We start from the raw sequence: 54,928 nt of genomic DNA, 5'->3' as shown, positions 1-54,928 counted from the left end.
CGGTGTTGCTCTCCTCCTGAGCAAATGCACTTCCTCCCGACCGGACGGTGTTGCTCCTGACTTTAGGAACTCTATTATCGTTGTCCGCCAGTCGTTTGGGAATGTGAGCCCCTGCGTTTTTTAGACCGAACGACTTTACGTTGTAACAATAGGTGTCGTCCGCCGTAATGAAGCTCACTTTCTCTTGGTCTTTCCGAGCGAGCGACACTTGGTGGTACCCTTGATAAGCATCCAGCATACATATTAGCTCGCATCCAGCCGTCGAGTCCACCATCTGGTCAATTCGGGGCAGAGGGTAGAAGTCCTTTGGGCATGCCTTGTTCAGATCACGGAAATAGATGCAAACCCGCCATTTGTTGCCAGGCTTGGAGACCAGTACCACATTTGCTAACCAACTTGGGAACTGTACCTCGCGTATGTGATTGGCCTCCAGGAGCTTCTCGACCTCCGCCCGTATGATGACGTTCTGCTCGGCACTGTAGTCCCGCTTCCTCTACTTGACGGGACGAGCGTCCGGTCGGACGTGGAGCTCGTGCCGCGCGACGTCTGGCGAGATCCCTGACAGCTCGTGCGTTGACCACGCGAAGACGTTATGATTCTGCTGGAGGCATCTGACTAACTCCTCCTTTTGTTCTTCTTCCAGATCGGACGCTATGAATGTGACGGCCTCCGATCGACCGAGATGGATATGCACCTCCTCTTTTTCCTCATAAACTAAAGTAGGGGGCTTTTCAGTTATAACGTTTACCTTAAGGCGCGGTGCTTTCTGAGAGGATTTTGCTTCGGCTCAGACCATCTCCACATAACATCGCCGGGCCGCTAGCTGATCTCCCCGAACTTCTCCCACTAGATCTTCCACAGGGAATTTGATTTTTTGGCAAAAGGTTGAGACGACCGCCCGGAATTCATTGAGGGACGATCGTCCCAATATCACATTGTAGGCAGAAGGGGCATCGACCACGATGAAGTTAGTGGTCCGCGTCCTCCGAAGCAGCTCTTCTCCTAGCGAGATAGCCAACATGGTCTGCCCAATCGGAAAGACTTCATTGCCATTGAACCCATATAACGGGATCGTCATTGGCAATAGCTCGGTTCGGTCAATTTGAAGCTGGTCAAACGTCTTCTTGAAAATAATGTTAACCGAGCTCCCTGTATCAATAAATATGCGGTGAATAGTATAGTTAGCTATTATCGCTCGGATGATGAGGGCGTCATCATGGGACACTTCAACTCCCTCTAGGTCCGGGGACCAAAGCTGATCTCGGGTCCGGATGCCCGATCTTGACTGCAGCCAACCGCGTGGATCCTAAGTTGTCGGGCGTGTGACTTTCTGGCCCGGTTCGAGTCACCTCCCGTCGGTCCACCAGCGATGATGTTGATCTCGCCCCGAGCTGCATCGCTCCTATTTTCCTCCTCCTGAGCGAATGGTCTCGCTCGCTCCTGTGAGGCTCGGGGGTTGGCCCTTGGCTGGTGGTGATGCTGCTGACGGTGATGCTGCTCGGGTGAACGCCTAGCCATTCACCGTTCGGGGTTCTGATGATGAACCCGCCTGTCCAGTGAAGGTGATCGACGGCGATAATTCCTTGGCTCTGGTTGGCTGACCAGGGGAGACTCCGATAATCTCAAGTGTTGTGGGTGGCTGATTGATGGATTCTGCAAAACATGGACGTCCATACCTTGCCTTTTTGCCTAGGTCATTCAGCTGCAATGTGCTGAACGGTGGGCGACCTGGAGTCTTGGTGTGGCCTCATCCCCTCGGCACGTGGTCCTCTTGGCGGTTGCTGGCTAGTGTGTGGTCTTCGCTCGGTCGGGACCGAAGGCTCGGCTGGTGCTTCCTTCTTTCAGGCCGCCTGCGCTTCCTCCACGTTAATATACTCGTTTGCTTTTTTCAGCATGTGGTCGTAGTCGCGGGGCGGCTTTTTGATAAGCGAGCGGAAGAAGTCCCCGTCGACCAAGCCTTGTGTGAAAGCATGCATCATTGTCTCAGACGAGACCGCTGGGATGTCCATAGCTGCTTGGTTGAAGCATTGGATGTAGACTCGGAGAGTTTCTCTTGGCCCCTGCTTCATGGAAAAGAGGCTGACGCTGGTCTTCTGGTAACGTCGACTGCTGGCAAAGTGATGAAGGAATGTCATTCAGAAGTCTCTGAAGCTGCGAATGGATCCGTCCGGCAACCTCCGAAACCAGCGTTGCGGCGAACCGGACAATGTAGTGAGGAAGACTCTGCATTTTACTCCGTCAGTGTATTGATGGAGAGTAGCGGCATTATCGAACTTACCGAGGTGGTCGTCCGGGTCGGTTGTACCGTTATACTCTCCGATCGATATGGGAGCGTAATGCTTTGGGAGAGGGTCTTGTAAGATCGCCTCGGAGAATTGGCGATTGACCCGCTCGGGGGATGACTCAGCCCGCGACGCCTTCTCCTTCCTGGCGTCCCGCACGGGCGCTTCATCGGATAATCCCTGGTTGGCGAGGCCAGCTCCGACGGAGTCTGGAACAGTGCCCGATGAAACGGAATAGGGGCGGGTGGTGCATCTCCTGGTGTGCCGGTCTGCCCCTTGTTTTGTGCCTAAGTAGAGTACTGCTCCGGTCAGTCCTCCATCGCCGCTCGGCCACCAGAAACCGGGGTGGCCTGCTGCGATATCCTCTCGGCTTGGGCCTTCTGCTGTTGCTCGATTATCTTCGCAGCTCGCGCTTGGATGAGTGCATCGAGCTCCTCGGGAGAGAGCGTCACCATGAGTTGGCGTCCAGCTTTTTCCATCTTCTCAGCTTGGATTCATGTGCGTTCCCATAGACGATGCCAATTTGATCCTGTCCGAGTGCTGAGTCGACAGACGCTGGGGAAGTGGCGCTCTAGCTGACGGCGTATGAACCTCTGACTGATGTGAGTCTCCGGTGGAAACCTGCAAACACAAAAATCGGGTCGGGAAGGGGTTCCGGCGACAACCCTCCAACGCTCAAGTTAGCTCCGGCGGAAAGGGATCAAAACAGTATAACGAGGCCAAGAGCTACAGTAGATGAGAATGCATACCTCCGTCGAAGTCTGGAGGTCCTTATATAGGACCCCGGAGAGGCGCGTGCACGTTTCTCGAGGCGTGCACGTTTCTCGAGGCGTGCCTCAGAATGGTTGTGTCAGAAAAGTGTGTCTGACGCCATACCGCAACCGTCCGAGCATATCTCTGACATGACAGTGGAAACTTCCCCCGTACGATCCTCGGTACGGCCCGACCGCCGACCATGCTGTTTGTCGGCAGTAGGTGTCTCGAGAACGATATCACTAGCTGCCCTTTTTGTCCTCTTCTAAGTCTTTTGTCTCTTACTGGGCCAGACGGGATGACCGCTCGGCTTCCAGGGCGCTCGGGCATGTACGCGTATCGGGTCAGGCGAGAAGGCCGCTCGGACACCTACTCGGACGGGGTACGAACTGGTTGATCTGCAGTTCGGCCGAGTAGATCGGCCGCTCGGCACAACGGTTCCTCTATAAGGGAAACTTGTGAGCGTCGAAAGCTCGACCCCAGGTCGAGCTGTCTTTGCGTCGGTTCGAGATTTACTCCGGCCGGTCGGCCAGGTGACCTACCCCCGATTGGCCGGGTCCCAAGTCTGATCTTGCCTTTGATTCTCTCGTGGCGTTGATCCCTTTCTATGTGGACCCCCGATCCTTACCACTGGATCAATACAATTCCTCATGAATATTAAAAACTAATTGTACTTCAGATCTATCATGAAATAATTAAAGTTAATTTAATTAAAGTTGTCGGTATAGTTTAGAGCTTTTATTATTTATGGTAAAGATGATTATGTGGTAAAAAGGTGATTCGCTCGCCCCCAGTGCCCCTGTCAATCCGTTCTTAGGTCAATACGGAGGAGGTAAATCACGGATGACTACTAGCCATTAGTGCAAATGACCAAGATATGGAAAAGATTATGCTCAATCACACCGAATTTCAATTCCAAAACCTCATATGATAACACTCTATATTTTAATCATCGCACATGCTTATTCAGGTGGTTTAGTGCTACTCAACACAAACTGATAAATTACAGTAGATAGAAGTGAGGTAATCAATGGGGATTTCATACTCATTATGAATCGATTTTAAATTTATCTGTGATAATATCATTGCATGAACCATTTATGCCAGCACGTGGGGTAGCTATTATTATTCTTATTATAATAAGAGAAGTCTATTATTAGTGTTGGGTGGATAAACGTGAATTACACTAATTTTAGAGTTAGATCAAGTCAAATTAGTTTAATGGCATTAGAATTCTAAACCACAAATTAAGTTTAGTTCAAATGATTAAGAAATTCAAATTTAGTTTGCATTAAATTGACTCAAATGATAGTCGAATCAACGGTGCATTAACTTTAGTTTTTCGTGCTGCAAATACAGAAAAGGTTACCTAAAGTAAATAGGCTTCTAGGAGATCGTCTTCAACAAGAAGAAGAAGGAGAAGAAGAAGAAATAATGGTTGACACAGATGATATCTGGGCGAAAAAAAAATCGAAGAAGAATAAGAGATTAAATACAGAGATCCTGAGAGACACGTTTTGCAACAATGTTTGACGATAAGGTACAATCCAACAACTGGAAATATTACTTAGTTGATGTTTTTCAGTTAAATGCGATACGTTTTTGCAATATAATGTGTGATAGTTGGGAAGTACAGATTTGAACTTCCCTGCACAAGCATGAAGGTAAAGCATGTCCTTATCTCTATATATGAATATTTCTAAGCTTTTAAAATTGGATTGGCTCAATAGTGGAAATCCATATGTTCTGACCACATACTGGTTTGAGTAGGTTTGGTTATATTAATGCCAGTTCAATCTGAATTGAACTGTCCATGAGTTATATTTGTTGGATTTGATGGATTCAATTCATGATGTTGACCTACATATTATAATTATTAGATTATTCCTTAATAATTTATTTAATTAGTCTAATTACTAAAGTCTTGATGGACGGATTAGTGATTGTATTTCTTATTGAGCCGATTCCACTATTCCACTTCTTGCTCTACTTATTAAGAATTAGAATTTGTTGTTATTATAAATAGACACTTAAGTCGAGCCTATTTGGATGCTTCTTACATACTCTTACATACGAAGGCTTACAACAATCTTAAGAAGTACACACGAGAATTCATCTCCCCTCGTAGAGCGAAAGAGGTGAAAATTGAGTCTTCAATTATGTCAGCGTTCAACACAGGTAATTTTATTCTCAAAATTCGTTCATATACTTGATAAGATTCGTTTTACGGTAGAAATCTTGATTATGGGATCAAGCTTATGTCACGTTCCACCGTCTTAAAATATATCTTATATTTGGTATCATAGCGAGGTTGATTCAAGTATATGAATTGAGATAATACGTTATTACCTGTCGACATGTTATATCTAGTCGTTTGATGTCTTACCACGAATTATGAAGGAGCATTTGTTTTGAATGGTAACGTAATTATGTCTCCAAAATTATTTTGATGGCAATTAATGACATAATTAATTGCTAAATATAAATCAATGTTGCATAAGTTATTTCTATAAATGACTTATTTATTAAGATATCAAGATAATTGTCATAATTATCAATGTTGTTATAGCATATGTCATTAATATATGTCATATTAGTTATCATATTAATTGTCATATTATGTGATTAATGTGCTTTCGATATTTACCATAATGATTGATCCTGTCCGAGCGCTGAGTCGATGGACGCTGGGGACGTGGCGCTCTCCGCTATCCTCTGATGATGGTGTAGACCTCCGGCGAACCTGCAAAACAGCCAAGCCGAGAGGGGTTTCCCGGCGACGACCCTCCGACGCTCAAGTCAGGCAGTGAAGAAGAAGAGCAAAATAACACTATTGTGGCTACAGTGATCAGAATCGCAGACCTCCGTCGAAGTCTGGGGGTCCTTATATAGGACCCCGGGGAGGCGCAGGCACGTTTCTTGATGCGTGCACACTTCCCCAAACATACCTCAGTAGGGTTGTGTCAGAAAAGCATGTCTGACGCCATTCCGCAATCGTCCGAGCAGATCCCTGACGTGACAGTGGAAACTTCCACCGTACGATACTCTGTCCGCTCCGACCACCGACCATGCTGTTTGTCGGCGGCAGGTGTCTCGAGGATGATGTTACCACCTGTACCCTTTTGTCCCTTTGCGCCTCTTGCCTGTTCCCGGGCCAAGCAGACTGGCCGCTCGACGCTCATGGCCTCCGGGAATGCGCATACCTCGGACCGGGCGGGGAAGCCCTGCTCATGTGCTTGAATGAGATTGCGCCTTATCGTCCTGTGGCTCGGCCGAGCGGCCTGTCCGCTCGGCACAGAGACTCTTTTACTTTGAGAATCAGAAACTCGACCCCTGGTCGGGCTGTCTTTCGTCCGGCCTGGGAGACCCCTGGTCGGCTGTTCGGTCGGCCGGATGCTTGGTCGGCCCGCTAGTCTGCTCGGCATGACCTTGGGGTTGACCCTTTTTGTTGGAGCAATCTTGCTCAAGACATTACTCATTGTTGATGTTTGATTAAATGAGTTTAAGTTAGGCATTAATTGTGATCTAACATAAGTATTGAATAAGTAGATATGAAGAGAAGACCAAGTATGAAAACTTGGCAAGGAAAGTTCCGGAGGTACGATCTATTGGCAAAATAGAGACTTAGCATGACAAAGCTAATGGTAGCCCTTGAAGGCAAGCGCAAGGATGAGGAGTCATGGAGACAGAAGCATCCTAAGGGCGCAAGGCTGAGGGAAGGTGCTTGGAGGCATGAAGTCTAAGCTAAGAAAGTATTTCAAGTATGTAAATAATGTAAAACTGGAACTGTACAAACTGCTGTAAATCTCAAAGGTATAAGGTATCAGTCGACTGGTACCCACACCAGTCGACTGATACCAACGCACAGAACGAACAGAATGTCGACAGGCTGATTGGAGGCAAGTACCAGTCGACTGGTAGACGACCGTTACAAAATGACTGCTCAAAATCTTATCAAATCTTTAGTGCCGTTGAAGCCCATTAGTCGACTGATATGTATACCAGTCGACTGATGTCGGGAAAACTATAAAAGCTACTGTCAGAACTTGAAGAAAGACTACTGTTCAAAACTGGAAAAATTGCTCATCAAGTGATCTTCAAGTCTACAGATATTCATTCTCTTCCTCCTGATTCTACTCTCCATTCTTGTAAAGAAGAAGAGAAAATTGTGCAAGGGTTTCTCCACCTTCGATTGTGATTCGTGAAGGAGAAGTTTATAGTGAAGCTTGATTGTGTGGGTGTGTACCTTGGATTAGTCACCTCAAGGAGGTGGAGACCAAGTAAACAAAGGAGTTAGCATTGTTCTCTTGTTTTCTTGCATTTTATTTATTTCCATTTGCTTCCGCTAACAAGATTGTAGGAAAAATCAAAGTAAGGCTATTCACCCCCCCTCTAGCCAATAGTAAAGGTCCTATCAACCTTTTGACCATTGATCTCCACGTGTCGTTGACCTCCTGCCAACGAGGGTCCCCCGTCCTTACCACCGGATCAATTATATTAGGAAATAATGTTCATATCATCTTTATACGATTACATGAATTCGTCATCTCGTTATTTAAGGTATTAACATATTGTGATATCCTTAATTAATTTTAAATCATAATTATTATTTTCATGTATATAATTATGGTACGCATGATTGAAAGCATAACATAAATATACTAAATTTAATGTGGGACTCTTATTTATTTCAATGATAAGTCAACCTAAGGGAAGATTTGGCACAACCGAAAACTATTATTTTAATTATTGAATGGAATTTATTATAATATGAATCTAATGGTGGGGTGAATTCAATTATAATTATGCTAAAGTTTTTATGGAGAAAATTTATGTACATTTATTACAGTCGGCCCAACGGAAGGTTGTAATATTTTGCTATTTCTCAATAGAAAACTTTTGTTTAATTTTCTATCATACCTTAGCACTAACACACAATTTAATCGTAGTTCTAAATTAATTATGCCTAACGGTGATTTGAATTTAGTTCTATGATTAAGTCAAAAAATCTAACGGAGAAAATTTATGTGCATTTATTACAATCGGCCCAACGGAAGATTGCAATATTTGTTATTTTCTTGATGGGTAACATATGTCATTATCCTCTATCATAATTTTTGGCACTAATGTAATGCTTAACTGCAGTATGAATTTATTTTCTACCCAACGGTGATATAAATTCAATTATATAATTACATTAAAGTGTAACAGAGAAATTTTATGTGCATTTATTGTAATCAACCCAACGGAAGCTTATGATATTTTGCTAATTTCTATGTAATTATTTTTCATACTTTAACACTAATGCATAAAGGAGAAAAGCTTAAATATATTTTTTGTAGTCAGCCCAACGGAAGGCTGCACGAATATATCCTTTCTCAGTGGAAATACTAATGTGTTTATTTTTTACATTAATGTGTACTTCAATCGCTTATGTATTATGATTATGATTTATATTTTCCATTATTGTTAATGAGCATGATTTAACTCTGTCAACGTAGCTTCATTTACAAGCCAAATTGCGTCCATTGAAACTCTGATGGGTAGCAATTTTAAGAAATGGAACGAACAATTTCGCCTCATCTTGGACGTTATAGACCTTGATTATGCCTTACGGGTTGATAAACCTACCCCACTTTCAAACATTAGCACTCAAGATGAAAAATCTGCTTATGAAAAATGGGAAAGGTCCAACCGTTTGCCACTTATGATAATGAAAGGTTCCATATCATCAGATATTTGAGTAGGCGTGCCTGATTATGAAAATGCTAAGGACTTCCTTGATTTCACTGAGGAGCAGTTTCAGAGTTCCTCTAAAGTACTTGTTACCAAGTGGATCATCAAAATGGTAACTTCTAAGTACAACGGCCTTGGTGGTGTTCGTGAGCATATTCTAAGAATGAATGATATAACTGCTCAGCTTAAGACCATGGACATGGAGATCTCTGAGGGCTTTCTCGTTCATTTCATTATGACATCTCTTCCTTCTCAGTTTGATCCTTTTAAGATCAACTATAATACTCAGAAGGAGAAATAGAAAATGAGTGAACTGATCAGTATGTGTGATCAGGAAGAAGAAAGACTTAAGGCTGAGACATCTGATAGTACCCACTTTACCACTCAACGATAGGGTACGAAACGGAAACTACATGGAAAGGAAAAAAGACACGTGAAGAAAAATAATGACGGAAATAAGGCAAAGATTTCAAGCTCTAAGACTCGCAAATGCAACTCTTGTCGCGAGCTTACTCATTTTCAGAAGGATTGTCCAAATTTCAAGGAGTGGTTAGCTAAAAAGGGTAAAATTTCTAGTTATGTTTGTTACGAATCATTTCTTGTAAATGTTCCTATTAATACATGGTGGATTCATAGTGGTGCTTTTGTACATATTACTTGTTCATCGCAGGGATTCCATTTCGCGAGGAAGCTAAATAAAGGAGAACACAACGTTTTGGTTGGAAATAGAAATAAAGTTCCAGTTGAAGCCGTAGGAACTCTCCCTTTGTTTTTGGAGAGTGGTTTCAAACTAGATTTATTTGATACTGTTTATGTTCCCAGTATTACAAGAAACCTTAGTTCAGTTTCTCGACCTGTCGCTCATGGTCATTCTGTCTTGTTCGGGAATAAACGTTTAACTATTTCATTAAACAACAAAATTATTGGTTCTGATATTTTAGAGGGAGACCTCTTTAAATTATGTTTAAATGCTTCTTCTGCGAATATATTGGAATCCATGCATGAAAATTGTATAGCCCAAACAACAACAAAAGAAAATTAATAGATGAGAATTCTTCAATACTATGGCACGAACGTTTGGGTCATATATCTCGGGATAGTATGCAACGTCTCATTAAAGATGTAATACTTCATTAATTAGATTTCTCTAATTTTGACACATGTATTAAAGGAAAATTTGCACAAAAGAACAAACATGGCGCCACCAGAAGTAATGGACTATTAGAACTGATTCATACTAATATCAGTGGTCCTTATACTCTTGATATTCATGGACATTGATATTTCATCACCTTTATTGACGACCACTCTCGTTATGGATATATTTATCTGCTTCGTAAAAAATCTGAAGAACTTTAGGTTTTTAAGGATTATAAATCTGAAGTTGAAAACCAACTTGATCGAAAGATTAAAGTGGTTCTATCTGTTAAAGGAGGAAAATATTATGGAAGATTCTCAGACTCAGGTCATAATCCTGGACCTTTTGCCTTATTTCTGAAAGAATATGACATTATTGCTTAGGTTTCTATGTCGGGCACGCCTCAGCAAAAATGGTGTCACTAAGAGACGTAATCGTACCCTTAAGGATATGGTATGAAGTATGATATGCCAAACTTCTTAATGTCAGTATATTTGGGTTGAGGCTCTTAAGACAGCTATGCATATACTAAATTGTGTTCCTACTAAAGGTACGCCTAAAACCTCTTATGAAATATGAGCGCAAAGGAAATCAAATATTGGGTATATGTGTGTATGGGGATGCCCTGCAGAGACTAAAATTTATAACCCAAATGTACGAAAGCTTGATCCTAAGACAATAAGTTGCTAGTTCGTCGATTACCCAGAACATTCAAAGGGTTATCGATTTTATTGTCCATCACATACCACAAGAATAATCGAAACTAGACATGCAATATTTTTTGAAGATGTCGGTAATAGTGGTGATAATGCGTCTCACAAAAATATTCTTGAAGGGGAACGTGAAATTTTAAATGTTCTCATTATTTCAAGAGATTTGATTATCCCTGATTCTGTGGGAGAATCATTAATAATGAGACGATGTCTAATGTTTCAGACCACGTTGATGAACCTTCTCCTATTATTGTTCATGACCCACCTTTACGAAAGTCAGAACGAGTAAGAAAGCCAACTAGTCTTGATGACTTTATCTATTTCGATGGTTGTGACAATTCTATTAGGAATGATCCCACTTCATTTAATGATGTAATGACAGGCGACCAAACACCTTAATGGTTTGAAGCCATGAACGAAGAGTTGACATCAATGAAATTAAACAATGTGTGAGACCTTATAGACTTACCTCAAGGATTCAAACCGATAGGTTGTAAGTGGGTTTTTAAAACCAAACTGAATCCTCAAGGAAATGTCGAACGGTATAAGACCCGTTTGGTTGCTAAAGGGTTTATGCAAAAAGAAGGTATTGATTATAATGAAGCCTTCTCACCCGTGTCTAAAAAGGATTCGTTCCGTATAATTATGGTCCTTGTAGCGCATTTTGACTTAGAGTTACATCAAATGGATGTCAAAACTGCATTCCTTAATGATGATTTGCATGAAGATATTTATATAATGCAACCAGAAGGATTTCTGGTTGAGAGCAAGGAACAAATGGTATGCAAACTTAAGAAATCCATTTACGGTCTTAAGTAGTCATCTCGACAGTGGTATTTGAAGTTTCTAGAGGTGATCAATAAATTTGATTTCAAGGAGAACGTTGTTGACCAATGCATTTTTATGTAAATCTGTGGAAGCAAATTAATCATTCTCGTACTGTATGTGGATGATATTTTACTTACCTGTAATGATTTAGACATGTTACGAGAGACAAAATATTTTCTATCAAGTAAATTTGATATGAAAGATCTCGGTGAAGCCTCTTATGTTATAGGCATTGAAATTCATCGGGATAGATCTCATGGTATGTTGGATCTATCTCAAAGAGCCTATATTGAAAAGGTTCTAAAAAGATTCAACATGCATAATTGTTCTTCCACAGTTGCACCAGTCTATAAAGGCGACAGGTTTAGTTTATCATAGTGTCCTAGGACCCCGTTGACGCTTAATGAGATGGAGCAATTTCCTTACGCATCTGCTATAGGAAGTCTAATGTATGCTCAAGTGTGTACGCATCCAGATATCGCATATATTGTTGGCATGCTTGGTGGATACCAAATTAATCCAGGAATGGATCATTGGAAGAATGCCAAGAAAGTTATGCGATACTTACAGGGTACAAAAGATTTCATGTTTATTTACAGGAAATCAGATTTTCCTGAGGCCATTGGATATTCTGATTCTGACTACGCAGGATGTCTCGATACTAGAAAATCTACATCTGGATATGTTTTTATATTATCTGGAGCACTCGTTTCATGGAAAAGTACAAAGAAGACTATTATAGCTTCTTCTACCATGGAAGCGAAATTTGTAGCATGTTATGAAGCGTCGTGCCATGCTATATGGATTAAAAATTTTATCATGGGGCTTCAAGTGGTGAATTCTATGTCCAGACCATTGAAAATATTCTGCGACAACCAAGCTGTCGTATTTTTTTCAAAGAACAATAAGTCAAGTAGTGCTTCCAAATATATTAACATTAAGTACCTTGTTGTGAAGGAAAGGATCCAAAACGAGTTAATATCCATTGAGCACATTAATATTAGTGCTATGGTGGCAGACCCATTGACAAAAGCCTTGCCTCCCAAGATGTTTCACGAGCATGTGCATAACTTGGGACTTTTTGCAAGCTTTAATTTTGAGAGGGCATTTATTTGATTCGGATATTGATTTGTGATCACATTTGTAATATTTTGGATCATATTTATGATCATGTGATTTATTGCTTTTATTTGTGCATTAACGTTAAGCATTATAAATAAATCACTGAAAGACCACTTATGTTTATTGAACCATAACATCGATAGTGTAAGATTGTGAGTTAGGAACAAATCTATTACATATGATTTTAGATCTTGGCCTATATCCGATCAAACATTTAGATGATGTGGATTATTAAGGATATAATGTTGTCGGTATATTAAATCCATTTTGAAACTAATTATGTCCTTTGGCCAAGTGGGAGAATATTGGATTCGACGGGGTCTAATTCATGATGTTGACATACAGATTATAATTATTGGGTTATTCTTTAATAATTTATTTAATTAGCCCAATAACTAAAGCCTTGATGGACGGACTAGTAATTGTATTTCTTATTGGGCCGGTCCCACCTCTTGCTTTACTTATTAAGAATTAGGGTTTGTTGTTATTATAAATAGGCACTTAGGTCTGACATATTTGGATGTTTCTGTTGGAGTGTATACTGAAAGCCTAAGCTTTGTAAACATTCATTATGAATAAAGAATCACATTTGGTCAAATTATCTACATTTAGTTGTAGTTGTTCAATTAATTTATATTGTAGATAACATAGTATGTGGTGTCACATGCAGAAGATAATGTTATCAGTACCTTATAAATTATAAACAGTAGCTCACGACCAAAATGGAAAGGAACAAACCATTAGAAGGTCGTAGTGTAATTAGGTATTAGTTTATCTTGACTATATAATTACACTAGTACACTCAGAGTGTATTGAGTAGGACCATTTGAGGTCGTTTCTTTTATACTGACTTTATAAAGGAACAAAGACCTCAGTTATTATGGAAGTGTGTGCTCTTAATCCTAATATAATAACAAGCACATATATTTGATATTTATTTCTTTAATTTATCAATGGGTGAGATTTAGTTCGATGAATCAATAAACCCAATAAGTTGGGAAATGATATCACTTATAGTGTGTGTTGTTGATTATAGAAGGAAACTGTGTCCTAGAGATACTAGGTTGATAATGTCCTCAAGAGGAGCTCATAAGGATTGTCATGTTAAACCCTGCAGGTGGACTTAGTCCGACATGATGATAAGGTTGAGTGGTACTACTCTTGGACTAAGATATTAATTAAATGAGTTGTCAGTAACTCACTTAATTAGTGGGCATTCGATATCTTAAACACAGGGAGACTAACACACTCATAATAAGAAGGAGCCCAAAAATATAATTTGGGATTGGTGCGGTAGTTCAATAATAGTTCTCTAGTGGAATGAATTATTATTGATAAAATTAAGTTGTGTGTTCGGGGCGAACACGGGATGCTTAATTTTATCGGGAGACCAAAACCAATTCCTCCTCTCGGTCCCTATCGTAGCCTCTTATTTATAGAGTATTATACCCATCTATATCCACCTTCTATACCCACCAATAGGGGGCCGGCCAAGCTAGCTTGGGAACCAAGCTAGGGCCGGCCTAGGTATATATTGGGGTGGTCGGCCCTAGCTTGAACCCAAGCTAGTGGGGGCCGGCCAAATTAAATTAAAAAGGAATTTTAATTTTAATTTTTATTATGTGGAAGAAATAATTTATTAAAGAGAATTAAAATTAAAATATCTCTCTTGTAAAAGATCTACAAAAGATTAAAGAAAGAGATTAGATCTCTTTCCTTATTTGCAGATTGGTGAGATATTTTATTTTCTCTTTAAAATTATCCACATGTTGATAAAATTAAAATTATAGAAATTTCTTTTTATCAACCATGAAGAGATTTTTAAAGAGAAATTTTAATTTTTAAAATTTCCGGAAACAAATTAGGAAGTTTTAATTGTTGATTAAAACTTGTCTAATTTATCTCTTTTAATGTGGCCGACCATTAGAGATTAATTGGGAAAATTTTATTTTATTTTTCTCAATTAAATCATGTCAAGGGAATTAAGGAAATTTTATTATAATTAAATTTCCTAATTTGCCTAGGCCAAGGAATATAAAAGAAGGGGTGAGGGTGCCTTCATGAGACACAACCTCTATTATTTCTCTCCCTCTTTTATTCCTTGGAGTGGCCGGCCATCCTCTTCCTCTCTCCCTCTTTGTGGTGGCCGAATCTCTCAAAGGCTTGGAGCTCTTGTGGCGGCCGGATACTACTTGGAGAAGAAGAAGAAGAAGGAGAGAAAGCTAGCATCTCTTGGAGCTTGGTTGGTGTTTTGTTCTTCATCCTTGGTTAAACTTTTTGTGGCCGAACCTAGCTAGGAGGAGAAGAAGGTGGTTGGTGGTTTCTCATCTCGGAAGATCGTTGCCCACACAACGTCCGAGGTTAGAAGAGGAATACGGTAGAAGATCAAGAGGTTTTTCTATAAGGTATAACTAGTAATTTTTCTTTCCGCATCATACTAGTTATTTATGGAAATAATACCAAATACAAGAGGCTTACGATTCTAGAATTTCGAATATGTTTTTCGATGTTGTGTTCTTTTGTTTTTTCTTTTCCTTGTGATTTGATTGTTCTTTTCGGTTAACCTAAAGTTATTTTAAGAAATTAAATATTAGCTTTTTATAAAAGGTTTTGTCTAGTCGGTGGTGGTTGCTCCCATATCCAAGAAGGTCATGTGCCTCGCCACGTCAGTACTGGGAACCGATTATGGAAATTAATATTTAATGGAATTAATAACTTAAGGTGATTTGGGTCGAACGTGTTAAGTTCCGCAGGAGATCCAAGTCAAAACCTAAAAGAACAAATAGATTAAGTTTTGGATCAAACGTGTTAAGTTCCGCAGGCGATCCAAAATTTAATTTAAAAGAACACATGGTAGCTAGGAAAAGGTTCAGACCTTTGTACAAAATTTTATACAGTGGAACCTCTAGGCTTTCCGAGTAGCAACCAACAGTTTCTTACATACTCTTACACACGAAGTCTTACGGCAACCCTAAGAAGTACACACAGGAATCCATCTCCCCTCGTAGAGCGAAAGAGGTGAAGATTGAATATTCAATTATGTCGGCGCTCGTAATTCTCATTCTCAAAATTCATTTATATACTTGATAAAATTCACTTTATAGTAAAAATCTTGATTATGAGATCAAGCTTATGTCATATTCTATCGTCTTAAAATATATCTTATAATATTATTTTTTATTGAGTTTAGTTATTATATTTTGACATAGCCCGGCCAAGAATTGTGTAATTCAGTATGTGATCTAATGGATCTAATGGGATTCAGGGATTGCATTGGTGATGTCACAACAGAGGAGCAAGGGAGAAAAAAAATTATTTATTAAGTGATGAAAAATATTGGATATGAGGGAGCAATCTTTTTTATAGGCTTTGACAATTAGTCTTGTACAATTGATGCCAAATAGACTAGGTTTGCTAAAAATTTTAAGAGCAGAAATAATACAATTATATAAAATAAAACTAAAATAAAAGTCGAGAATTGAATATCTGTTTCTGTTGAACTAGCTTATTTTTAAATGGTATATGCTTATTTATTTCAATTTGATTTCCTAAATTGAGTTGTCTAGGTATAAATGCACGCAAAGCTGGTAAGCTCTACCATATTGACTCTTATGTTTTAAGATGTTCTACTTATTCCATTTCACTCATGGTTAACAATGATGAAACTCCTTTTGTAGTAGAGGTAAATAGTGTGTGCATAATCTTTTATAAAAGCTTGAATGACATGAACAGCTGTAATCAAGTTTTGTGATTCATTTTAAGGATAACATCATGGTGGAGGTGCTTGCATGACATTTTTTTTTTTTTTTCAATTTTCTAAATTCATGCATAGCATGATTTCACTAAACTGAGATTGATAATTACCACTAGATTTTAAAATTGAAGGATAAAAACTTTCTTTGTATATGTATAAGTAAAATGCCAGTGACTTTCAAGAGGATTAACTTAGTGCAAATGTTTTATGTGTTTTACATTGTGAATAATTTTAACTGCAGCGTGCACGAATAATCTTAATTGTAATGCGCATTGCGAATAATCTTAACTGCAACATACATCATACGATGCAAATAATCTTAACTGTAGTGTACACCGTGTACTGTCGATATCTTTTGACTTTCAATAACTTAGAATTGTGCAGCGTGCGATGCACGTTGCTGATAACATAATAGCACATTGTCAATAGACAAATTGATTATAGTGAATATTTAATAAATATAGATGATTTTAAATGTGGAGTATTGTGAATCTTAGTTGTGTCTCATTGTCGGAAATTGTTTGATCTGGTTTCTCATTGGTAAAATGAATATAATCGAGATTCACATTTATAATGATATTTCCTTGTCCTTCTAAGATCGAGATGAACTTTCTTTTAATAGAATTGAAGTTAAAAACGTTTGAGATTTCAAAATTCAAAGAAAAAAATAGAGAAGATACTATAAAAATAATTAAATGAATAATCTATTTATAGAGTTTAGAGAATAATAGTTATATAATCGTAGTCATTTATTCAAAAAATAATCAAATAATTTTACTCATTCAAAAAATTAAAAAAATTAAACAATTCACTCAACAACGGTCACCGTTCATGATTAATATGAGGTTAGAACCGAGTTAGGTCAATGGATCGATTCCAATTTCTACCTATTTAATTGAGTTAATAAATAAATCGGTCAATTGATTCAATTAAGGACCCGAATCAGATTTGAATCAAGACCGGTTGCGATTTCAACCTATTTAATTGGCCTCAATGGGTAATCGGACCATTAACCCTACATGAATCTGTCTCAAATCCGATCTAGATCTGACCTAGATCTAATATGAGAGGACAAGAAAAAATAAAATAAAAAATTCATGAATAATATAATTTTCTGTGAATACTTATATTTCTTCTCTCAACTCCCTAACATAAGTAGCGGTTTGAAGTAAATTTTTCTTTACTTTTCAGTAGGATGAATTGGTTATTGTAGCATGTTTTATCATTGAAATGGATCAAATTATAGTTGCATGCAAATTTAATTTTTTAGCGATAGAATTATTGAATATTTATTTTAATTTATATATTATTAATATTTATGGGAGGTAAAGTATGCTATGAAAATTATCCTGCAGTTTCGTTCCGTGTACCTTCTTAGATGACCCTTGTAGATTCAGGTGCCAGAGTCATCCCAACCACTCTCATTCAGTGAGCGACGCATGAGTAACTCAGAGTAATTTCGGATGTCCAGAATATTCCTGAGCATTCCTAATAGATTTCGGTTACTCAAGATGCTTGGAAGTGGTTCGAGCATTCGGAAGTAGTCCGAGTGATTTCGGATGCCTCGACCATTGCCTGAGAGTGGACCAAGTGTCCGAGAGTGATTTGGACACTCGGATCACTTTGAATTGTCCAATGCCACTCATCGAACGAGTGTGTACTCGGGACGTTTGGAAGTGGTCTGGGTGTTCGGAAGTGCTCCGAGTGATTTCCGGTGCCTCGACCATTTGGGGTGCTCGAGAATAGTCTAAGCGTCTGGAAGGGATTTGGACACCCGGAATCACTTTGAATTGTCCAATGTCACTCACCGAACTAGTGTGCAAGGTATCATATATTCCAATCAAATGCATCAACTAACCGAGACCATATCCTCTAGTTCATAAAGATAAAATCTTCGGAGCGGATGATTGAAGACTGGCGACCGTGGGCGGGCAAGTGGTTAGGCTGTCGAGCCCTAAATGAGGGATGGTCTTGGGTGACCTTTGGCCACCTATTTTAATTAAGATAAATGATATTCATCTAGAAAATTCATCTAAAAAATTCTTAAGGATAGACACATAAATGATGGGATCCACTATTTCATTTTTTGTGAGTCCCATTATTTATATATTTGTCCTTAAGAATTTTTTAGATGAATTTTCTAAATAAATATCATAGTTCTTTAATTAAATTATAATTCTAGGAGGTGACGACAATTGAACCGTAACTATAAATGAGCCACTGCTTCTCTGGATCTGACCTCCAGCTAACCATCCTTACCTAAACGAACGCGTCAACTAACCTTCCTTACCCCGCATCTCCTCAAACCCCTCGACCATGTCGCCGGCGGCGACCGTGTTAGCCGGAGTAATCCTCTTAGTGGCTCTCTATTGCGGCCTGGACCCCTTCGGCTACAGCCCCATGGCGGCGTTTCCCGGCTTTGAGGCATACCACGTTGATATGCCGCCGTGGTCGGAGATCCCCACGGAGACGGACGCCGAGAACCGCCTACAGAAGGCGGAGATCAAGTTCCTTCACCAGATCCAGGGCCCCGAGAGTGTTGTCTTCGACCCGCACGGCCGGGGGCCCTACACCGGCATCGCAGACGGCCGGGTGGTCTTCTGGAACGGGGACTCTTGGATCGACTTCGCGTATACGTCCCCAAACAGGTATATTTTGGTTTCCCTCTCGATCTAAGTGACCAAAGAAGAAAATGCTAACCGTTCCGCGACGTTTGTGCTTATATCGTAGATTGCACAGCATAAAAACTTTGTGAAACCTTTTCTCGTTCGAGTTTCGACATGGTTTACTTGGTAACAAGCTGTTTTGGTTCAAGAGGCAAAAGCTACCTAATCTAACTAAATATCAAATTGGTAAGCGCGATTGCTTCTTCCCATGTCAACCCTATTTTTCAGCAATCACTGTAGAAATAGCTAGGTGAATGGCCAGAAAAGGTTGAAAAGCCCCCACTTTAAATCGATTTCTCTCCCAATCTAAGTGAACTATTATCTTAACGGTTAATTCTACACCCAGAATCTTGGTATCTTATTATATTTTGAGGGCTTCAAAGCGACTTAACCTCAGTTTTTTCAACCATTTTTTCAACCATCTTATGTTTTTGCAATCATCGCCATATTGCAACTGTCGTAAGAAAATTATAATATGTAAAAAATGTTTGTTCCAGGAGTTCTGGTTCAATTATCTAAGGTGAATTATTTTGTTTGAAGTTGCCCTTTTCATCGAGATTCTTACTGCAAATGACATACTAAAATGATAAGGTATTAATATATAATGATTAGTTCATAATATGGTGTCAACAGTTTTCTTAATTGTAGTCTGATATTTGCTATTGGCCATGATAGGTCAGAAATATGTGACCCAAAGCCATCGCCTTTGAGTTATTTAAAGAATGAGCATATTTGCGGACGACCATTAGGACTTCGATTTGACAAGAAAACCGGTGATTTGTATATTGCTGATGCCTACTTTGGGTTACTGAAAGTAGGCCCAGATGGTGGTTTGGCCAAACCTTTAACCACTGAAGCAGAAGGCGTACCATTTAACTTCACTAACGACTTGGACATAGATGAGGAAGGAAATATATATTTCACAGACAGCAGCACCAATTACCAGAGGAGGTATTTCTTTCCCAAGTTCTCAATATCTCTTTAAGGAAATGTGTATTTGATGATAGTTTTTGATGCCGTGCTTTGTGTTTGATATCCTCTTCCTTGGGCTTTAATTCCTTTGTGTATAACATAAAGTTGATTAGTTTCAGGCAGTAGTTCAATATCAAACATCCCAGCTGTGTTTATGCACTGCTGATAGTTTCATAAAACAACATCAATCAATTGAATCATCAGTGCCCTTGTCAAAACCTCATTATATGAAATTCATGCCCCATGACTTGTTATTGGATTATTGCTTAGATGTGGATAAAATAGTCCATTAGATACAAAATATGATTTTTAAAGTGGTTCTTATTATCAATGTCCTTATTCTAAATATGTGCATTATCATCTTTAACAGGAAATCACCATGAACAATTGAAGTAAAATATCAACTTTCTAAATGATTTTATAGTTTATTTTATTTCTGTTGTTCTCCACCTCCTTAAATTTATCTTCAACTTGGTGTTCCATCTTTTATCCGGGAAGAAATGTATGGTTAAAAGGTGGAGATTAAAACAGCATGCATAATTTTTTTTTTTTCCTTTGGACATTGACATTGTCTTCCAGGAACTTCATGCAACTAGTATTCACTGGAGATCCTTCAGGGAGGCTGCTAAAGTACAATCCAGTTACAAAAGAAACAACAGTGCTGCGTCGTGGCCTTCAATTTCCCAATGGTGTCAGTCTAAGTAAAGATGGGTCATTCTTTTTGTTTTGCGAAGGCAACCGTGGCCGGTCAGCTGCTGCTTTTCTTCACTTGTGTTTTGTAGTCATACCCAGTGTTTCTTAAAATGTAGAGCTTCTAATGCGGCACAATTTCTTTAAAACAGATTGGGTAGATACTGGTTGAAGGGAGAAAAGGCAGGAACCTTTGATGTTTTTGCAAACCTACCAGGCTTTCCTGACAACATCAGAACCAATGAGAAGGGCGATTTCTGGGTGGCCATTCATTGTCGCCGCAGCATGTATGCTGATGTGATGAGCCACTATTTCCGGTTGAGGAAGTTCTTGTTGAGGCTTCCGATTCCAGCTAAGTTCCATTTCCTGATGCAAATCGGCGGCAAACCTCATGCTCTGATCATGAAGTACAGTCCAGCAGGGGAGTTGCTGGAGGTTTTGGAGGACAGTGAAGGGAAGGTGGTGAGAGCAGTGAGTGAAGTGGAGGAGAAGGATGGTAAGCTTTGGATTGGTTCTGTATTAATGCCATTCCTAGCTGTTTACTGAACATTTCCAACGCGTCATGGTATGGAATCGAATTTGTTCCATGAATCTACTTTATTAGCTTCTCTTAAATTAATAACCTAAAAGGTTTGGACTTTTATGTTATGGGTCATTGCTCTTGTTTTTGCTTATTGGTTTACTCCAGTCGAAGCTAGTGCACAATAAATGGAAAGTTTTGGCCTGCAGATTGATAAATTGTTCGTTCATCTATTCAAGTGTTCATTCAGTTTTTAAGATGACGAGGGCTACATTTCGCTTGTTTATTTAAAAATTATGAAATAGTGTTTATTTAATTATAAGTTAAATATTCAAAGAATATAATCCATGTCTCTACAAATTGTTGTATCCTTGTTTTTTTTTTAAATTTAAATTTTGAAGTTTTAAATTATGCTACAAATATGGAATATATTCATTCAGAAAAGTGACAGATTTCTTTCATTTTTATGTTTTAGTTGGCAGCGTGTATACATTGCCATATTACTTTAGTAATTTAGTTAAATTTAGAATCATTTTAATTTAATCAAAAACTACTTCAATAAGTATGACAAAGTTATTACATCATGGAATAAATTGCAGTAATTATGATCATAATTATTACAATAGTATTAAAAATAAGAATATTTTTAAAATATAAATTTAGATAATTCGATATCTTGAAATTGGGTAGATGAGGATATGGCATGCGAATTAGTTGGAATATGGACCATTTCAATAATCCAATATCTTAATTATTCAAAAGCAATCGTTATCTACTTCCAAGACATTTCCTTCCTACCAATAATCGAGTATTTATTATTTTATTATTTATCCAACCTCATCTGGGGCCCCCACCCACTAATGGTGTGAAGTTATTCGTATTAAAAATAACAAACATAATAAAATATTTCACCGATGATAAAACTTCATCGAGTTTGAATTCAAATAATAGTAAAATATCGCGGCGGCTTGGAACGGGCTAGATTATTCCACGTCAGATACTCTGATGATCAACCGTCCGATTGCCACCGGAACAATGCGGTTCCCGTGCAAGTAACCGAACGAGAAACCGTCCGCTCCACTGCAGCGCGGCTCTATCCAGTGCCACGTCAGACACCGCACCTGCTGGGTTCCAGTCCACGAGACTAAACTACCTTCTCCGACGTCCTCAAATTACTTGGATTTTTCGTGTTAAGGTGGCTGAGTGAAGGGTTAAAATAGTAAATTAGTAGTGGTAATTTGTATGCTTGCCGTTTGAAATGCGATGGTGGCCGTCGTCCGTTTTGTCCTCTTGCTGCGGAGGAGACAAAGCGACAGCGATAGAGAGAGCGAGCGAGGCGGCGGGCGATCGATCGATCGATCGAATCCGAGGTCGTCGCCGAGAGAGAAACAAGAGTTCTTGAGGAGGGAGGAAGATCGGTGTGAGTGTTTGGTTCGATCCTGTCTCCGGCGAGTTCCTTTCGAGTTCAGAGGGCCCGATCTTGTCGGACGAGTGCGGATCGGAGGGTGTTGCCCGTTGATTCTTCCGATACCTTTAGATCTCGCTGCACTAGGCGCTCAGACGAGCTCCGAAGGTTCGGTCCAATCTCCTGTCTCATTCGCGATCTTATTACTTCGCCCATCTTTTGTTCTCGTTGGAAATCTTGTGTTCTTGTTGGCGATCTTATTTGATCTGGAAAGATTTACGTTAGGATCTCTAATGATGCGTTCGATTTCTTTCAGTCGGGGTTTGGATTACTTTTGATTGTAAATTTGTGTGTGTTTTTCTGTATAGTTAGAAGGATCAGCCTCCAGAGTTGGATTGTAGACTGTGAGTTGCAGACGACTCGTGCTTTGATGAATCGTATTTGTTTTTTCACTTTCTAATTCTGTGATTGTAGGTAGTGTAAAGTGTAAACTTATTCTTGAAATGGATTGTTGCAGACTTCAATTCTAGTTGGTGACCTCACGTTGTAACATGGATTCTGGTGATGGAGTTGAGATGGATTGTAAAGCACCCCCGGAGAAGGAACCCAAGGTTAATGGGTTCGGTGCTCATATAAACAAGGAAAATCATGTTGATAGTGACTCTGAAATTGCATCTAAGATTGAAGTGCTTGATTCTTCTGGAGGCAAGGAAGAAGTTTCTGTATCCCCTAAGAACAAAACGCCATATTCTGCTATGACTAAGGTTCTTCCCTTGGCTTTTTCTTGGCGTTTGTCATAAAACTTACAGAAACGTTGACTAGATAGCATAGCTATACTCTCTTTTCTACAGGAAGGCCAGCCTAAGGCAAAAAGTCAATTGAAGATGACATCAGAAGTTACTGGTGGCCGGAATGGTTCTGCAGTTGAAGTTCCCAAAAAGGGGAATATTCTTAAGCAAAGTATCTCATTTCCTTCCAGAGGTTCTCGCGCAAATAGCATCCGAAAATCTTCCAGTTCCGCTAGGCAGTCTACAGTTATGCCATCAATTGCAGGTGGTTCGTTCTCTCCTCTCCTTGTTGTATCTAGTCGCTTCCATCATTTTCTTCCCTTGTCTAAATATTACAGCGTAGCAATAGGTAATGTTGATATTAAGCATTCTGCTTTGTCTGCTGAACCAAATGCTCGGAAAAAGTTGAATCATAAGATGGTAAGTTCATTGCTACTTTTCTAGAATATATAATTCAAACTATATTAAGAAGTTAAGTAATGTAATCTGACTACTACTCGTCTGTTGGCTGAATTTAAATATGTAAAGATTGACTCTGTGGAGGCAACTAAAAACGGATCTGCTTCTGGAGCTGCAAAGTGAGTTGTTGTTTCTTCTTTAAGTTTCATAAATTTTGTTGTTAATGCTCGACTAATTCAAATGCTTTTACTCTATTGTTATACATGATGATCTATTAATTTTTATATTTTGAATTTGAGCTTGAGATGGTTCTTGTTTGTTCTTAGAATTTCAAAACTTTTTCTCTTCATCCTTGGCTAATTAGATACTTTTTTTATATATGTCTATCTATCCCCTCTTTATGCATTCTGAAATGTAATTTGCTTTTAATTCTGAATGCAATGGTGGTATGCATCCAATAATATGAGTCATATTAGATAGTTGCATAATACTCCTGAATAAAAAACAGGTTTATAGATGGCAATCCTATTTAGATATTGTTTCACCAGTAAGCAAGTTTTCCATTTGTTTCATCTTTACTATCTAAATGTACATTTAGTCTCAATTTGAAATCATTTTCTGATTGATGCACTAAAGATGGCATTACAGGTCAAATGATCACAAAACAATTCCCTTGACGCACACATTGCCTACAAAAAAGGATGATGATGCTAACTCAATTGCCTCGTAATGTTGCTTGCTTAATCATTTCAACATGATTGAAATTTTCAAATGTGGTGTTCTTTCTAAGTTTCCTGTTATTCTTATTTCATAAGTTCAACACGTGCGAGACAAAGCATTGGTTCTACTTTTAGCTTTAAGTTGGATGAGCGCGCTGAGAAAAGAAAAGAGGTTAAGTGATTCCTTTTTATATTTCATACTTTTAATTTTAACTCTTACTTTAACTGCTTTATAAGTTTTCAGTTTTTCATGAAACTTGAAGAGAAGAATCATGTGAGGGAGTTGGAAAAGAACAACTTACAGGAAAAATCTAAGGTAGTCATTTTGATGATATAAATTGAATTTATCACTATTCAGAAATTATTTTATATAGAATATGCTCAGGAGAATCAAGAGGCCGAGGTCAGAAAGCTGAGGAAGAGCTTGACATTTAAAGCCACCCCACTGCCAAGCTTTTATCAGGAACCTGGACCTCCTAAAGTTGCACTAAAGAAGGTAATGATATCTTTTTTATACTGTTTAGAAGTTTGTAGCTGGTTTTGGTGTGTCATCCACTATAAGTAGATTTTTAGGAAATTCTTATGACTAGTGGTGCTTCTGTTATAACTAATCACGGGTACTAGGAAAAGTTTTACATTATTAATTCATTGTACTTTCATAAAAAGCAGGAATGATCCCTTAATATAAGTACAATGCAGGTGAAATATAGTTCCCCAAATTTAACAACTAGCATAATTTGGTCAGCATGAAATATCAACTGCTACTTTATGTTTTGATCAACTCATAAATCCATTGCCTTTCACGAGTGTTCCATGCTTTTGAGTTTTGTAGATTGGATTGTCTGATCAAAGATTTGATAGAATGTATAAGATGTCCATTGTGTGCAACAGGAAGTTAGAACACAGAATGTAAGTTGAACTCTAAATTCAGAACACTGTCACTTTCTTTTTTTCAACATAGAATCATTATGAGAGGCACACATTTTACTAGACAAATCCTTTCAATACATTTAGGCACTCTCCCTCTCCAATTGTGTTTCGTATGAATTAGTTAAAGCTATTTGCTCTCCATGAGATTAGATTGAACTTGATATGGATATTCTAATTTATTTCATGAAACTCTACCAATTACCCACAAACAATGACTAATTCATAGTCATTGTCATCATAACTTGAACAATACATCACGGAAAGAAGATTTTGCCTTGCTGCACTCAGTTTGGTACAATTTCTGCACCGGTGTTGATTTCTTGAATCTCTGAAGTTTGTAATCCAGTATTGGTATAATCCCTTTTGCTTTCCTTGTGCATAAACTTACTGAAGCTAACTCCATCCATTTGATGCACTACATATTAAGATTTGATAACTTATGAATCAATATTGATGCTAATTCTTTGTTCATTTTACAGATCCCGATCACACGCGCTAGGTCACCAAAACTTGGCCGTCGCAAGTCAATTGTCACTACATCTCAAGCTGGCAATTCAAGTGAGAACTCCTGTGTAACCATTAGCGCAAACAAACTGAATGAAGGTAGTGGTGAGGCCATAGGCATCAAGGGGAAATCGCTTACTTCAAATAACCCAAAGCAGAAGACGATTTCCAAGATTTCCTCACAAAATTCTAAAACAGTTAAGCCCTATGCAAAATCATCTGACTCGGTTACAAAACCTTCAAATCAAAAGCCCAAAATACAGAATTTCAAAGCTGAAACCAGCAGCATCGCAATTGAGATAGCAACTCCTGGCGTCAAGGACCAATTTGAGGAAGATAAAATAGTTGCTGAAGTAGCTGAGCTTGTCGTCGGACATGAGGAAATTGCGGCGCAAAGTTAAAAGACGTGAGCCTGTTTTTGAGTTGGGCATATACAAATAGTCTTGATGATTTCTATTGTCCTGAACAAGGTTGATTGTCTTGTGAGACTAGATTATAAGTATTGTTTGATTTGTTTCCTCTTTTAGGGTTTGATTTGGTAATGGTTGTCTGTTATGTCACCCAGTGAAGTAGACCGACTGTCAGGCCTTCTTTTGATGTGTAATGCATCCTTGGGTTCCTTTTGCCAGCAGTTGTGTCTTGAGATTGAAAGCGAGACAAAATATACAATACTGAAATTGATCGGGCTGGGTCCGTAAAAAAATTTCATAGAAAGATTCAAATCGGGTAAAAACAAAAGCAAGAGTGTTAACTCAAATGGATTCGGGTTGGTTTATTAACGAAAAAAAAATTACAATCTGAACTTTGATAAAGAATAATTCGGTTGACCTTTTTTATTATTTTTAATAATTTTTTATTTTTATCTCAATATTTCATTATTAATATACTAATATTTAATATTTATTTATAAAACATCTTAATTTTTAAAATAAAATTTAATTTAATTCTAAAATTCTCTTAAATTTTCAATCCGGATCCATCCAAATCCAACCTAACCTGAATCTAAATCAACTCAAAAAACTCCAATCCATATTCGACCCAAATCCAAAAACTCCCAATCTCAACATGATTTTTTCTGAGTCTACTCAGATCCAGATGATGGGTCGAATTCATTTTTAATATCCCTAATAGTAAGTGAACCACGGCCTAATGAGACCGGTAAAGCTTGTAGACAATTTCAATAGACTAATGAGTTCCTAAGCCTATGATCGTGGGTATTGGTTATACGATTAATGTTTAATTTTGGTAGTCAGCTATAAGTTGATCCCATGATTTATCTTCCTTCATATAATTTAGGGACGAGATATGAGAGACGTCTAATATGACCCATTATAGTTAGAACCGTAAATGAATTAAATCAAGTTAAGTTTTAGTAACTGAGTTACACTAAGTCAAACATAAAATAAATTAAATTGTTGAAATAGTTGTTCCACTTTGTTTTTTTATGAACTCAAGTTTGGTTCAAGTTTGATTTGAGCTTGGTTTAAATTTAATTTGAGTTTGATTCATTTAGATATTATCAAACTCTCAGTTCAAGCTTATTTGATTGTTTAAATTTTTTTATAATTTTAAATTTATTTGATTAGTTATTAAGTTTAATAATATAAGACTATTTGTTCATTTTAAAAATTTCTTTATTTATTTATCATGAGAATTTTATTGATGAATATTATTCATAAATTTTATTTGTGGATATTATTCACGAACCATTTACAATCCTTATTTATGAATATTATGTTTAAATTTATTTATTTAATTATATATATAACAAACATAAATAAGTCTTAAGTTTGGAAGGTTTGATTCATTAGCCTTCTTTGGATTACTGATTTGCCATTCCTGGGTCAATGCCATGGGCTGTAATAAAACTACTGGGCCGCATTCCTACTGCCCCGTATAGCCCATACTGGGTTGAACTAAGAAAAAAAGAATGTTTTAATGGGTTGCTCTTCATGATTTGGTAGGCAATACAAGTAGTTGACGGGCATTGCTGGGATGATATTGATCTTTAGGAGAGGAAGATAAACTTCAGTTCCATAGGAAAAGAAAATTTGAAATAGACAGAGATTCATGTTTTGTACGTAAACATTGTGCTCAACTAGTCGTAGGAACACAAGCAAACACATTCATGTTCTGTGCGTAAACATTGCACTTCAACTAGTAAAATGAACCAACCGCGCTTAAACGCCCAGTAAGGAGAATCAGCAATAAAATGAAATGGAGGGAGTAATGAAAGGAGCTTTTGAAGGACAAAAGAGCGAGCCAAAGAATTTCTTCAAAAGCAAAGGGCTACATCCCAGCAGCCTCTCCTACTAATGCAATTGTCGCATGTCCAGAACACTTGGTTTTCTCTTGTTTCCATCATTTATGTTTTCGCTTGAGACGATAAACCAATAAAGGAACCCTGAAACATGCAACAGCTCCAACCGTCTCAAAATTTCTGTTGAATAAAGGAGAAAAAGAGTCAAATAAATATTCAAGTCATGCAGCTTTAATGACTAAGTCAACTGATTTAAAAAGTCCAGAACAATCATAAAATCCTAAGAACAAATGATGAAGTTAAGTTCTACAAAAGTGTCATTTCATTTTCACTGCTTAAGCTTCGTGTATTGGATGGCTTTGCAATGGTTAAAGGATAGTAGTCTGACTCAGGCTTAAATGATAGCTACAATTAGTAATAAATTATAAAATCTGGTTCTTGTCGTCGGCTCTGTTGCACTCTCTAATCAGTAAATCAACAAGGTGAAGGCGGAATCCCCTAGTTCGAGACAAAGAAACAATTTTGAAGCCTGAACAAATTGAGAAATCTGTACTAAATTCAAAATGGATTCCAACTTAAATAAGAAACAAGCAAGGTTTACATTGACACATTTGACTTCATTCAACTTACTCATGTGGTTTGCACATGCATAGTTGAATTCCGATCGACATGTTAGCTCCCTGAAATGAGCTTAGCTGACTTTCAAATCAATTTGAGGAAATATGTAGACTTCTGCTTTGCACTGCACAGCTAACCTGGTCAAAGAAAAATCCTCAGTCAATTATTGTCAGCAGAAACTAAATAAAAACAATGTTTGATACTTGATAAAAGAAAAACCCACAAGACAACTGCACAAAGTCTGAAAATCCTTGGATGGAAATATTCACATTCGTAAAGGGGGGTCTGTCAAGGGAATTTACTTTAAGAAGTGAAATAGCCTACTGAATATCAGACATAATTGAATATGTGAAGCGCAATAACCTACCAGATTTTCCATCTAAGTTGCAGCTGCCAATGTACTGAACACGCACATAGTATGAAGATAGGCATGAGGAAGTTTGACTACAAGAAACAACTGATGTCAAATAAAAAAATGTTCACCATAAAAGGAATCAATAGTAGCAAACGAGTGACTAATATGACTATATCACACCTGTCCAATGCCATTTGAACTAAGCTTAATTCGCTTGGGATTACACAAGTGATTGATACATCCATGTATGTTTTCTTCAAGGAGATCAAAAGGTGTGTGCGCATGGCATCACTGTGATTCCAGACCTGAGCTACCAGCGAGTTGTTAAAAGTGCTTTCAACGCTAAGGAGCTAGCTGCTAACATTGCAAAGGCTCTCTACTTCTAGGTAATCCAACTTAGCCCAGGCTCTTTTCTCATTCTTGGTCCTGCTAACTTCCTCATGTATTCAGCATCATGAGGTCTTCCTAGTTCACTATACAAATTGGATATGAGAACGGCCGTAGGAATAAGTTCGCCCTGCATTTTCATTACTTTATCTGTAGCTGACTCTGCAAGCTCTAGATTGCCATGAAGCTTGCAGGCAGATAAGAAAGTTGCCCAAATTGATACATCAGCTTCAAAAGGCATGTCAAGAATTAGACGTTTTGCTCTATCCAACTTTCCAGACCTACCAAATAAATCAACCATGCATGCATAATGCTCCATGCTTGGCATCATTCCATGCTTAGAAACCATTAGATCAAATATCTGAATCCCTTCGTCTACCAGCCCACAATGGCTACATGCTGACAAAAAAGAAACAAAAGTTACATGGTTCGGATGTATGTTATTTTTCTCCATTAAAGTATAAAGCTCTAGAGCCTCAAGACCATAACCATGTTGTGCATATCCAGCGACCATTGTGTTCCAGAGGACTATGTCCTTATCTCTATGTTCATCAAAAAGTCTCCTACTCTCTTTCAGGGATCCACACTTAGCATACATGTCCACAAGAGAACTGTTGGTGTAGTGATCCATGGTCCCATGCTTTATGCATTGTGCATGAAAGCATCCCCCTCCTTTTGGACAAGATAAATGACCACAAGCCTTCAAAACACTAGAGAAAGTGAAGCTATTAGGCGATATACCTGAAGATGTCATTGTTTTGAAAAAATATATTGCATCAAAATATTGACCCGACATTGTAAGCCCTGATATCATAATAGTCCATGAAATAACATTTTGATATTCCATCTTGTTGAAAAATTCTAGAGCTTCATCAACAGTGCCATTTTTACAAAGACTATGTAACAGTGCATCATTAACCATCAGCTCTGATGCAAAACCATGTTTAATTGCATGGACGTATGTGATCCATTCATGTCCACAACATGAAGATAACAAAGCAACAAAGGTAGCAAGATCACAATTGATATTATTATTATTCATGTCATTGAAGACAGATATGGCCTCTCTATAGTTTCCATTTAGCCCATGTCCAAATATCAAAGAGTTGTAAGACACAGTATTTCGCTCATGCATGTAGCCAAACACTGTGCAACTTTCCTTTATAGAACCACATTTAGCATACATATCAATCAAAGCAGTATTTACCACCACATCTTGTCGAAATCTGGACTTCTCCACAATCCCATGAATCACCCTTCCCGAATCCAAAGACTTCAAACTACCACAAGCTTTGAGTACGCTAGATAAAGTGCAATCGTTTGGTAAAAAACCTTCCAACATCATGTCAATGAAATAATCCAATGCTATTTTGTCAAGTCCATTTCTTGAAAATCCACCGATTGTGGCATTGTACAATGCAATATCACATGACTCGGTACCCCGTAAAACCATTTCCATGCTCTGTGTATCTCCAAATCTGCTATACATATCGACAAGAGAAGTTCCAACAAAACAGTTAGAATCAAATCCCATCTTTAGAATAAGACCATGAAGTTGCTCTCCGATCCCTCTCTCTAAGTCCGAGCAGGCTTTAGTAATGCTCGCAAAACAAAATTCTGATGCCTTAATATTAAATCTCTTTCTTGTTTGCTTAAAGACCCATATAGCTTGCTCACACTCACCATGACTAACATATCCACTCAGCATAGCATTGAACATAACAGGGTCGTCACTTGGGCATTGGTAAAAAAGAGTTGTAGCACCGGCCAGATCACCAAGTTTTGAGTACATATCAACAAGTGCAGTATTGACAAATGAGTCAGTTGCCCGTCCAGAGACAACAGCTTGTGCATGAATTTGCTGGCCTAGGCCCAAATCTTTTAGCTTCGAGCATGCCACGACTGAGGCTGAGAATATGAAAGGATTCAGCTCAATTTGCAACCTGTGTAACTCAGACAATAGACGCAAACCAAATGAAGGATTTCCCAGCTTAGAATTTGCAGAAATGAGTGTGGAATAGGAAACCAAGTTTGGTTCATCAATTTCATCGAACAATGCATTGGCATCACTGACGCTGTAAGATTTTGCGTAAAAGTTGAGCAGATGGTTGCAAAGATAAATATCATGCAAATATCCGATCTTGATCACATGAGCATGGAAGCATTTTCCCCCAAATAGAGAATTTTGAACTAAGGCAGATTTGATTCCAGAAACGATCCAAGAATAAGATGCAGAGCTGGGTAATCTCATTGAACTGCCTGAATAAACAACAATGGAGATGCCAATTATGCAAAATTAAGCCACTCCAGGAAGCAGAAAGAAGACCGACAGGCCTTTCTCAAACCAAACTGCTGCTGCTCGGGGGAGTCCCGACCGCAACAGGAAGCTCGGCGAGGGCAAGGAAAGGACACCGATCGTTGGGCTTTGAGGTCGCTCGGCTCCTTGAAATGGCCAAGAGGAGGAGATGCTCGTCGCGTTTGAGGCAGCTCGGTGGCAGATGGGATCGAGACGGAGAGCTCGCCGGGCAGGGTTGGACCGGACGTTCGTGAGCGCGTTCCGAATGCTCGTCGAATTGTTAGGGTTTTAGTTGCTGAGATTTATGAATAAATTTATTTATTGATTTTACGGCAATTTCCCAAGGGCTACCTGTGGTTTTTCGAATTCCTAGAATGCACGCCTAGATTTCATTCTTTCAAAAAGCGTATTAAATTTTCATTTTACCCTCAACAACTAACGCTTCTTTTGTTCCTCTCTCCGTGATTCAAGCCCTCAACTATGATAAATTTATAGAATTTTTTTAAATGAGATACGTAACTAAAGGATACTAGACTCTTGGACTACCCACTACGAGCATTTCTTGATTTAACTTGGTGGTCGATGAAAAACTTCCGTGGACCGAATCAATCATCCCAGACTCAACATTACCCAACCTAATTAATCATTTTTTTTCTTTTTTCCTCTTTCCTTTGTATATAACATTCTCTTTTCTTTCTCCTTTAGTCCGGTGGCTAACTCGGTGGATAACTACATGAGATAATTACTATAGATAATGACTATAATAATGGGTCAAAACTTGACAAGGATTTTATCATCTACGTGGACTCCGTCCATGCACTTAGTCAGTTTGAATTTTTACTGAATTCACTCTCAATTGTGTGAGACAGTTGTGAGGGGGCTGCTAACATGATGATACCATATTTTTTCTCTCTTATATTTTCCACTCCTAACCATTTGGCGGTCGGCTATAAGCTAACCCTGTGATTTAACTCTCTTCACAAAACCTAGGGATGAGATGTGATAGGGACTTGGATGAGCGTAATCCCCTTTTGTTATAATTTCCTCTCTTCCATTTTTTTATTCTTTTTTGATGCTAATTTTAAACGTCCGTACCATTATAGTGTTGATTTTTAAAAATTAGTACCACACCTTAACATACCAACATCATCATGGTATTGATTTTTTTAAAAACCAACACTACAAGTTAAACACCAATATCATTAGTAAGATTTTTAAAAACAGTAAAGAACGACATATTTGGATTCCGGAGTGCTAAGAAATTCATAGGAGCTTAAATGAATCCAATTGAAACTCTCTAGGTCCATCAATTGATTTTCATCGAAACACATTAATGGACCTAGGGGATTTAAATTTATGAAAAGTTAATATATAATTAGTAGCTAGGATTTTCAACTAGAGGGAGTGATTTTTAAAAAATTAAAACATTAGTATAAGTTGATTTAATGAATGGTGGATAACTTGCTCCTTTTGTTATTGTTGTTGTGGTTGGACAAAGGGAAAAAAGAGTTGTTTGTAAAAGTCTACTTGCTGGAAAAATAAAAGAACACCATTGCTTTTGAAAAAAATAAATATGAGAAGATAGAGAGGAAGAAGCAAAAGAGTAGAGCTTTTTTCTTTCTTCGTTAGCAACCTCGATTAGTTTCGGTGAGCTCGGCAACGACACAAAAAGCAAGGCAAGGCAAAATAAGGTTATTCTTGCAGTGCCAACGAAACCTTAGAAAATACTAGAAGAAAGAGAAGAGAAAGAATATATGAGATCTGAGGGTTGTACTTGTTGTTGGAAGAGGGCAATAGTTGATGCTGTATTTATTGCTTGTTAGAGAAAAGAAATGAGAAAAAAATAGAGCTCTTATCCTTGAGAAGAAGAGGGAAAAAATTAAGAAAAAAGAAACGAGAGAGATGGCAAAGTCACGATGGTGGCAATGCGGGAGTTATAGCATACGCAGGGACAACAAAAAATAAAAGAGATGGTTTCCTCAAAAATATCTTAATTCATTTTAAACCGATCAAACTTGTTTAAACCTTAAACTTGGTTCAATCATAATTGTTGGGAGATTGTTGGTGCAATCATCCTCAGATCAAGATTGACCAATTGACTAAGCTTGAGTGGATTCAGGTTTGAGTTTCGATGTTTAGACAATATGTGAGAAGCAATCAAGTAGGTTAAGGTTGAACAGATACTTAATAGTGTGTGAAAAAGAAGTCAAATAGGTCATGGAAGACCGGATACTTGACTGGCCGGGAAAGTCATAACTGGAGGTTAGTTAAAGCAAAGTCCTAACTTGAGGGTTAGACAAAGCAAAGTATAAGTGAGTCAAGAATGATCATACATTGGCAAAGGGAAGTCTTACTATAGTAGACAAAGCAAAGTTCAAGTGGGTCAAGGAGGATTGCACGTTGGCAAAGGGAAGCCCTAACTGCGGTAAAACAAAGCAAAGTCCATGTGGGTCAAGGAGGACCACAAGTTGGCAAAGGGAAGTCTTAATTGTTGTTAGTTAAAGGAAAGTCTAAATGGGTCAAGGATGACAGTATATTGCCAAAAAAAAGTCCAAGTGAGTCAAGGAGAACCGCACATTGGTAAAAGAAAATTCAAGTGGATCAGGAAGGACCACACGTTGGCAAGGGAAAGTCCTAACTGAAATTAGATAAAAGGAATATCTAAGTAAGTCAAGGAGAGTTGTACTTGGTGATCGAAAGTCCAACGAGAAGTTGACAAAGAAAATGTCCAAGTGGATTAAAGGTTGACCAGATACTTACTGGTCGTAAGTCCAATAGAGAGTGGGCATGAAATGAGGAAGTTCCAACGTGACAAACTTTCGAAGACCATAAGTTTTAACTCAGATATCAGAATGAGGTGATCTTAGATATGAAATGAAGCTTGTTTAGAGATCTACACATTTTACTACTTGCTAATTGATTAGATAATCGATTGGGGGGGTCAATTGATCAAGTAATTGATTGGTTGATGAAGCACAGTATAGAAAGTGTTTTGATCAATTGGGAAATTGATCAAGATCTTCCCCAATCGATTGAGTAATCGATTGGGAGAGTTTGTGAGTGACTAGTGAGCTTCTAAATTGATTAGGTGATCAATTGAAGCTGTCAATTGATCAGGTGATCGATTGAGAGTGTTTCTTTGCGATAAATAGTGATTTTCCCAATCGATTGGAAGGAGAAAGTCGTAACAAACAGTGAGTTTCTTAATTGATTAGGTGATTGATTGAAGCCGCATAATTGATTAGTTAATCAATAGAGAGAAAAAGAAAAGAGCTGTTGCGAGGTTTGGACGACTAGATTGGGGTGGTCAATCGATTGAGAGCCCTAATCCATGGATATAAATACATTCACAAAGATTCATATGAACTTCTTCTTCTCCACTGGTTCTTGGAAGATTCTGAGAGAAGTACTACTACTACATTTTTGAGTCTACAAGAGGTATTCAAGCAACAAGAGATTAAGAAAACAATGTTCTCAATTGTATTATGTATTTACATCTTATTTTCATTGTATTCTTGTATATGATCTTGTACGTGTTGGATCGAGACACACGTGAGAGGGGGGGGGAATCGCATGATTTTTAAAAAACTTTTTCTTTTCCAAAGTTGAAAATCAAGTACATACAGTGAAAATAAGAATAAAAAAAAGAGAGTAAAAATAAGAAACACAAACGCAAGCAGTTTTACTTAGTTAGGAGCCTTCGGTGACTTTTACTCCAACACCCAGATCCCGCAGACCTATCGATGGGTAATCCACTAAAAGCCTCTTCTAGAACCTCTGGAAGAGGGTTGGTCGGCTCAAGCTCGGTATTTGGACAACTTCTCAGAAGTAGTAAGATGTAGCAAAGTTGTAGTAGGGTAGTAGCAGGAAGTTAAAACAGTCAGAAAGTCATTCGAACATGTAGAAACTCATATGGAAGTTGATGCTTGAAGTTTGGTCGAGACACCCTTATAAAGGGTGTGGAAGACGTATTTCATAGCCTTGAAGGCGTCTCCAACCTAAAAAGTTTGATCCCGAACTCGTTGCTCCTTATTTACGACAAAGTCTAAATTTTATCCTTTGGAAAGTACCTTCCATAGCATTGAAGGTTCTTTCCGTGAATAGTATAAAGGCGCCTTCCAATGCTTGAAGACGCCTCGGGTACTGTTCACCTGAGGTCTTTTTGCTCCTTTTGTCCTGTAAGTTAGGTTAATCAAACACAATAATAATTTAACTGTAAGTACCCCATGATGGTTTAATGTAATCAACCAAGTCAAGTTAGGTCTTGTTATTGTCTGATGTCTTGTGTTTAAGTATGCAGGAACTTAGGAGCACAAGAGACCGAGCGAAAGACGCAACTAGCGAGAATGACGACATGAGAGAGAACCAACGAGCTCGGTGCGTCCGAGGGATGAGGCGCTGTGGAAGAGAACACTGGCAGACAAGAATGAGGCGCACGACATTCCGAGGGACGAGAAGTCGGAGTGAAAGACTGCTTGAGAAGGTCGAAAAATGAGTTCGGGTGAGCCCTATTCCGAATGACCGAAATCACCCAAACGAGCGGAGCTAGAGCGAGAACCCGGACTGAAAAGTCAACTTGCTGGTTGATTTGGTCCGAGCACCCAAACCTGGTCCGGGCGTCCGAATCAACTAGGCGTCTCCGGGGCGCCTCACAGTCCGAGCGCCCAGAACCCTTCCTAGCACCCGGACCGGAAAATTTATCAAAACGCGTTGTGGCGGGATTTGGTGTGATGAGGATAAAATTCTATCCACGTCCAAGAGCCTGGAACTCTTCCAGGCGCCCCAATTAGGACTATAAATATAGTCCTGATCCCAGTAGCCTAGTATATCACTTGTAAATCATTCTCTTTTTATTCTACTATTATTTGTGAGTCTTTAATTGTAATTGTAACTCGGTTGGGGGCCCTAGAGTATGGTGGCTCTCGGCTAATCGAGTAATTAGATTGTGAAATTTGGTCGGGGCCCTAGAGTATGGTGGCTCGTGACTAATCGAGTAGCTAGATTGCTAAACCCGGTCGGGGGATTGAAGCGACCAGTTAGGATTGGCGCTCGGTCAAGTAAAGTGACCTTTCCGGACGCCTGCCCTGACGCCTGCATAGGTATTAAGCTGACTAGGCAAAGACCCTGGACTAAAGCCTACTTGGATATTAAGCTAGCAGGTCGTTGATACCTAATTAGGCCTTAAGTCGACCAAGCACCCGCAAAAGGAATAAACACTTAACAAACCACTCAGACATATAAGGTGAAAGGCGTAAGGCCCTGGATAAGGGAAATAAATAAGCATCACATTGCCCATAGATAGCCTGCCCATTCATATATCCTTCATAATGTTCAAGGCTACAAAAAGAGGTGAGACCTTACATCCTTGTTAGAAGAAAGAAGAAAGTTACAAGGAGAACACAGATTAGTCAAAGGAAGGGAAGACTTCGTTAGGAAGCCTTTCAGGAGATAGGTCCAATCCGAGAAGGTATCAGGGGGAATTAACTGGAGAAAGCCTTTCTCCTGTAGCTGCAGCAAGGCCCTTGCGCCACCATAGCAAATCATTTGGTCGATAAGGTTACCTATCTTCACACTAAATTTTTTGGAGGTTAGGTAGGAGGTCTTGTATGCTGCTAGACGTACGAGAGCTCTCACCCTCCTAATAATACTTCAACTCTTCCCCAGCTTTGTGTGCTTCAGCCCTTACCTCAGTTAACTTTTGGTGTGTGGTCGTGGTCTCTACCTTAGCCACTGAAAGTTCGTCTTGCACAGACTTGAGAACAACCTGCATCGACTCTCACTACTTCTGAAGGGCAACCTCCCGATCAGCGATGGTAGACAAATCTGCCGTTTTGGTTGCCATGGCTCTCTCTAGAGAGTTGTGGGCCTCTTGGAGCTCCCCCAGCCGCGAAGAGAGGGTGATCATCTTTGTTTCCCGCTCCTCTAGATTAGCTAAGATCTGGGCACGCTTCAAGCCCTCAGACTTAAGTTTGGACTCGCTAGTCCTCTGGGTGGTCTGTAGGGACTGTACTTTCTCTGACTCCGCATGATCCATGCTCTTGACGGTTTGGGTCTACTCCTCCACAGCCTGCAGATGGGACTGGATCAGGTTGTCAGTGGTGGTTAGGTAAAAAATGAAGTCGACGTCGTAGGAGATGTCATCTTCTGAATACGAGCCCTCAAGGACTCATTCTCCCGATGCAGACCGATCACGTACTGTGAGAGCCTTAGCCCCATGGCAAAGGTCTATCGAAAGCAGGGGAGGATTAGCAGTATTTCAAGGATACGAAAAAGAAACAGATAAAACTCATCGACACCAATCGTTAAGAGAACAGGTCGACCAAGTCCAATTGTAGGCATTCCAAAACCTGGTCGGCAGTGCTTTTCCATGAATCGGCCAAAGCCCCGTGGAGTTGCACCTAACCACAGTCAGGAGACGTGCTGGTGGAAGGAATAGATCCCAACACTTGTAGGGACGACAGTTGGAAGGAAGAAGTGAAGGCATACCGACCCTTGAGACGCTCCTTAGGATGAGAAGAAGGAACAGGAGCTGAAGTGGGCAACTAGCTCGAGGATGGCGGAGCAAAAGGCGTAGAAGCCCCGGGCTGGTCTTCCGCTCGGGGGATGGATTACTCCGGGATGGAGACTTGAATAGGAGAAGAGGTCGTAGCCTCTGTGGTAAGGGGAGTGTTCACCCGGGCAGGAGTTTTGACTTTGGAGGGCGCACGAGACGCAAGCAACCTCTAAGGTGAAGACTGGACTGATGGGGTAACACGTCGCCTTTTGTGCTGAAGATGTAAACACTGCTCGGGAGCTAGAGAGGGAGCTCTCTCACCAACAGCTGGCTCGGTGGGGAGGGATTCAGTTCCATGGCCTCAGGGTCCCCAGACTACTGAGAAGAAGCCTCTGCTGAGGCGCTGGCCTGAGGAACCTCCTGTCCTGCCATGATCTCTCAGCCTCGCATCCGTAGGATGACACTGGGCATCGTGGAATAGTCAAGAGCGAAGGTTCGAAACATGACGACTTCTGCAGGAAAATAAGAATACCTCAGTTAGCGGAGATATACAAGGAGAGTCAAGTAATCTTACCAAAAGGTGCACTCAAAGGGGTTTGGATGGGGCTTAGCCCAAAAGTGTACAACACGCTCTCCCATAGTAAAGAAGGGAGCCACAGTTGCATTCCTTCCAGTTTTTTGGAGGCAGCCATGCAAGCAAGTTGGTGTTGATGGTCTTACAACTCAAAGGGAGAAGGAAGACAGAGGCGCCATTCAACGGGCCAGGTCACGACTTCGGGCAATTGGACATAGAAAAAGTGAGACTTCCAGCCTTTATTCGAAGAAGGCATGCTTCCAAAAAATCTATATCCAGTCCTAGATTGTACCATGAAGATGCTTGATTCGGAACGCTTAAGAGAATAGAAATGGTGAAAGAGTTGAGAAGTCATAGAAATCTCATACAGGCGACACAAGATTACCATTCCATACATAGCGCGTAAGGCATTAAGAATAAATTGGGACAAAGAAATATAAAAATACTGACTCGGGGAGGAGAAGAACGAAGGAATAGGAAATCGAAGACCTCCAAGAAGCTAGTCTTTGAAAAAGATCACGAATCCATTGGGAGGAGGATATGGATGGTCATCGGGTCCGGGGAGTCGTAACTAATATGCTTCAGAAAGCTGCAAGCTGGATCGTATAGCCTTGAGGTCGCTCTTGTCCAAATCTGAGCGAAAGTATGTGTATCAGGGCACCACCGTCTCTTCGGACATTATCTAATCAACAAACGAAGGTGCAAAGGATGAAGAAGGAGAAGTACTTACGCGAAAGGGAAGATGAGCGAGCAGAAATAAGCAAAGGAATGAAGGTTGGAGGAAGACGAAGCACTGAGGAGCAACTGTTAGAGGCCTTTAGGGTTTTTAAACTAAAACCCTTAAGGAGTATCAGGAGTCGAATTGGACAATCGAAACGGCGAAGCACACGACGACCATCAGATCAAGGGACAGAAGCACCCTGGGGTCGTGTGCAGAAAGCATACTTCAGACATCATAACAAGTAAAGTTTGTGGGGCATGTGTCAACTCCCTATGAAAGGACATTTATGATGGAAGTGACAGAGAAATCATGGAGGTGATATGCAAATAGTAGCACCCTACCTCATGAAGACCATGCCTCGATGACCGAAAATTCAATGCGATGGCCTCGGGAAATGAAGCAAGAGAGGACGGGAAGCGTTGATCAAAATTTGGCTCCTCTACCCAAACCAATTCCCTGCCGGGCTGGTAGATTAATTCACTGTAAGACTGCCAGACAACCTCTCGGTTGAGACTCCAGACTCTTGCCCCAGCATGAGTTATAAGTGAGCATGCTCTCACGACCAACGACCTCTCGATCGGGATTCCAGACTCTCACCTCAGCGCGAGTTATAAGTGAGCATGCTCTCACGACCAACGACCTCTCGGTCGGGACTCCATACTCTCGGCCCAGTGTGAGATATAAGTGAGCATGCTCTCACGACCAACGACCTCTTGGTCGGGATTCCAAACTCTCACCCTAGCACGAGTTATAAATGAGCATGCTCTCACGATCAACGATCTCCCGGTCGGGATTCCAGACTCTCTTCTCAGCGTGAGTTATAAGTGAGCATGCTCTCACGACCCAACGACCTCTCGGTCGGAATTCCAGACTCTCGCCCCAGCGCGAGTTATAAGTGAGCATGCTCTCATGCCTCCAGACTCTTGCCCCAACGCGAGTTATAAGTGAGTACGCTCTCATGCCTCCAGACTCTCGCCCTAACGCGAGTTATAAGTGAGCATGCTCTCACGACCCAACGATCTCTCGGTCGGGATTCCAGACTCTCGTCCCAGCGCGAGTTATAAGTGAGTATGCTCTCACGACCCAACGACCTCCCGATCGGGATTCCAGACTCTCGCTCCAACGTGAGTTATAAGTGAGCACGCTCTCACGACCAACGACCTCCCGGTCGAGATTCTAGACTCTCGTCCCAACGCGAGTTATAAGTGAGCATCTTCTCATGATCCAACGACTCTCGGTCGGGATTCCAGACTCTCGCCCCAGCGTAAGTTATAAGTGAGCATACTCTCACACCTCAAAGCAAGTTAAGAAAGCTTACCATAAAAAGCTAAAAATCAATCTAGTAGCCCCAATTACATCAATGCATTACAAAAGAGCAACAAGTGTGCTCTTATCTATGATGAACACAACAGAAGCGTCAAGGGACCTTAATGACGATTCAAGATGCCTGATCTACTACTTCAATATTTCATCAACCCACGAGCTAACCCAAGCCCACCATGGGCTAACCCGTGTGGATCCTAGGCTCAGGCGAGTCAGCCTACTTGAACCTGCCTTTAAATGGGTTGATAACATTTCAACCTAACCCACTTAAATTATTTGACTGGGAGGACCAACTCAACGAGTCCAATCCAAATTGAAGGCTCTATTTTAGAATGACTTTTTCCTAACCTATTTGACCACCATCAGTCGAATGCTAAACCCTACAGTCGACTGATCATGAACAGTCGAGTCCCTTGACTCTCGAACAATAACATTAGTCGACTGATACACTTTATTAGTTGACTATTACGTTCAGTCGAGTTTTCCAATTGAGTTTTGAAGCTTTTGTACATTGCTATAGTGTCTAGCAGTCGATTGTACTATAGCAACAATATAGCAAAGTACCGCTCACAGTTACTGTAGTAGTACTATAACAACTGTATTTTTTTAGATTTTGGTGTTTTGCGCCTATTAATTTAACAATACATCCTATCAATCGACTAATACTTTTGTTTCGGCCTTACCAATTAAAGTTGAATTCTCATCATGCCTAACATCTGACCAACCTTGGCATGCCGAGATTTCCCGTTGCCAAGCATCTAGTCAATATTGGCATGTCAGGATTTCCTCCTTGCCCAACATTTGATTAACCTTGATCTGCTAGAACTTCACAGTTTTTCGATATCCGATCAATCTTGACCTGCTGGGACTTCACATCTCATATTGGACTTTTGATTGTTAAGTATCTGATCAATCATGACCCACTTGGACTTTCCTCTTACCAACTACTTGTTGGACTTTTGATCACCAAGTGTTTGGTCAACCGTGACCCACTTGGATTTTTCGCTCAACTGACTTAGCATATTGATCGATTATCAAGTTATTCTGTCAACTTTAACCTCCTTAAAGTCTCACTCAACCAACTAACATATTGATCAAATATTGAAATCCCTACTCGAGTCAATTCGAGCTTGGTCAACCTGATCAACCTTGACCAGAGGTTTATTACACCAATAAATAGTCAATTGCTAATACTCATCAATCGGTTGACATGGTAGTAGAAAACCCAAACTTTAATTATTGTAGCAAACAAACAAACTTACTATAACAAACATTGATTTTAGGGGTTTATGCCTTGCAACAAACCCCAAAACACTGTAACAACCCTAATACTGCAACAAACCTTAATTATTATAACAAAGCCTAATTACTATAGCAAACCCTAAAGAACCCCCAAATCTCAAATTCAGGGTCTAGATTCTATCGGTCGAACGATACATTTTAGCAATCAACTGATACTCCTAATTTCTGTCTTACTAAGGTTGAATTCTCATCTTATTATTAATGTTGTAAGGTTGTAAACAAAGTCACACATTGAAAATACATAGGAAAGATCATGGGCTTATAAGGAAAAGATATCTCTATTGGTATGAGGCCTTTTGGATAGAGCTCAAAAATAAAATCATGAGAGTAGAACGTATAACCGTTGACTGTGCATGAGAATTATGAAAAAAGACTGGATTGATATCAGAGACCTAAGTGGATTGCTATCATACCATTGTGAAAAAATTCTTTTGGTCATAACAATTGATATCAGAGACTAGATTGCTAGAAGGTATAACCGTCGACCGTGCATGAGAATTATGATCTAATCAAACCATGCGAGTAGAATATTGACCTCGAACAAAGGAAGTGAGGGCTCTCATATCTGGATCAAGAGGATTAGATACCAGGCAGAGAATCCCTTGTGGCTAGGCAAAGAAATCCTAGTAGGTCAGGTGGACAAAAGGGACAAGAAAGTCCTAGTAGGTTAGATGGACAAAGGGGCAGGAAGTCCTAGTAGGTCGAGTGGATTGAGGGGCATGAAGATCTGGTGGGTCAAGTATTAGACGTTAAACAAATAGACTTTCTGCTTAAGGGGGCCTATGCTCCTTTGTTTGAGAGGGGTTGCTGGGGTTACAAGGTTGTAAATAAAGTACCACATTGAAAATACATGGGAAAAATCATGAGCTTATAAGGAAAAGATATCTCCATTGGTATAAGACATTTTGGGTAGAGCCCAAAAATAAAATCATAAGACTTAGGTTCAAAGTGAACAATATCATACTATTATGGAGATATCTAAATTCTTTTGGTCCTAACACTTCCTTAGTATTTTGTTGACCTTAACTTACCAGAACTTCTTCTATGCTGTTAGGGCTTTCATCCACATGCGGCCAAGTGTTTGATTCTCCATGATCCACTTGGATTTTATCTATATCACGCCAAGTGTTCGGTTAACCTTGATCAAATTATATTGGACTTCATTTCTCATGTCAAGTGTTCGGTCTTTTCATGACCAACACTTTGTTGGACTTCCAATTGTCAAATATTCAGTCAACCGTGACCCACTTAGATATCTGGCTGTCAAGTCCGGTCAACATTAACCCACTTAGACTTCTTCACCATCAAATATTCGACCATTTTTGACCTACTTGATGTCTCACTCAACCAAATACTATATTGCTCACTATATTACTCAAACATCGAAACTCAATACGAGTTAGCTCGAACTTGATCAACCTTGACTAGAGATCAATTGCACTAGCAGAAACATCCGTGAGGATCCTTAAGTTATACAAGATTTGATAATTATTTTATGACTTCTTTTAATTTTAGTGAAATAGATAGCGAGATATATATTGATAATTTATGATGATGATTACAGAAGACTCAAAGTTTTTTCATCCTCTCTATGATAGCAAAAGAAATTCTAATTTGTTCATTGCCAGTCATTGCTGTAAAACAAATATTTAGTTTATATTAAATGAAATACATCTATTTTTTCTGACTCTTTGAAAACACAAGCATTAATTGATCCTGGGATGAAACTACAAAAAAATAGGAATTACACATTTTAGATGACGAGATAGAAGAGTTTAATATCAAAATAAAAGTGAGTAATTACGTCACTTCCCAAGACAATAATGGTAAAAAGATAAGTGAATTATGTAAACTTTGATTTCCCTATACCTTAAGGAGACAAGTTAAATAACTACAAATCTCTTTTTTATTTTTTAAATTTATAAATATTTTTTAAATAATAATAATAATAATAATAATTTTTAACTATTATGAATCATACATGGAACCACAATCGACAGTTCTAAATTGTGAATCATAACCTCTTTTACAGGTTAAAATTAAAGAATCAATATTTTAGAATCGTCAAATTGGTAGTTCTTTACTCTCGAATCGTCAATTCTAAACCATACATTGTCTAGTCTATCTCATATCCTCATCCAAATAATTGAAACCTAAACTGTCAAGGAAAAGTTGATTAATTTTTGATAAAAATTCAAAAGGCTTATCATTATTATTATTATCATAAAAAAGAGTCTCTCTCTTAAAAAAAATCAAAATATAAATTAGCACCCGGTATATAATTTTATATGTAAAATATCCTTTGTTCTCAACTGGTCTAATTGAAAAAATATTAATTACTGGCCTGATAATCTAAAAGTAGTTTTGGTTAAAAAAGGTAAAGAAATTTAGTTAAAACAGTTTCAACTTTCAAGGTAGAGTAGCTTTAGTAAAAGCTACTCTAAGATAGAGTAAACATGGGGTATTTTAAATAGAAAAGTATAAGTGGAGTAATATTTTTGTAATCATCTAAGTAATTAAGGATGCTGTTTTAATTAGTTAATTTTCTGCCTAAATTTTTGTTCTATCATCTCATTATTATCACTACTAAGCCATTGTCATTCATATATGGCCCTTTCACAGGGTAAATCTAAAACAAAGTCTGTATAACTATTTTACATATAAAAGAAATTACAATCAAGGAATTAAGTCTAACTAATTAACAAACATAAATGGAGAAATTAAGATGACATATACAATTAACCATGCATAAATCATCCAAAGATTTTAGTGCACCCAAAGTAATATGATTAAGTTATATTTCCCATTGAATTTCATTACATTATATATATATTGTTTCAAACTAACATAATTATGCATGGAATTACACATTAATCCTCGTCGAGGAAAATTAATAAAACACGTAGGACTTAAACCCAACTATATATAATAATTAAACTTGTTCATTGCCACGGATTGATAGCCCGAAACGGATCTCTGGGAAGTGCGCCCACTGCGTGTTGTTCAATAGAACGATAGCACATTAATGAAGTTACCGAAGAATTAGAATTCCATAAACTCAATTAGAGATAGAAGTGGATTAATATATATATTACATGAAACTAATTACACTAGCTAATTAACTTATTACTGAATAATTAGAATCGTGACTAGTAAGTAGGGTATCGTGCATGCATGCACATGCATGCACGTAGTTACTTACGTTTTTGGCTGCAGTGCTGAAAGCTTCCTTGTGGCTAATGTTGGGATCTTTAGCTTTCAGTCGGCGGATCTCTTCCCTGTTGCATACAAATTCAAAAGAAAAGAGCAAGAAAAAACAAAAGGGCAGACGTTAACTTTTTCAGCTGTTTATTTAAGATTTAGCAGAAATTAATTCTAATTAAAGTGTATATTAAAATCTAAATTTTGATATAATTTCATCTAAGTTGATCAGTTAAAAATGTAGCTTGAAATATACTTGAACTATCACGTTTTCCTTCTCTCTTCTCCTCCTCATCAGGAGTTATATGTGCCACCATGCATCGTCAATTCACCATCATCTTCACCACCCTCGATAATTAACTTGGTTCCTTCCCCTCCAAGTTCAAGCTAGAGAATTACAAGCAGGTGGTGAAGGCGGCTTCTAAGTAGGAGTGGCCTGATGCAAATGCTAGCGCAAGCATCAAAGTAAGCCCTAGTGCAAGTGTCTGATCTCTAAAAAGTTCCATGCACATTGGTGAAGTTGGACAGAATAACTATTCTATAGGTTAGTTTTAACAGAGAATTTTTAAGGAAGACATAACGCAAAGAATTCGTCTCTAGATTTAACTGAATAATATTAACTCCAAAGTTCATATGCCCTAACATCAACCAAACAAAGGTTTAAATAGTTTCAAAATAGTATCAATGCAAAAGATAAAAATAACTCTAATAAAAGAATGATAAAAATTATTTGGAGTCTTTGAAAAGACTTTAAATCATATTTGTGGGATCTAAGCTTGGGTCGTTATAGGTTATACTGATAACAAATTTAAATCTCTGAATAAGCTTATAACATTTCAAAACTTATGAATATTCCCTCTACATCAATTGGCCACTTGCACATATCTTCTATGTGTGAGTTAGTATGTAATTAAATGAAAATTCAATCATTAATTTAAACAAATTAAGATACTAGACTAGATAGATTGATGAATTGTATACTTGGGTGGCACTAACAAGGGGGGAGATGAAGAAGATGATGTGCTTCTAGTAAAGTACCACCATGAATGTAAAAGGGCTCAAGTTAAGCTTGAACTTCTACTGGCTCCCCTTGTTGAAGAAGAAGAAGAAGAAGAAGAAGAAGAAGAAGAAGAAATAATGGCCATTGATGAAGGTGACAATAAGGCATAAAATACAACAAGAACGTAGTCTAAATTTTAAGACAGATTTATATATTAAACTTAGTTTTTTTAATTATATTTGCCCATTGTATAAAGTTTAAAATATTAATACATATTTGTGTCTTTTTCCATATTTGCGTTAAAATTCTTATGCAACAAGTGTTATCAAAATGGATCTTGCTAGGTTAGGACTATCCGAGCTCTAATCTAGCCTAATTATTTTAATTATTTATGTATGTTTTTTTTATTTAGCTCACTAAAACTCAGTACTTCTTCCACACCCAAATCTTAGCCCACCTCATTAGGTTCAAGCTTCCCCCAATTCTAATTCCCTAACCCTATATTTAGTTAGGGGTAATGTAATCAAGTTTGTAATGTAATTAGGAGGGCCACCCAAGTTTTGTTTTCAATTAAAGACCAAAGTACAGTATATATAAAAGGGAATTAAACAACTTCAAAATAAGGAAAAAAAGAGAGAAAAAACTAACTTGATAAATCTGTTGTAGGCAGAAGGAACACGCCGCTTCTCCGTTGCGGCTTTTATGGTCATCCAAAGATGAAAATTAAGCAATCAGTTCAAAAATAATTAAAAAAAAAATAATTAGTGACTTTAATAAGTACAATTTCCTGTCTTTATTAAATATAATTGTCAATGCATGATATATATTGGAAGGAGATATATGTGAATTAACAAAGAGAAGGTAGATCGAGTTACGTTGGATAAGTTGCATTTGGTGGTGAACGTAGTCCATCGGGCTCAACGCTGAGAGACTGCTGCATCTTGAAGAAGATTCACAATCTCCATCGTAGATGTTTGGGGCCCCTCCCATTTCTCGATTCTGCATTCATAAATTTGAACGTAACTAATGTTAAAGAGATAGACAAGTGCAAATTAAAGTTACGACTATTCTCCTGATCATTATTAGTTCTCAACATGCATGCTTAAAATTAATGGATCTTAATTAATCCTCACTGACTTAACAATAATCCCTTATTCATTAGTTGTGACCATGCTTAATGGATCTTAATTCCTTGTAATTAATAATGAAGTGTCGAGACCAACAAATTAAAGTGGTCGACAATTTTTTCTTATTGACATTGTAAAACTTATAAAATTTTTCAAGCTTTTGAACTCTTTACCTTTAGCTATACTATTGTCCCATATTGAGAGTTTAAAAGTATAACATATATCAAAAAGAATATTATATACATATATACTCTCTTCTATATATATGAATAAAAAATTAAATATAAATTAATAAATAAAAGTTTATTGTTTATATATTTTCTAATGTAGTATATACATCAGCACAAATAAGCTCTTATGATTGTTACTTGTTTCTATGAATTATAGCTCATCAAAGACTAATAGAGATGCATTTTTCTTTTGCATTGGAGATGGATATTTGTGTAAGTCACCTATTGAGGAATAGTGAAAAAAAAAAATATGATGCATAAAACATTTCAAATAATTAATGACTACACATAAACAACAACAACAACAACAACAAAACTAAAGGAATTCAGATCATGTGTGTTTGAACCTGAAGCTTATGGAGTGGGAGTTTTTCTAACTGAACTTGTAGATTGACAGAGAGCAGATTGGCACAAAGACCACATCGGACAGTCGCCACATTCAATGAATTATCACTCGGCACATTAACCTACACGACGACACATAACAAATTAAAAGGAATTGATCTCAAGTTTTTGCTCTAAAACAAGCTAAGGGAAAAAAACACAATGAAAAACAAGAAAGAATCAAAATAATTTTTTATTTTATTTTTTTATTTTCTCTATAGTAAGATCGAGCCTTTTGGAGAAGAGAGGATGGAGCAACATAACATACCACAAGAACAGTGTTGCAGAAGTTGCAATTGACATAGCAAACCTGCTCTGGAGCAAAAGCATGCTGCGATGACAACGATGACATGCCTCCCCACTGATAAGCACTACTTGTGAGCTAGCCAGAGATCTGAGATATGGATCTGAAACGGTTCGTAGGAAAATTAATAATCAAACTTCTTTTTTCTTCGATTAAAAAGTAGTTGCTGAGTTGCAGGAGAAGGAAAACCTAAAACTCCAGCAAAAGGTTTTTCCCAAAAGTGTGGTAGATGGAGAAGGAGAAGACCGATTGAGTATGTATGTTGTCGTATATATATATGTGGCAGCATGTGGAGAACAAGAAAGGTTATAATTGAAAGAATCAGTAACCACTGGGGAGGTTTACCATAAATTTAATTCATGATAAGCAGCATAATATGGAAGTCTTAGTTTAACATGACAGTTAATTCTTCTGGAAACTTACAGTATTTCTGAATGGTATAGACGTGCGTAGGAATCTTCCCTGATGAGTCCTGCGAAGGATAAAGGTTAGATGGCACAAAATGAGATGCACAGATCAAAAAACTACTATTCCCCAGGTAATGATGAAGATGCTCAATATGCTGAAGGTAGATCTGGTCTCCCAATTTAGATTTTGGGATAGAAGTCATGGATTCAAATTGCATGCAGGTATCCCAACATACAGAGTAGTTAGGCTACAATATTTGTCAGTCGCTCATTAATGACCACTGTTTACCAACTGTGCAGTATAATTCATTCATAAACACAAAATGAGAAATCTCGTATTAATAGGCTTCAGTATTTTGACTCTTCGTCTAAGCATCGAGTACTGCATAGCACCACTGAAAGTTAAGGTGAACAATCACTGATTAATAAATAAATCTTAGTCAACTGAGCCTTTGGCTAACTTATAGCTATAAGTTAAACGAGTGATAATATATCAACTTACAAGCCAGCTATAATCAGTAATGTCAATGTCATCGTCCAGTCGGCCCTCTAATTACTTCTCTATTCAAGTGGGGCATTCTTAAGCCTGTATGGTTTCATTAACACTCACTCTCCTTCTTGGACTCCGGTTGAGTAAAATAGCAAAAGTCATTTATTTCCTTTGGTATATATGAATATGTGAAAGAATATCTTACTTATTTTATTTTATTTTATTTTATTTTATTTTGGTAAAGATCAAAAGGGACACCTTATTTCTACAAGAAAGGAGTAAGGACGCTGGATTTGCTGAGATAATAAAAGCTCAATAGTATAATCCGTGCCAAAGATGTCCCACCATCCATGTTGAGTAGCATGTTAACATTGCGTCGAACTGTTGCCAATAAGTTCAGATTAAAAAAACACAAGAAAACAAACAAACACTGTTGGCAAGCAGATGCTGGACACCCATGAGATGTCCCATCGACGGGATGGTTGAGTCCCCTAATACTGTTGCGGACTGTCTCCATTGCAGTAAATATTCTTGCCCGTGGTGTTGTTTTCAGAACTAGACTGAACTAGACTGGCAGGACAACCAGTAGTCCTTCATTGATAGAATTGGATCGGTTTGCCAGTTAAACCGGTCGATCCTGTCTGCTTAGGAAAACAACGTATAGCAGCAAAACAAATTCATGTCTGATAATCAACAATCCAGTGAGAAGTTAATTATTTTAGCTCGCAGGGAAGAAGATGCTCTGTTTTTTTTAGAGAAGATAGGAGTCCTTGTCCATTTCGAGGGAATTAATGGTGTTGACATGTCAGAAAACTCGAAACAAAAGGCAAGGCAAGGCAGCATTTTCTCATACCTCCTGATGGTTGATGGTTCCTGTAATGCTGCTGCTACTCACGTATCATCAACTTCATTCTGGTCCTGTAATTCCTCTTGTCTATGAAATCATCTAAAATATACCAACTGTGCGCGAAAACAAGTTGAATATATATAGTCCAACAGGCTTTCTGTATATGATGTGAAGGCCAGTGATCGAAAGGCAGGATCCTTGAATTTTGGATCTTAATTTATTCCACTTATTGCAATGCAAGATTATCCGAGTCATGGGCTTTCGGCTCCCATCAGAGAAGTTTGATAAAGAAACTGTTTGGAATACTAAGCATGGAAAGAAAAGAAGGGAAAAGAAAAAGGTGATGACGGGAAGAACATCAAGAAGCTCTTCAAACTTGCTCAATTTCCATACCGAATTCCTGTGTCGAAGCGCACTGACAATACATTAGCAAAAACAGTACAGAACAAGAGCAAGAACAACAGAAGATGAGTGACCTGCATTTATTTCTTTTGTGCTTTTAAATGTGTCACTATGCGTGTCTTTTGGAACTATCTGCTTTTGGGGGATTCAACAGTGTATCAGGAATTATTGGCCTTTCAGATGCACAGGCTCGGAGCAAAGGCTCCATTCACTTTGATTGTGAAATGCATGGCCTGCCTTTCTTTCTTTCTTTCTTTCGTTCATTATTGACGAGAACTGGTGGAGATGAGCTTCAAATTGAGAAAAGAGTTTCAGTGTAGATAAAGCCTATAATAATGTCATATGTCAGAAAGCAAGTTTTGTTAAGGAGTTATGGTTTACTGCCTAGAAGCATACCTCATTGATATCTCATATACAAAGGAATATATCTTTACAATGTCAGAACACAGAAAACAAAGAGCACAGTCTAGATTTTGAAACAAGCATATCAGATCACAAATAGTGATTTTAATATGCAGTCAGGAAACCTCTATGATGAACTGGCAATAGAAGATAGAGACAACTGTCAGTGCAAGATCAGATCCCATAATACAGAGCCTTTTGCTGTACATTTAGCAAATGCTACTGAAATGTGTTCTTCCACCTTGGCTTGGTAAAAACTTACCTAAGGACCTTCAAGCTAACATCTCAAACTCTCTCATTTATATAAATGCAAATGAGCTTACTGTTGTTGAATGGATTGGCAAGTGTGTTGATCCAACAACTGAGTCCGATTGGTCAGCTCGAGGACGAGTCGATGGCTCTAGTTTACACTAGGTTCCTTCATACTTATCCAATAATGAATATCCAATTGAGTCAGAGCAATGGAACCCATGAAACACAGGGATCAGGATTAAAGATGAACAAGAATATAACAGAAACTCACACAAACATATAGTCGGGAAAAATCACCTGCTGCATAAAATTGATAACTCTATATTTGGTCTCCAAAACATAGCTAGATATTGATGAAAATATAATTAATATTTTAAGGAGAAAATAATTGGGAGAAGTTTATAAAATTTGTCTGACGATCATAGTGTGTTTCTGGGCTAAAAGGCTAAAGGGAAAGGTTTATTCAAGTAGTCGAACCAATCATTCTCTACGAGTCATAGTATTAGGCAACTGGGAATATCATATATATATCAATAAATTAGTATAACTGAAATGAGAATATTAAAATAGATATATATGGGGTTATTAGAAACGATACAATCAAAATACTAAAAGTAGGAGCAAATAGATGATAAAATGAGATTAAAGAAAAGTTTAACATAATCCACAAGTGATACGGGAATGACGGAATAAATTTTTAAAGGTCATAACTTTCGACTTAAATATTAGAAAGCAATTCATATCCCACTTCCAAAGACATTTAAGACATGACCTTCATAAATCCTAAACATTTGAGCAAAAGAAGATATTGCTTACCCTAAGCGGCTCAATATCATCGGTCCTACGATAAGATACAAATAGGCAAATCATGGAGAATATTTTTCCTTAACACAATGATCCTTTACATGAGAAAGATCAGACATCCAATGAGATATTTTACATTTGCTAATAATTGATCTCAAGACTTTCATAAACCTTGAATATTGGAGCAAAAGATGATAACTTTCATCCCAAGCGGCCCAGTATCAGCAGCCCCCTAGTTAGATATAGATAGATAAATCATCCATGCAAATATCAACTGTACATTTTTATACGCTGATCTCGACTGCCCCACATGACCAATTCTATAATCAAAGAGATAAATTAAGAAATTGAACAGACCATCTTATAATGTACATGATTAATATCCTACTTGTGTAATATTTATAAATTTGTATCAACCCATTTATTTAATCAAATATGTCAACCTCATATTCATGTAAATTGATTATGTAGGGTTGATTTTAAAACCAACACTATGATATTGATTTTCACCATCGTATTGGTTTTCAGCAGCATAGTCGTGCTGATTTTTAAAATGCACTACCATTATGATATTAATTCTTAAAAACAAGCATCACTTTTGAAAAATCAACGTCTGGTATTGGCTTTTAAAAATCAACACTACAATGGAGTTGATTTTTGAAAACCATTATCCCACTGTTCAAATCAAAGTTTCAACAATTCAAATCAAATTCAAGCTTGAATTTTATTTTGAATCGAGTTCGATCTAAAATTATTTATATTCTTGGACTTCGAATCGAAATCGAATATCATATATACTTTTCGAGCTCGAATATTAATATTTTATATTATTCGATTTGATTCATTTGCATCTCTATCCATGATACATCCAAAATGAATTTCATTAAAAGTATATATAAATATATACCTAGGATGAACAAGTCACAATCTATTTGATAAACATGTATGGCATATATAAAATGAGCAATCTACAATCCATCCAATACGAAGTACATCGCAAATAAGTATAAAGGATAAACCATCAGCAATCCATTCAATATATATACACATATACATACATATATAAGATAAATGAGTCACAATTTATCTTAATACACATCTCCTATAGAATGAGTTGAACAACCTATAATCCACTTAGTAAGAAAATCTTCTCATAAACAATGATTAAGAGAGAGAAAGAAAGTAAGTCCAAGAACTTTTTTAAAAAATTATGACTATTTTTCTTTAATTAATATTTTTAAAAAAAATTTATTGACCATGAATATATTATAAAAATCATTCAAAAATAAATAAAAAACAAGTAATCATGACATTCAAAATATAAATTAAATCCAAGGAAAACTAACCACCTTAGTCTAGGTTTAAATTAAAAAGACGCAAAACGTTTAGCCATTGTAATCGTATTTGGTATATATATACTAGTGAACACAGAATTTATTAAAATCGTGATTTTTTCTATTTTTATTGATATATTTTACAAGAGAATTAGAATCAACGAGGGTACTAACTTCAACCTTCCACTGTCTCAGCCAGATGGTCGAATATAGGCATGGCACTTGTGCACCTATGTCTATTATTATAGTTTGGCTAGTAGTGATACGGTCAAAATCCTCTACCACTCGTGGCGACAGTCCTACTGGTTAGAGACAAGATGTATGGTATTCTCATTTGAAATGACCTTTGATCGAAATATCTAAAAAAAACCTAACTTGGCTAGATTTCTTGTCGCGTTATAAAATCATGTTTTCACCGCAGAAGTATGTAAAAATTTGATTAAACTAAATTGATTCGAATTTAAATTTTTAATTTGATTATTTTAGAATTTTAATTATTAAAAAAATAATTATATCAATTAATTTGATTCCATTTTAATTTTAAAATATCTTATTTAATTAAACTGAATAAATTAAAATAAAAAATTAATCAATAAATTCATAAATTTATAAATTCCTAAGTAATTTTAAAAAATTTAGTTAATTCGTTTTTTTTTTACAAGAAGATAACTCTTCAGTTAAAAAAAAAATTTACCACTGTCACTTATCACTTATCAGACAGCCACTCCACATCTCATAAGTCTAGCGAATTCAGATTAGTGTTCGTAAACAATCTAATACAATAGATACTAATAGATAAATATCAAAAATGATCTTCTAAATCTCATTAATTCCATAGAATATCAGATAATAGACGACCAAACTTGATGTTTGGAAAGAAATGATATGATCGTAAATTTTTATTAATTAAAAATTATCATTTAACATCAACTAAACATACCCTCATATAGATCTAAAACTCTAGAAAAAAAAAATAAATTTTTTAAATATACTAAAAATTCAAAATATCTTAAACAAACTCCAAACCTAAAAATATAAAAGATAAAAATTAATAAAAATATCATAAACATCAAATTTAAAAATTAACAAAAATAATCTAAATACTAAATCGATAAAAAATAATAAAATTATTAAAATTACTTTCTTGAATGGGCCCGTGTCATTCTCCTTATTTATCCTCGAATTTAGAATAATATCAAATGATAAATCAAGATGAAATTCACCTACACAAAAGTAGCAAAATTTACTAATAATTATTGGACTTTAAGAATCTTCGTTGCTCCACTGATGAGCACAACATTATAGATATTGTTCTTATCCATGTTTGTGTCCCTCAAATACTTCTCACCCGACTGGTCTTAAATAGTCAAACCAGTTGGACCATGTAACAACCACGCCAAGTTTGAGGTCACCTATCTCAACTCTTCCAACTAGAACAGTAGCAATACCATAAATTTTATACACATCCTAGGGAGCTGAAAGGGTTTATTTGTGGG

The 54,928-nt window shown here is 37.9% G+C and overlaps 4 protein-coding genes across 17 annotated transcripts; 2 read left to right on the top strand and 2 right to left on the bottom strand.

The window, feature by feature from the left end:
* Positions 1-18,561: 18,561 nt before the first annotated feature.
* Positions 18,562-21,297, top strand: LOC122055869 (protein STRICTOSIDINE SYNTHASE-LIKE 3-like). Its single transcript, XM_042617548.1, has 4 exons — positions 18,562-18,974; positions 19,668-19,943; positions 20,544-20,711; positions 20,807-21,297. The coding sequence occupies exons 1-4, from the start codon at positions 18,643-18,645 to the stop codon at positions 21,198-21,200; spliced, it is 1,170 nt and encodes a 389-aa protein (XP_042473482.1). The 5' UTR covers positions 18,562-18,642; the 3' UTR covers positions 21,201-21,297.
* Positions 21,298-22,428: 1,131 nt separating this feature from the next.
* Positions 22,429-26,547, top strand: LOC122055868 (protein WVD2-like 4). 12 transcript variants are annotated; one of them, XM_042617547.1, is made up of 11 exons: positions 22,429-22,747; positions 22,952-22,983; positions 23,097-23,343; positions 23,431-23,635; positions 23,711-23,787; positions 23,896-23,945; positions 24,403-24,492; positions 24,582-24,657; positions 24,730-24,801; positions 24,871-24,981; positions 25,318-25,919. In XM_042617547.1, exons 3-11 carry the CDS (start codon positions 23,131-23,133, stop codon positions 25,396-25,398), a joined length of 975 nt encoding a protein of 324 aa, XP_042473481.1. In that variant the 5' UTR covers positions 22,429-22,747; positions 22,952-22,983; positions 23,097-23,130; the 3' UTR covers positions 25,399-25,919. The 12 variants fall into 12 exon arrangements, with proteins under 12 accessions (XP_042473481.1, XP_042473475.1, XP_042473469.1 ...); XM_042617541.1 differs by having other exon boundaries at positions 22,433-22,747; positions 23,431-23,632; positions 25,895-26,547; XM_042617535.1 differs by having other exon boundaries at positions 22,433-22,747; positions 25,895-26,547.
* A 1,411-nt stretch (positions 26,548-27,958) lies between these two features.
* Positions 27,959-32,111, bottom strand: LOC122055866 (pentatricopeptide repeat-containing protein At3g02330, mitochondrial-like). Of its 3 annotated transcripts, XM_042617534.1 has the most exons (5): positions 29,333-32,111; positions 29,165-29,241; positions 29,021-29,082; positions 28,810-28,934; positions 27,959-28,359 (listed from the first exon to the last, which is right to left on the bottom strand). In XM_042617534.1, exon 1 carries the CDS (start codon positions 31,788-31,790, stop codon positions 29,535-29,537), a length of 2,256 nt encoding a protein of 751 aa, XP_042473468.1. In that variant the 5' UTR covers positions 31,791-32,111; the 3' UTR covers positions 27,959-28,359; positions 28,810-28,934; positions 29,021-29,082; positions 29,165-29,241; positions 29,333-29,534. The 3 variants fall into 3 exon arrangements, with proteins under 3 accessions (XP_042473468.1, XP_042473466.1, XP_042473467.1); XM_042617532.1 differs by lacking the exon at positions 29,021-29,082 and having other exon boundaries at positions 27,960-28,359; XM_042617533.1 differs by lacking the exons at positions 27,959-28,359; positions 29,021-29,082 and adding an exon at positions 28,413-28,708.
* A 12,901-nt stretch (positions 32,112-45,012) lies between these two features.
* LOC122055865 (protein YABBY 2-like) lies at positions 45,013-48,839 on the bottom strand. The gene is made up of 7 exons (XM_042617531.1): positions 48,684-48,839; positions 48,459-48,597; positions 48,154-48,273; positions 47,325-47,448; positions 47,098-47,146; positions 45,451-45,526; positions 45,013-45,240 (listed from the first exon to the last, which is right to left on the bottom strand). Exons 2-7 carry the CDS (start codon positions 48,540-48,542, stop codon positions 45,181-45,183), a joined length of 513 nt encoding a protein of 170 aa, XP_042473465.1. The 5' UTR covers positions 48,543-48,597; positions 48,684-48,839; the 3' UTR covers positions 45,013-45,180.
* Positions 48,840-54,928: the final 6,089 nt, after the last annotated feature.

The sequence above is a fragment of the Zingiber officinale genome, chromosome 3B (assembly GCF_018446385.1).
Source record: "Zingiber officinale cultivar Zhangliang chromosome 3B, Zo_v1.1, whole genome shotgun sequence".
NCBI lineage: Eukaryota > Viridiplantae > Streptophyta > Magnoliopsida > Zingiberales > Zingiberaceae > Zingiber > Zingiber officinale.
This window is presented reverse-complemented; position numbering and strand designations above follow the sequence as displayed.

Excerpts from the sequence above, each read along its gene's own strand:
- LOC122055869 (XM_042617548.1), top strand. The coding sequence starts at position 18,643 with ATGTCGCCGGCGGCGACCGTGTTAGCCGGAGTAATCCTCTTAGTGGCT. Across the intron at positions 18,975-19,667 it reads GCGTATACGTCCCCAAACAG|GTCAGAAATATGTGACCCAA; the intron begins GTATATTTTGGT and ends TGGCCATGATAG. Across the intron at positions 20,712-20,806 it reads TGCGAAGGCAACCGTGGCCG|ATTGGGTAGATACTGGTTGA; the intron begins GTCAGCTGCTGC and ends TCTTTAAAACAG.
- LOC122055868 (XM_042617537.1), top strand. The coding sequence starts at position 23,131 with ATGGATTCTGGTGATGGAGTTGAGATGGATTGTAAAGCACCCCCGGAG. Across the intron at positions 23,636-23,710 it reads TATGCCATCAATTGCAGGTG|CAATAGGTAATGTTGATATT; the intron begins GTTCGTTCTCTC and ends ATTACAGCGTAG. Across the intron at positions 24,493-24,581 it reads GATGCTAACTCAATTGCCTC|TTCAACACGTGCGAGACAAA; the intron begins GTAATGTTGCTT and ends TTATTTCATAAG.
- LOC122055866 (XM_042617534.1), bottom strand. The coding sequence starts at position 31,790 with ATGAGATTACCCAGCTCTGCATCTTATTCTTGGATCGTTTCTGGAATC.
- LOC122055865 (XM_042617531.1), bottom strand. The coding sequence starts at position 48,542 with ATGTCATCGTTGTCATCGCAGCATGCTTTTGCTCCAGAGCAGGTTTGC. Across the intron at positions 48,274-48,458 it reads TCTGCAACACTGTTCTTGTG|GTTAATGTGCCGAGTGATAA; the intron begins GTATGTTATGTT and ends GTCGTCGTGTAG. Across the intron at positions 47,449-48,153 it reads TCCCACTCCATAAGCTTCAG|AATCGAGAAATGGGAGGGGC; the intron begins GTTCAAACACAC and ends TTATGAATGCAG.